This window comes from Papaver somniferum, unplaced genomic scaffold (assembly GCF_003573695.1).
Source record: "Papaver somniferum cultivar HN1 unplaced genomic scaffold, ASM357369v1 unplaced-scaffold_128, whole genome shotgun sequence".
In the NCBI taxonomy this organism is placed as follows: domain Eukaryota; kingdom Viridiplantae; phylum Streptophyta; class Magnoliopsida; order Ranunculales; family Papaveraceae; genus Papaver; species Papaver somniferum.
The window spans coordinates 2,117,639-2,189,727 of NW_020621936.1; the positions used below are offsets into that span (position 1 = coordinate 2,117,639).

Consider the following 72,089-nt stretch of genomic DNA (forward strand, 5'->3'; position numbering starts at 1 on the left):
CCTTTCATCAAGTACCTTCAAGACAATGAATTGCCGTTGGAAAAGAAAGAAACAATCAAACTCATTCACAAAGCTAAAAGATTTGTCTTTCTTGATGGAATCTTATACCGCAAGAGTTTTGGTGGGAATTTACTGAGATGCCTAGCTGAGCATGAAATCCCAACAATTTTAAAAGAAACGCACGATGGAGAACATCAGGGAAAAAGGAAATTATTTCTTCAGATTCATGAGAAATATTATTGGACGACCATAGAAGACGATGCCGCTACACACATTCAGAGGTGTCATCAATTCCAAATTCATGGTAATCTCATCCATACTCCTTGTCTCCCATTGAATTATGTGAATAGTCCATGGCCTTTCTATAGCTGGGGACTGGATATCATCGGAAAGATCAACCCAACATCTTCGAAGCAGCATAAATACATCATCATTGCAACTGAGTATTTTACCAAATGGGTTGAAGCCATTCCTCTTCGAAGCACCACTGGGGTCACGATTGCAGCCTTCATCAAAGAATACATAATATGTAGATTCGGTGTTCCTAAACACATCGTTACCGATAATGAAACTCCTTTTTCCAACAAGCACGTGAAGGAACTGCTCGAGGAATACGACATCAAACAAGTTTTCTTCGCGCCATACTATCCCAGGGAAACGGACAAGCAGAAAGCACCAACAAAAGTTTGATCTGAATTCTCAGTCGAACAATTCATGATAATCCGCGGACGTGGCATGAACAATTGCCTATGGCTTTATGGGCCTATCGGACTGCACCAAGGAGCTCGATCGGAACTTCACCATACTCTCTCTTATATGGAGCCGACGCCATACTCAAAGCAGAAATCAAAATTCCTTCAGCAAGGATTGCAACAGCCAGTGGAGTACAATGGGACGAAGCCGAAGTGTCCAACTCGAGAATTGCTGAATTGGACATGCTTGAGTCGAGAAGGGATAAGGTAGAAAAATACGTAGAAGCATACAAACAAAGGATCTCCAGAGCTTATAACAAAATGGTAAGACCTCGAACGTTTCAAGTAGGAGATTTGGTATTAAAGACAACAAAGCACATTCAACAAGACATGTCTTCCCACAAGTTCTCTCCGAAATAGGAAGGGCCATATGTAGTAATCAAGGCAGTATCTAGCGGATATTACAAAATCTTAGCTATTGATGGAGGAGTGTGTTGCTACAAAAGTGATCACTCCAACAATCTTCGAGATGCGGGAAAGTTGATCCAATCGCTACCGTTGATGAAGAATCTCCAAAAAATTGATCAAAAGAGGTGGGGGTACCTGCAAAAACACTCTGATGCTAAAATCAGCGGATGTTCTATGCAAGTGTATTGTGGTGAAAAGAATAGAATTTTGTACCTTTTGAGTTGAGATTTAGCCTCTATGTATAGGCAGAAGGTGGATGTAGCTTTAGGGTTTCAATAGTTATCCAAATAACTTTCCCCATCTGTATACATCCCAAATAACAACCAGATTCATGATAAAATTAGTTATTCTATATAATACTTATCATAATCCATATTTATCTCAAATAATTATTATCTTGAATAATAATTATAACTACTTAAGATAATTATCCTCTTTCTGTTAGGATCCTGCAATTATCTTAAATAATATTATCTATAATAATTATTTCCATGAAAATCTTAACCTCCTTTTATTAAGATCTTATTACCCATGGACATTTGGGCTTCAATAATAAGCCAAAATGAATTTCCATAACAAAATCAACAGGCTTTAATAATCAGCCAAGTGGGTTTCTATAATAAATTGATTTGGGCTTCCATATTAAGCCAAGTGGGTTTCCATAATAAACCATATTGAGCTTCTAAAATGAGCCTTGTGGGTTTCCGTAATAAAACCACCGGTTTCCATAATAAACCAAATCCAGGCTTCCATAATAAGCCTTGTGGGTTTCCATAACAAACCCACCGGTTTCCATAATAAACCGTATTGGGCTTCCATAATAAGCCATGTGGGTTTCCTCAATAAACCAACCGGTTTCCACAATAAACCGTATTTTACCGATATCAAATAGTTTGTGCGGTACACTATTTTAATAGGGTACAAACATCGCCCCCTCTTAATTCTCTACTTGTTGATGGATTAAGAAAATCAAAAGAAGCACTAACCTTCGCGGCTCGTTCAAATTCGCCATATGTTACTTATCCCATAACCTTTCATGGCATTGGCCAGCTTGTTGTGTGGATTAAGAAAATCAAAAGAAGAACTAACCTTCACAGCTCGTTCAAATTCGCCCTATGATGCTTATCCGATAAAGTTTTGTGGCCTTGGCCAGCTTGTAGTATGGACTCGCCCCGAACTCCGCTTGATAATTCAAAGTACCAAAAATGTATTTAACTATCTCAAATCACCAAACATGTTCAAAGTACCAATAATGTACTTAACACTCCATATAGTAATTACCCAAATGCCAAACAGATCGGCATGTTATGTTCTCTTGCTCTTCCATTAGCTAACATATGACCTAAGTGTTGGTCTTGTAAATCTTCTTTAATCTCATCTCCCACCCTTATGGTGAATGAAGCGTTTTTTTGTTTTTTCTCTTTGATAGAAAAACACTCCAATTTATCGCTCAGGATTAAATTAATAACTCAACTTCGACTTTGAGAACATACCTCACTTCGAATATAGGTTGCTCCCGTAACTTTCTAGGCACATTGGTTGCCCATTTTTTCCCGTACTGGCCTATAATTTTCCGACTCAATGCTCGTGTGTCTGCGAATAATGAATATACGACGATCTCTGGTGTACAGGTTGACTGTCTCTAGCTTCTCGTCATACATTTCCTTTATTTCATTCCACCACTTTCTTCTTCTTTTCCTTCCGTTTTATTAGAAAGAGATTGTATCTATTTCTTTAGCAATCGAAATACTTCTCGTTGTCTTCCTCTTTTATAGAAAGACATTGCACGAATTTTTTTAATAAGTACATGTAATATTTAATATTTTCCTTTCGCTCCCTTCGCTCTATTTTTAGCTTCAGCTTTTATTGAAACACTTTCTTCTTCTCTTTCCCTTTATTAGAAAGAGATGGTAGCTATTTCCTTTAATAACCAAAATACTCCGTCTTTGTCTTTCTCTTTTATAAAAAGACATTACAAGTATTTCCTTCATAATAAAATACTTCTTTTGTCTTTCTCTTTACTAGAAAGACATCGCAATTATTCCCTTGATAACCAAAATACTCCGTCTTTGTCTTTCTCTTTTATAAAAAGACATTACAAGTATTTCCTTCATAATAAAATACTTCTTTTGTCTTTCTCTTTACTAGAAAGACATCGCAATTACTCCCTTCATAACCAAAATACTTCGTCTTTGTGTTCCTCTTTTATAGAAAGACATTGCGCGTATTTATTTAATAAATACATGCAAAAAGTGTTCTCAATTGAGACTATAAACTTGATTTATAATGTAATCGGGGAAGACTTACCTCCCAGGTGTTCGTTCCTTCCACCTTAGTCGCCCCCATTACTTCCAGTAATATTGAAAATGATGTGTCTTATTGTTTGACTTCCTTCACCATGTTGGTTTTGATTGCATGCTAGGCGTCATTTTAGTCGCCCCTAATATCTGTAGAGATATTTCCAAATAGCAAAGACGCCCCCATGTGAAGCAGGAACTAGATCTATAATATATGATCCCCACTTTCTAGATGGATCTGGGATTATGATGTCTTTTCCGTTGCCATCTTATTTCTGGGTTCATCGTGATTTTTCCTTTTGGAATCGCCCTCAAAATGTTGTCTTGGTGCGGCGTGTCCCTCGGTTCCGAACCTTTTCGCCGTACATGAAAACTTTGCTTTCTTTTCTTATCTTCAATTGATTATGTTGCTGACGAACCTCGAGCAATAAATCAAAAGAACTTTGAATTCGATCATGTTGATATCCACGAACCTCGAACTCGGTCATATTGCTGCACCAAGTGCATGCAAAAGTTTCTCAAATATAGAAATTTTTGCTACCATGCTATAGGGAATCGAAAGATGATTCAAACGATCCAAAAATCACTCAATTCGTGCTTGAAACGAAGAAGTTACTGATGAAACAAATTTTGAACGAAGCGTGCATGTTGTTGCAGACGTGGCACACTATACTGACGTGGATTGCTGACTGGATCCGAATGCTGACATGGCAGTCAATCATCTGACCGATGCTGATGACGTGGCGGGCAGGTGTTGATGTGGCAGGCAATGCTGACATGTCGGCCAATACTGACGTATCGGGCACCGCTGACTGGGATATTTTGCTGACATGGAACTCTAGTGGTGCTGATATGGCACTCAAACGGTGCTGACATGGCAGCAGACCCGATGACGTCGCCCCCAGACGGTTTAGCAACCTTTGAAGGCCTTGTCCAGCCTGAGGTATGAATTTGCCTCGAGCTTGGCTTAATAATACAGTGTCAAGCATGCATTTAACAACCTCACACGCCTTGAACGACTGAATGCCAAATGATTGGGTGATTAGTGCACTCTATGTCTTTAGGTATTCAAAAACTGGGTGAAGTCCAGTGCGTATGAGCCTGAGTTGTCGACTCAGTCTTGGATTCGTACGTGCGCTTGGTGATGGACTAAAGCACGACTCTGTTGTCTCCTGCTGAACCAGTTTCAGATCAAGCTTCCGTTGACATCTAGCCATGGCTCCGATGATGGTGTATAAGAGGTCAAGAAGTATAATCTGTTTGATAAAAAGTCTAAATGACCACTTATATTTCTTGCATATCTTTCCAATCTCTTCCTTCCTGACGGGTGTCTCTAGCAATATCCTTCTTACCAAGATTAGACGCAATTCCAACAACATCCTTGGTAGTTCGAAGCTGTGATTCCTTAATTATCAAATGCGTCCTACGTTTTTGTCGCTATATCACTACCATTGTGGAATCTCATTGCTGCCATCACATGAGTCATAAGCCCACGTGTTAATGTCTTCCCATATTACCCCAAAAAGAACACGTCCCCTCATGATTCCACTTCGTGTTACTTCTCCCATAAGTGATTGGCTTGGTAAAATATCAGCGTTTTCCAATTTTAACGCGCTTCAAGTATAGTATGTTTCGTACTGTGTCTTTCCACCGCTATAGCCAGTCTTGTGTAAAACTATGGATTTGGATCCCGCGTAAGAAATGGTGGGACCTTTCCAGCTTGAGATGATGCCAGCACCTTCATTTTGCCGCGTACATTTCACGTCTTAACTTTGTCACCGATACAAAGTCTTATCGTACTCGGTCATCGACCGACATCACTGCCAGGAGGAAAACCAATCCCATACGGAATTACGAATCTGATCGTCTTTTGGGATTTCAAGAGAACTTGTTTCTCTTCAAACTCCTAGCCTGCTCTTCTATTCCCGCGCACTATGTTTGCGCGCTTAGGTAAGTTTCGCACTATATTTTTCCAGCCAAAACCCATGGCCAATAAGAGTTTGATTCCGCATAAAGCTGTGGAACTAAGAAACGTAGCTGTTTGAACCCATGAATTTGATTTCTATCGAAATTTTATTCCTATCAAACTCTTCGAACTTGTTTCTTGCGTGACACTGTTTCTGTTCAATATAAATATGGAAGAGAAATCACGATAACAACCCATCTGCAGTCGTCGTTTTCTCTTCGCTAGCTCCTTCCGGTAAGAGATTCTTTGTTCCTTTTTCTTTTTTCAAGTGCGATTCTGAGTCGCTTGTTCTCTCTTTCGAGCTCTTGCAATCGCTCCCTTATTGTTAAGTCAATAGGCGTCACCCGCTGGTTGTTAATCTGTGTAACTCGTGGGTTATTAACTTGTGTCGTAGGTTGGACATTGGCTTGTACCGCTGGTGGGATAGGGACTTGAGCGGCAGATTGGACATTGGCTTGTGCAGCAGGTGGGTCGTTGATTCGTTCAGCTGGTGGACTGTTAACTCGAGGACGTACTCCTCTGTTAACTATATCATCCTATCGTCGCTCATGGAAGCTTCTACTAACGGTTGGAGGTGGTGATCTATGCAGCGGAACGTTGGTCTCCCTGAACCTTGGAAAAGATCTCTCAGATCGAGATCGAGAAGCAGATACCGATGATGATATCGACGTCTCTCTCCCGTCCCTTTCATCATAGTTGTTTTGCACTACAACGCTTCTCAAAGTTGGAGCGTTTGCTTGGTGATTGGATTGATTTTCAGTGGGTACATCTACATCCATCTCAAGTTGATTTGCTCCTGATGCATCCATTCGTGTTTTTTTTTTCTTTTTTTTTTCTTTTAACAACTTTGGCAGAACTTTCAGCGACTTTTTTGGATCTTCCCACAACCTTCTAGAGACGTTCAAAAAGCTTCCGCAACCCTATGAAAGTGTTCATCACTTCCTGCAACTTTCGGGTACGTTGTTGGAACTTACTGCAACTTTCGGGTACGTTGTTGGAACTTACTGCAACTTTCACAAAAGTTGCGATCTGATTTGCTTCCTTTTCAAACGTCTTTGAAACCCTAGTTTACAAAAACACTTGAAAAAAAACTTTTCTCAATTTGGGGGAGCACAATCTTTTCTTCGGTTCCCCTTAGTCGGCGCCAAAAGATGTTGGTGCAAAAGTGATCACTCCAACAATCTTCGAGATGCGGGAAAGTTGATCCAATCGCTATCGTTGATGAAGAATCTCCAAAGAATTGATCAAAAGAGGTGGGGGTACCTTCAAAAACACTCCGATGCTAAAATCAGCGGATGTTCTATGCAAGTGTATTGTGGTGAAAAGAATAGAATTTTGTACCTTTTGAGTTGAAATTTAGCCTCTATGTATAGGCAGAAGGTGGATGTAGCTTTAGGGTTTCAATAGTTATCCAAATAACTTTCCCCATCTGTATACATCCCAAATAACAACCAGATTCATGATAAAATTAGTTATTCTATCTAATACTTATCATAATCCATATTTATCTCAAATAATTATTATCTTGAATAATAATTATAACTACTTGAGATAATTATCCTCTTTCTGTTAGGATCCTGCAATTATCTTAAATAATATTATCTATAATAATTATTTCCATGAAAATCTTAACCTCCTTTTATTAAGATCTTATTAACCATGGACATTTGGGCTTCAATAATAAGCCAAAATGAATTTCCATAACAAAATCAACAGGCTTCAATAATAAGCCAAATGGGTTTCTATAATAAATTGATTTGGGATTCCATATTAAGCCAAGTGGGTTTCCATAATAAACCATATTGAGCTTCTAAAATAATCCTTGTGGATTTCCATAATAAACCCACCAGTTTTCATAATAAACCAAATCCAGGCTTCCATAATAAGCCTTGTGGGTTTCCATAACAAACCCACCGGTTTCCATAATAAACCGTATTGGGCTTCCATAATAAGCCATGTGGGTTTCCTCAATAAACCCACCGGTTTCCACAATAAAACGTATTTTACCGATATCAAATAGTTTGTGTGGTACGCACGTACACTATTTTAATAGGGTACAAACACAGTGGAAGGAAATATAATCAACGGTAAATAGCTCAAAGCATATTACGCCTGATCCGTAGAAAACGGTTACCTTTTCATCATTTCATCGTTTCAAGCATTCTCAGAATGTAATTTAAATTCCTCCAAAGGGTGTGCAAAATGCTCCTTTATTCATTAAACATTTCATAAATGAACAAAATTCCTTCATGACATAATCAATTATTCTACCCAAGAAAAAGCCTAAGCCTATTCAAAAAACAACAATCATAAATACTCACTCAGAGTAAACTATCCAACAGAGAGTAATTCTTAAAAACAGCCATGTCAAGCTTCTTTTGAAAGTTTTTGGTCCTCACTTTCAAGTCCTGGACAGCTTTCTCGACTCTGGTCGATTCCAAGGCAAGGGCCTTCTCCTCTTCCAAGAAAGCAGTTGTGGTAGAAATCGCATCAGCAGCCGCCGCCACCCTGTGAATTTTGATCATCTCGAGCCGACGACAAATCCATCCTATGTTGAACCGTAAGGTTTCACAGTTTGAAATCATTTCATCCACCTATGCAGTTCATGATTCTTGACATCTCGCAGATTCATCTCCTTTATCTCTTCAATGATCGGTAACAATTCGACAACTGTAGTCGGAAGTGTTGGGAGAAAGCCCCTCCATATTTCCGTCGTAGCAATGTGCCCATACCGTATCCAAATTTCGGTATACGGAGGAACATGACATTTGGGAATGACGAATCCACCGACCACCTCATTATTTGGGCAGGTATTAGTCATGGGAGCTTCAAAAGGGAGTCCAGTTGTTGGATACTCGTGAACGTGAGTTCTAACCCCAGTCTTCACGTCAGTGGAATCTTCGTTAATGCGGTTGCTGCTATCATCAACCACGGCCACGGACTTCCCGTCTCTCCTCTTTCTGGCATCAACAACAACACGAACATCAACCTGCGATGAAATGAAGGAGTGATAAATTTTATCGAACATTGAACATGGAAAACCTCAGCTGAGAAGTTATGGAATTGCTTACGGATGCTCCGGCTTCAGCATGAGCTGACCTGTATCGGGCAGGGGATTTAACAGTCCGCTTAGGCCTCAAATTATGCGAAGAAGATGGATTCTTCTGATTATTCTGCAACAAATTATTTTTCTATGATCAATAATTTCTGATCAAATGGAGATGGAGAAGAATATACGACTTACTGAGACGAATGCTTCTAGTTCATGCTTGGATTGAGGTTCGTTTCGAGAAGAAATACTACTTCTGGACATGGTGACGAGAGTTATGTTTGTGATCAAAATTACTTCTGATAATGCACAAGGCAGAAGACGAGATGTTGTTTAAATAGAGAAAACCTAGACATTGAAGGTCATGATACTTATCCAATAACGAATATAGTCAAATATGTTGCGGTTTTCATTGAAACCCTAAATCTCAAGTCAGAGCGTATCCGATAACATAGATGAAGTGCGACAATACTGGGGACTGACAGCTCAGGCGTATTCAGCATGACAATACTGGGGACTGATACTTCAGATGTAACCAGCGTTGCAACTGTGGAATATTAATGATCTGGCAGGCCGCGTGTCTCCTAGCCAGTTCATATAATCGTATTTCATGGATAACTATTGTTTACACGGACATTGGTCCATCTTATTCAGTTGGAAATATGAAGAAGATTTGGAAAAAATACGACAGGGGATTATGGCTCAGAAAATAATCTCTAAAGAAACGTCTCTACAGCAAAATACTGATTAAGTAACCAGAAAATATCTACTTCGACAAAAAAAAAACAAATAATCTCAGAGAAATTCATGAGCAAGGCTACTCGTCAGATTCATCGGAGTCATCAGATTTGTCAGAATTATCAGATTCATCATCATCATCTCTCGCGGAGCCCTCTTCAAATTATTCATCGGAATCACTGTCAGGGCCATTGACGAAGTCCGGATGAATCTCAGGATCGCTATATAAGGAATCCCAATACTCTTCTTTTTCACGCTCAACTTCAAGGTCATCCTTGACCAGTTTCTCGATCTCCCTGGTACGCCGGTCTGGCTTAATCTTGAGATCTCGTGGAACCCACACGGGTCCATCATCTTCCGAAGCATCAGAATCAGAGGATACACCGTCAGCTCGAGATCGAAGTTTCTCCTCAGCTGCTAGCACTCTGCGCTGAACCCGGTCCTTTCTTCGCCGATAATCATCCATCTTGTCATCCTCGGCTTTTCTCTTCATGAGTTCAGCATAAGTAACCTTATGGTCATTAAGGGGCGCATTGGGCTTTGTTCCCTCAATATGATTCATCTTAGCTCGTGGTTTGGCTGCGGGAGCTTTGGAATCCTCTTCAGAAGAGCTAGAAGAATAGCTATAATCATAATCGCTGCTGCTGGAAGTCACCATTTTCTGGAACCAGGAGCACAAAATTACGGATATGCTGATAATAAATCCGCTACAAAAATGGTAATCCTAACTCTTACCTCTTTACAATTCCTCTGTCACAGTAATCGTGATATAAGAGTTAGCACTTCAAAATTAGTTCGTTCCTTGAAACCCGCAATAACGAACAAAGCTTTATCATTTAAGAAATTGAAACCTGATTTTTCATAAAATCATGAACATAATTTTCATAACATGAACATCCACAACTGAGCTATGAAACTTACACCCGGGCAGTATTTCATCATAAATAAATTATCTAATGTCAAGGGTTACTCAAAACCCATATTTTGGTTTTGCGAAATAATGATTAACGTGAATAACTCACGTAAAATCTTCAAAACTATTATTTACTCACGTAAATAAATATGTGGCATTATATTATGGTATATGTCACAGTTTCATATATATATATATAAAAAATAAAAAACTCTTTTTCTTCGTACGATCCTCTCTCTTTGAAACGAGGGTTTATTTTGGTTTTGTGAAAAGTTCATATTTTTTAAGATAAAGTTTTGGTTTCCATGAAAGCTCATAAACAAAATTTTATCACTGGACACAGGTCTATGTATAAAAAAAAATCTCTCTTAAGTCAGGGATTATTATTAGTTTCTTAAACTAACGATCGAACCAACATACGTTCTTTTTTAGAAACAAGGGTTTTCTACAAAACCCACACTCATATATACACATGTATATGACTTCTACATGATCAAAGCATGAACAACTCATGAGCAAACAACAAGTTTTAAAAAATATCGCTTACCTGTCGGCGCCGGTCGGAAATTGGCCGGACGGTGGCTGTTCCGACTGGAAGCTCCGGCGAAATTTTTTCACTCTCCCTGATGGCGTGAAGGGGATGAAGAGGTGATGAAGTAGGGGGTCGGTCAATAAGAAATAAAAAAAAAAGATAGGATTGAATCCCTTTATATCAAATTTTATTTCCAAAACCTAATCTCACGAGGATTTCCTTATTGTGCCCGGCCCGTGAATCCTAGAACGACCAAGGTCCTGTCATCAAAATCAGCGGTTCAACACCAACTCATGATCATTAGGCGATGCTCTATCATGCCACCGGAATCTTCGTTCAAGCCGTGGTTTGCTCGTACTATCAAAAATCCGGTAAGGTCTCATCTTACGGCTAAGTTCAATTGTTTATATTATTTGTAACCAGAAAATCACCATTCAGTGCTGACTGAGGAACATGACTGTCCCTCACTAAGCAGGGGACTTAATGTAGATGCTGGATTTTCGACAAGGGCTAAAATCGTAAACCCATAATTATACATACTCCTGATCCAGCAATCAGATGAATATCGAGGCTCATGTCTCTTATCGAAAGCGTGAAAGCTCATGCCACAAAGATCTCTGACTGAGAATACTGTCTCTCAGAGTATATGTAGATATGTAGTCTCTCAGCTGAGGCAACGACATATCTCATGAATACTGAGCAACGGTATATAGAATCGAAAGATTGGACGGCTCCTAGACAGCTTGCCTTCTAGTATAGAGCAATAACGTCTTCAGGATGTAACAATGTTTTCCCTGACTATATAAAAGAAATATGACGCTTAAACAAGCTCATACTCAATTCCTGAATAATTAATGCTCCTAGACGATCGTACTAGTATAGAGCCATCAATTAATTATTCCTAAATCATTAGATTCATTAACTGGATCCCTCGAAAATATTCTATGTTTTTCATAATATTTTGTTACTTCAATTCATGGTTCTTCCAAGCAGAATTCCATGGGTTAGTAATAAATATTTGATACACGGGCATCTGAGCAACTATCGAGTAAGCCCCGATTAAAATGGTGCAAGTGTACTCAGCAATAACACACTAACCAGCACCTGAATGCACGAACGAGCATTCCAAAATACGAAGGAACGATGAACCTATGCAAAATAGGAACAAAATAATAAATAATAAAATATTAATCAATGCGATAGGGACTAGGCCCACCGGACGGCCGGTCGTGCCATGGCCAGTCCCACGCCCAATTTTATATTTTATCATATTTTCATTGATCTCATGAAAATCCCTTCATTTGAAAAAATATCCTTCGTTTAAAGGAAACTCCTCAGTTTCATGGTGTTTCCTTTGCATCAAGGAAATAATATAAAATTGGGAAAGGTGTCATGGGACCGTGTCTACTAGCCGGCCGGCTATGCCGTAGTCATGGCCGGTCCCACACCTCATGATTCCTCATTATTTCCCTAATCTCACGAAAACTCCTTAATTTCATGATTTTTCCTTAAAGCCATGAAAAATAATATAAAATTAGGGAAACTCGTGGGACCGGACCCTAGCCGGCCGGTCATGCCCTAGTCGGTGCCACACACCCCTTTATTTTATCATTATTATTTTATGTTTCCTTCATCCCATGAAATTCCTTGGTTTCATGATGTTTCCTTCAAATTATGAAAAGTCCTTCAAATCATGAAATAATACATAAAATTAGGGAAAAACTCACGGGACCGGGACCCAGCCGGCCGACCATGCTCAAGCCGGCCCCCACACCCTTATTTTATTATTATTAATATTATTTGTTTCCTTCATCTCATGGAAACTCCTTGATTTCAACAAAACTCTTTAGTTTCAACAAACTCCTTGATTTTATGATATTTCCATAAAATCATGAAAAAATATAATAAAATTAGTAAAATGCTATGGGACAGGCTCATTGGACGGCCGGCCATGCCTTGGAAATGGACGCTCCCACACTTCATGATTCCTTCATTTTTATTATTATTTTTCCTTCATCTCATGAAGTTTCCTCAGTTTCAGCAAAAATCCCTGATTTCTTTATATTTTCCCAAATGATTGCTCAAACGCACATCAGAAAATATCAAAACTCTCAGGACTGAGACACGAACACTTTGGTGACGCGAGCATACTACCTTGACCGACCAAGGTTGGCTCTTTGGCTTGCAGGAGGCCGACTCCCATATATTTTCATCATTTGACCTAATTCGTTCACATTAGGTTCAGACTCTTCCAAACAGTTTTGTAATTTCATAAAACGATCGTCACACGAATCCGTGACAAACCAAGGGCGGTTTTCATGATCCCGTGGTTGGTCCTTCATCTCTTCAGAATTTATTAGGTTTTATCACCTAAGGTTCATACGAACATTATCAATAAATGATTAAACCAGCATTTAATCATCCTTTCACCAACTGGTCTCAAGAGACTTTGGTATTTTGTTCACTCGAGCATCTGGGCACTACATGGTCAACCCATCATCCCATGTAGACAGTCCCTCCTTCACTCTGTGGATAATTTTCAATAAACCATCAATTGGTCATCAATTGATCGAATTAGGGTTTCGAGTCCAAGGTTCATAATTCCATATTCGAACGCTAATAATTTTACGATGATCTCATGGTCAACATTTTATTAATTATACTTGGTTCAGTTGTCAGTATTTAAATTAATATTCTATTTGGTCATGCTATCAATAATTCATCAAACGAGCAACATTCGCTCAGATGAGCAATATTTGCTCAAACCAAGGAATATTGGTTCAACTATCAATATTCAAAAATTCATCGAATGAGAAATATTTGCTCACGTTAACTATCAACGTTTATTCATACATTATACCTTTGTCTCAGCCGACATGTTCAATTCATGAGTCTCGGAACATTTTCAAATCATGTTCAACTCAACAATACAAGGACTCATCGTCCTATGAAGTCATGAAGTCAACAACTGACTAACTAAATACACGTCTGCCTTGCAGACTCCACAATCACGAGAAATCAATCGTGTCACATGGAGGATACTAAATATGGATTTGGTCTGGCGGTCTACGACACGTGTGTTCATACACACGATGAGAATGTGAGCAAGTCGTGCAATCAGTTGAAGGAGTTAACAAAGTAGTGGATGGAAAATCGACCAAGTCTCCACACGTTGAGCAACTGGTTTTAACACGATTCCCACTTCTCCACTCTTTGATTCCATCAACTGTCACACTTCATGGGATCAAGGTGTTTACAACTCTAGCAACATAAATAGGTCTCTGAATCATGATTGAAAACAAGAATAATCTCACGTCGAACAGACAACAAGAGATTAATAACTCAACATTTGAGCAATTACTCTCAACAGAGAAAATTCAATCATTCAGAACTTATCTTATTTTAGAACACACAACACACCTACAATCTTTGATCACCATTGATCTCACACATTTCTCATCTTCCCTCCTACAGATCGACCCATCCTCTCTTGTGACCGAATTTACTCTGGAACGGCCATTGTTTTGGTTTAGGTTGGAGTTATATAGATTGATCTCTAGAATTCAAAGCACTCCCTTCTTGATGTGAATCTGTGTGAGGTTTGAAAGTTTTCTCGGTTCAAGGAGTTTCCTCCGCACGGTCGTCTCCTTAATTCCATAAAAACCAGCAACTCGTTTTTCCCTATCTACAGATATGAAGTCTCAGTAAGCGTCACCAATCCTTTACAGTTCTTACAACGACCAAAATGGCATGAGAACAACACATTTGCACCACCTTTTTCCCTATCAAACTGTATGAATGACCTAACACCTTGTATGTACTTCTCTGATTTATTATCACATTTCATCCACTTCTTATCATGTATCAATGACATTTTGTGATTCCTAAAGACAACATCTATGTTAAAATTTAGACAATATCTATATCCAACATATTTATAAAACTCAGCAATCATATCTATCAGTACATTTAGATCACATCAAATGAAAAATTACTGAATCTACTTCAAGTCTACCCATACAAATATTTTGTCAAGTTACAAACTAAATCTGCAGTTTAATCTGATTTTTAGTTAAGTTATAACTTAATAAGTTTTCACAAAACTAAAACTCACATTAAACTGCTAACAATTTGTAATTTTGACAAAACTAACCAAGCAAATCAAACTTTATGCAGAGAATTTGAGTTTTTAGGTTTAAATTCTAGGTTACACCCAAATCAAAATCAAATCTGACCCAAATACCATTCAAAATCAAAAATAAGAAACACCCAACTCATAAAAAATCAAAATAAATTAACAACCAAATCTCAGATACAAGCTATTGACCTAAAATTAAACTCAAAACATAAAACTAGAGTAAAAAGATAAACCATACCTAGGTTAATCATGCTTATCAAGTTCCTTCACAACGGTGCTTCCTCCTGCAACAATATAAGTGAAAGTCATTAAAAAAAACCCAAACCTAATTGTCGATCTAACATAATAAACCCTAACTATTGAAAGATAAACCCTAACTATTGAAACCATGCAGTAATTAAATTACCTAACTTGCAGCTATACTTGGTCGAGTTTAATAGCAGAAGAAATTAATGGCAGCAGAGTTTTCTTCAGATCCAGAAGAAGATGATAATGGAGAGAGACGGTGAAATAGAGAAGATAAAGGAGAGGGTAGAGAAAAATATGTGGATAGAAAGAAGGAAGTTGTCTTGTACATGATTTTTGGAGGGATAAATCGTGCCTTTCTCTAGTCAAGAAGTCAACTGGTCAATGGGTTAAAAGTGTTCCCTTCTAAGCATGTGACTTGCATGCGTACACTCCAAGTAGTTGTTAATCGCAACTGCTCCATAGTTGTTGCGAATTTCGAAACAGAACTAAGTTGTTGCTAAACTTTGGCAACTATTTTTTTGTGTTGCGAATTCACAACTGTGATAGAGTTGTTGCTAATCTAGGTTGCTACTCCCTGAATTTGGTGTAGTGCAACTACTAGGATCGTTCACACCAATTACAAATATCAATCATGCCATCTCATGGTGATTACTTAGAATCGGTTACACCAATTAATAAAAACTAGTCATACCAAATCATAAGTCAGGCTTTGTGATTAGTTATACCAAGATACATAACAAAGTTACGACCGGTTCTACCATCTCACACATATTGGTAATCCAAAGATTTGCAATGAATATCCATACTAATAAGCCTAGTGATTTCCCTTTCGATTCATAAAAAAAGTTCATGAATGTACTTCCTTTGAACAAATGTAAAACATTGTTTCCTAGGATGAAATCTTCACCATAACCCATTCACATAATCATAACAATATATACAAAATTATGTCGATATCATATCTACGAAGTTCAAAAGATAAGCGTTATACTTCATAGTCTAATTCCCTAATACTATGACCATATAAATATGACCATGTCACATCACTAGAGTATCATACAATATGTACAATATGTATAGCTTCGCGGTTATGTTTTCAATATAGCACGACATGAAAGATACGTTAGGAACGAAAGTAGTTCAAGTCAATATTACTAACCTCAAGAGGAAGGATGATGTTGTCATTTTAGTTTGCTTCTTCTTCACTTTCTTCAGGTCTTCGGAGTAATACTTGTATATCTCAACATTCCTAGACTTTCTAGTCTAACCTAAATGAAGTTGACTCTATGCAATCAAGCGACTTTAGATGAGTTTTGAGTCACTAAAATATGACAACCAAACTTGATATACCAAATCTTGGTGAGTTCAACAGAGCTATGCTCTAACAGTTGAGACCAAGCAGACTACCCCTAGATACTGAGTTCCCTCAGTATCCCTGCGCCTTCGACTTCTAGAGTTACACACGTGAATAGCAATTCCTTTGGATCGTATTCCAAACAACAAAGGAAGAATCTGTTTGGTAACCACTCTACTCAATCTTGCTACAATATTTAGATGAGTCGTTGACAAAGGCTCTTATGTTTAATCTAATAAACTCCTTTGTATGGTTAGATCAATCTAACTTTAACTACCGAAATAGTCAAGTATGGATTCGCACTCAATCAATATAAATCTCAAAGAGAAATATAGAGAATGCCAATCTCTCGCAACTAATCAATCAGATCTATCAAAGATAAACTGATTCTAGTTGGATCCCAGCCGATCAAGGTTTATGCACACAATTCACAAGATACGAAAACTAATAAGAAATCTTATTCGTCTTCAAATATTCTTTTATCTTCAATAACCTGCACAACACCACTTGAATCTCTTGTGATCAATCACGCATAGAACGGAGTCTGTTAACAGTGGATTATCATAAGATGTCTTTAGATCTAACAAAAGTTCTAAAGATCCCGTCGATACTCTGATCTAGTTTGACTGAATCTTATATCAGAAGAGAAGATTCTCAAGCATAAAAAACTAGGTGCAATCATAGTTTCAATAAACGTTAGTCAATCAAATCAATCGAAAACTAATAACACTGCAGTTATCTAGTTTCCCACCAGCGGTACTCGTAGAGTTTCTTGATCCAACAGAAATGTACTTCCTTTAAAGAAATGTAAAACATTGTTTCCTAGGATGAAATCTTCACCATAATCCATTCAAATAATCATAACAATATATACAAGATTATATCGATGTCATATCTACGAAGTTCAAAAGATAAGCGTTATACTTCGTGGTTTAATTCCTTAATACTATGATCATACTATTATGATCATGTCACATCACTAGAGTATTATACAATATGTACAGTATATACAGCTTCGCAGTTATGTTTTCAATAAAGCACGACTTGAAAGATACGTTAGGAATGAAACAGTTCAAGTCAATATTACTAACCTCAAGTGGAAGGATGATGTCGTCGTTATAGTTTGTTACTTCTTCACATTCTTCAGGTCTTCGGAGTTTGAAGTTCAAAGAACAAAGGGATATATATATATACATAGGAAGAATTTCGTCAACAACGAAGCCCAATCAAAGATTTAAAATCGAATATCATTGACCTTTGTGGATGCTTAGTGTCTGGTAAAGAATTCTTTTCCTATGACTAAGAGGTTCCACATAGCTGTTTAAGCTCATGAAAAAACCACACATATATCTGTAGTATTTTATTGGATGCATGAGTCCCCCTGGACAGACCCACCCACATCTCCTGAGCAGGTTCGACCCAAACCCCCAACTAAATAAGCAAACATTCCTTAAATTCCCCCACCTTAGTAGACCTTATGTAAAGTGGGATAGATTTTTTTTTAATACGAAAAGAATAATATTATTAATTTAAGCGGTTGAGACATATGATTGTCTGTCAGCATCTAAATCTGATTCCAGCCAGAATGGTTTTGTATCTATCCATTCTTCTGCACCTAATATATATAGAGCATGCTTAGCTAATAAATCATCTACATTGTTTGCATATTTATGCGTAAAACTACACTTCCAATGTTCAAATTTATTTAATAAAAATCGACAGTCTTGAATAATATTGTAATGAATCCAAGCAACTGCTCCTTCATTCCCATTAATAGTATTGACAACATTTTGGCTATCTCCTTCCAAATGAATCCTCCTAATCCCTTTAGCTGCTTCCCATTTGATCCCGTCCAAAGCTGCCATTGCTTCAGCCTCCTATGCCTCTACTGCTTTAGCTGGTGCGAATCTAGCTCCATCGGATGTTCCTGCATTAGTTCTAGCAATTAGTCCCAAGCCTTCCTTATTATTAAATCTACAAAAAGCAGCATCAAAATTTATTTTAATCCAATCAATTCCTAGTCTTTTCCACACATGTATTACAGAAATATTTAAAGGTGTATTTCTTAAAGGCATGGTTGGTTGGACTCTCTTCCAATCAGTCATGTGGGTATTCACATTTCTGATAACCGTTTCACAGTGAACCTGCACATTTTCAAAGACGACATTACATCTATGCTTCCAAACTTCCCATACAACAAAACAATATTTATGAAATTGAAATATATTATGAGGCCTAGCCTGGACATCATGATCAAAACATGAAGCAACCCAATCATAAATATCCTGTCCCTGCAATCTCAAAAAAAAATTATATCAATTATTCTCAAAACACTATCAGTAACAGGGCATTCAAGAAACAAATGGTGTATAGATTCAACAGTATTATAGCATAGAGGACAAGCAGAATCTAAATTAACATTGTGCCTCGATAATCTTTCCCTAACAGGTAAACATTTACGTATGAATTTCCACAAAAAATGTTGAATTTTTATAGGCAAGTTGGTTTTCCATAAGGATTTCCAATTAATAGGAGTTAACATAGTAGATACCTCCTGGGTGTCATTTAAAATAGCTTTATAAGCCGTTTTAACTGGAAAAAAACCATCTCTAGCTGGTTTTCATCTTAATCCGCCAGCACCATTGAGAGGGATCCTAATCTGAAGAATAACATCTACTGTTTGAGCATCAAACAGAGACCGGAGAATCTGAAGATTCCAACTCTTACTATTATGGTCAATAAGCTGCGAAACCCATTTCATATTAGCTAACATAAATCTAGAATTAGGAGGCCTATTAAGTGATGTAATCCATTTGTCTTTCTAAATGGAAATATTGGTTCCACCACCTACTTCCCAACAATAGTAATTTCTAATTATCTTCATTCCATCACAAATTTCTTTCCAAATCCATCTACCATATTCATTCAAAGCATCAGTTAGGGGATTAAAATTATCAAAGTATTTGGATCTCAGAATAGAAGAGCATTGGGAAGATGGGTTTTCAAACATTCTCCAAGTAAGTTTAGCCAGAAGGGCTTGGTTCATAATTTCATATTGTTTTATATTTAGACCCCCTAAGTCTTTAGGTAGAGCAATGCTTTTCCATTTCTTAAGAAAGGAACCATTACTATTCTCTTTTTTATTCCACCAGAAGTCTCTCTGCACAGCATCCATTTTGTCAGTGATTTTTTTCGGTATTTTGAAGACAACCATATGATGATTAGATATAGAACCTAAAATAGATTGAGTCAGGGTAGTCTTACCTGGTTGATTAAGGAAAGTAGATTGCCAGGGAGAAAGTCTAACTGAAAATTTATCAATTAGATGAGAGAAAGATTCAACTTTACTTTTGTGAAGTAAAAGAGGCACACCCAAATACTTATCTTGGAGAGCCATTCTTTGAATGTTCAGCATACCAGCAATTTGAAGTTTGATGTTTTCTTGCACCTTACAACTAAATGCTATACCTGACTTATCAAAGTTCACTGATTAGCCGGAGAACTTACTGAATTGCTCAATAATTCTAGCTAAAGCTACAACTTCATTAAGTCTAGATTTAGTAAAAACTAAGCAATCATCTGCACAAAAAAAAGGTGAGAGATAGAAGAGCTGTTTTTGTTACGGTAATACCATGATTTCACCATTTCTTTCAGCAAAATAAAGAGCTCTACATAAGATTAGATACAAAGAATGAATAAATACGGTGATAAGGGGTCACCTTGTCTCAGTCCTCTTTGAGGTTTATAAACATCACATGGGGAACCATTAAGAAGAATTGAAGTGGTCATTGTGGAAATACATTGATTAATAAGAGCACACCAGTCATCAGAAAAACCTAAACTCTTCATAGAACCAATCAAAAACTCCACTCAACCCTATCAAATGCCTTTGACATATCTAGTTTTACAGCCATCCAACCATCTTTTTTCTTAGTTTTTTCATAGTGTCAATCAACTCACGAGCTATGACAATATCATCAGTAATCGGTCTACCGGAGAGGAAAGTAGTTTGAGATGGAGATATTATCTTATCAAGAAAGGGTTTCAGTCTATTAGCTAAGAGTTTAGAGATCACTTTATAGGTGACATTACATAGACTAATAGGACGAAAATCAACCGGGCTAATGAGGCAGTTCTTTTAGGAATCAAAGCAGTAAAATTATGATTGATCTGTTTAAGAATATGCTTAGAGTGAAAAAAGGACTGAACCATTCTAACTATGTCATCACCTACAACATCCCACATCTGTTGATAAAAACCAGGAGGATACCCATCAGGACCAGGGGTATTCCATGATTGCATACTAAATATAGCATGTTTAACTTCATCACTATCAGGAATTCTAGTAAGCATGCTATTTTCAGAATCAGCAATGCAAGGAGAAAAAGATTCAAAATACTCAGTAGGATCATCAGGAATAGTAGTTCTACTCATATAAAAAAAATAATCTTTTAGAGTTGAAGCAATGTCATTCCTATCGGAAACCCAAACACCCATAGTATTTTTAAGAGTATCAATATTAGTTATTTTTTTCCTAAAATTCACCTTATTATGAAAGTATGCAGTGTTTCTATCTCCATTTCTAAGATCCTCATCTCTATTTCTCTGTTTCCAGAAATTAGCTTGAGCATCAAGCCAGTGAATTAAATTTTTCTCAAGGTCTACAAGAGATTCGTTCTGATTAGCAATACTATTACCATTAGAAAGAGCTTCTATTTGGGCTTTTGTCTTAGCAATTTAAGTGTTAATGCTTCCAAAGCCATGATGATTCCAGTACCTCAAAGCTACTTTAATATTATGTTGACTTCTAGTGACTCTATAAGCATTAGAACCAGGATCAGAAACAATCCAATTATTTTTAATGACCTCCTTACAAGAAGGATTTCTAAGCCATGTCCTATTCATTCTAAAAGGCTTGTATGTATTATTCTGAATTCTATCAGTTACCAGCAAAATTGGGCAATGATCACTAGCTAAAGGAATGAGGTGAAAAGAGGTAGAATTGGGAGATAAATTCATCCACTCAAAATTATAAAGAACCCTATCAAGTATTTCTAAAATAATCTCATGACCAGCTCTCCTATTAGACCAAGTAAAAGGATTCCCAACAAAAGACATACTATGAAGACCGTTTACATTTAACCTTCTATTAGAGTCATCCAAAACAGTCTGGGATATGAGGTTACCCCCTTCCTTTTCATCTTGAGTCAACACAAAGTTTAAATCGCCTATAAAAATCCAAGGCAAATTTAACTGAGTAGCCAAATTATTCATATAGGCCCACTGAGCATCTCTCAAAGAATCATCCAAAGCACCATAAATAAATGTGAAAAGAGAAAATTTTGTTCTAGCATCAATTCTAGTTTTGCAATTGATAAGATTTAATTTAGAATCTAAGATTTGAGTTCTACTCCCTCCTTCCACATCAGGCAAAGACCACCAAATAAACCATTTGGTTCAACTAGAGAAATATTAGGATATTTAAGGTTTGAAGTGTAATTCCTCATTTTCCTTGAAATATTTTTAGTTTAAATCAAAAATATTACATCTGGGTCATTTGATCTAACAAGGTATCTAAGATGATTCCTAGTGTTTTTGTTACCAAAACCACAAACATTCCAAGACAAGAATTTCATGTTATCAAAGTAAATACCAGGAATTTTAAATATAAAATTTTTAAAAATATTTTTTTGTACTAAGAAAAGGATTTAACTCATTCTCCCCACCATTGATTCCAGATTGGTTGTCCCTATGCATGGTCTTAGTTGTTGTTTGATTTCCTGAGTTACCTTCAGTGTTATTTTCATTACCTTCTCCTTGATCAGCATCTTCTGAAACTTGTTTGTTCTCAATAAACCTTTTTCTTTTTCCTAGCCTAGCTTGAACTTCATTAGAATCAGTTACAGAAGAAATCTTGACAGAAACCCCATCTTGAGGAGTAAAGGTAATGTTCCTTCCATTCATTCTAGAATTCTGATTAGGAGTCGAAGATGCACTAGTTCTAGCAGTAAGCGACTTTTTCAATCTTCCAACACCTCCAAATGGCAGTGGATGCTTATGAAGAGCTTCAACATATTCAATAGCTGCCTTACAAGCCCCCTCACAGTGATTAATGATATTGCATTTTGGGCATAATTTTCTAGGTTGTTTTTCATAGTAAAATTTTACCCATTTTGTTACTCCAGCAGCAGTGATAGCTAAAGCACCCCTTCTTAATGGTTTTAACAGATCAATTTTCACCCAAACTTTCACTGGCACACCTCCAACTGGAATAGCATTTTTTGGTTCAATTGCTAAGACTTCGCCCAAAAGTTTACCCATTTCCTCCACAACTTTCACAGTCATATACTCTGGTTGAATATACTTCAGCTGAATCCAGTAAGCTTGTTGAGTCCAATCAAGTTCTTGATGACTTAGTCCATATAAGTAATCAAAGAGAATCACCAAGTAACCATCAATGTTCCGTGACCCTTCATCTATCACTTTGTCCACCACGGTTTTATTTTTCAACTTAAAAATCATCACATTAGTATCCACTTCAATGATTTTAACATCTTCCGGGGGAATAAAATTCCAAGTGAATTGAATAGTATTTTCAACAACATCATACGACATTTTCCCTTTAATAATGATTTTTCCTATCAAGCAGAAATCCCATTCCCCGTCAAAGTGGGATAGACTGTTTGTGCTTGTTTATTAACATTTTTACTAGTTGGAACTTGTTGATGGTGGATTTTAGTTCAGGGCTAAAATTGTAAAACCAAAAATAATATGCTGACATCCTGCAAAGGATAAAGCCATTTGATAAGTGATGAGCGCAGAAAACCTCTTGCTTTATTTACTTGAAGCAATTCAATAAATACGTAAAATTCACCCAGAATGGTGCATGTAGCAACAATCCCACATATTCTGTGAATTTTTTAGCATTATTAATTAATGCATGATTAGCCTAGTATTTTGTATATTATTCCTCGCCGAACTCTCATGTTTGGCATGACAAGACGACTGAGTGTTCACTCTCAGCAGAGTAGCATGAATCCCCAAGTGCCAAATTCGAGACATGCATGAAATACCCATACATGCTACATCACTCTCTAACAAAGAGAATCTCACATCGGTGTGCTTATATTATCCCGATCGAGTATGCTTAATTTCCTTAAAGGAAATTTAGATTGTCCAAATCAGTCTCAGAAACAATCGCGGCCACACAAGTTGGTCACGCAATTTAACAAGCCTAGCCAAACCCTGGCAAGAGTAGGCGAGCATCGTGATGACCACCGACGGGCCCACTTATGCCCTATCCGGTCGAACATCACACGAACTCCTCCCAGCACGTCAAACGTCAGCCCTAAAATAGGGTGGTTGCGCTGCTTTGGAAGAAGCTCGACGAGCTTAGACTGTTCAAAGCAGTCTTAAAGTCATCACGACCGTCCAAATTCACCAGCCTGGTTGGACGGCTTAGATCATACCGCGAATGATCATTGAAACGCCAACGCGCACATTGGCGGGCCCATTCTGTACCCACTTGATCGGTTTTCTCACGACCTAGCCCTAGAGCAATGAACGCTTGCTCGAAGTGAGGCTGGCGTGATTCTTAAAGGGTCGTGGAAACTCCACTAGCGTCTTAAACCGATCACAACCATCCAGCTTCGCCTGCATGTTTGGATGACTTAGATCGTGCTTAGGACCATCGGGCAGGTACACACATGTTCACCGTCAGTCCAATATGGGCCCTACACGGTCGGTCTCCCCAAAGAAGGAGCATAGCCTGCCAAACCGTTTGGCCGAAGTCATGCGTGCTTGAATGCTTCAAAACCCTAATTAGGGTTTGCGGCATTGCATAACTGCCGCAGTTTGATCATGACCATCCATCTTCGCCATCTTGAATGGAGGGTGTATATATAGATTAAAGAGGTCCAGAGAGTATCAACGTGATCACCATGGGCCCACCTATACGTGTGACTGATCGGCCTAGGCCAACCATGGCCGAGCGCCTCGAAACGCACGCCCAAAAGTGGCATGACGTGCAGCTTTCAAATCCTTTGTGGCAATGGATTTCTGCCGCAAACCGATCTTAACCACTCGCATCTGCCGGTCAAATTGAGTGGCCTAGATCGCACCTTCGTGAGACGAGACAACATGGACATGTACACCGGCAGACCGTCTACATGCATGCCTGGTCGGTCCCACCAAAAATGGCGTCCATGCTTAAAGTCGATCGAGCAAAAGAGTGATGCTTGCACACCTCTTAAAAACCCTAAAATTCCATCAACGGTCGCAAATGAGAGTCGCAAACCATCTCGTACGTCCAACTTCGCCAGCTTGGTCGGACAGCCTAGGTTAAAAGCTAGACGATGAGTGAGGCACCTCGATGATCACCATCCGCCACTCTTTCACAGGAAGTGATCGGCCAGAGCATGGATCGCCCATGAAGCCTCCAAACGATCACTTTAAGATGGTTGGATGTGATGCTATTTTAAGACGCTTTCTCTGCGACTTATTCGGACAAGCATTAAAACATCGATGCCTCATACATGGTGATTGTTTACAATGCATTACATGCATCGAACATACACGATATTTCATGAATATCGATTTATTAAATAACTTAGTTATTTAACTTAGCATTGTATGCTACTCTCTGTGGGTCCCACGATCCATTCATTCGAGACATTAAGCATGTCACAAACTGGGGGATACTTACTGGAGTATTGGTTTGGCGGTTTACAGCGTGCAGCATGCAACGCCCCATCACAAAAACGTGTCAGGAGGCATGGACGGTTAACGATGATGGGAAAAGTGGCAAAGACGTGATCGTGCAATCACCTACACGACCCCACTACTCCATTACTCAACTTCCTTCACTTCCTATGAGATGAGGGTTTTTAGCTTAATGACTTGTATAAATAGGTCCTTCGCCTATTTCCAAAACACAAGAGACAAGCGCAGAAAAACCAAGTGTTGTCACAGTATCCAGAAAACACCAGAGCTGACAGCTTACATTGTGCAAGCCATTTCAACATTCTGATACAATTCATAAATAGCCAACAACTTCACAATCTCAACACCTTCTTCGCTTCCCTCCCTAAGATCAACCACGTCTCCTTCACTTTGTGACCGAAGCAAGTCTGGAACGACCATTTCTTGGTTTATGCCAAAATTGTATAGATTGATCTCTCGAGTCAAAAGCACTCCCTTACAGTGCATTTGTTTAGGGTTTAGATTCATTTCTCATCCACACACACCCAAAATTACCAAAACCAGCAGAAATAGTTTTCACCCATAAACAATTGGCGACCATAGTGGGAGATTAATCTATCGGTTGTGAAGTCAATTTCTTCAATACCCAATCCCATTTGGTTGATATTCAAAATGGTTGGTCTAAGGACTGCCCCAACAATTTCAGATCCCGGTCGAAGTTCTTCCAATGAAGATACCACTGTTCCCAACGGTATATCTGGTGGTGTAACCAGAAGAATCCCAACATTGATCGAGTTAGCACGGGTGCAGGAGATTCACACGAAGAACTTGGACCTGATCAAAGAAAAAATAAACAACATACTCGATCCCCTCATCAAGATGACATCAGATATGATCGGTTCTCTTGTCACAAAGATTTCTACACTGGGGACTGATACTCGCAACGATCCTCCTCAAGTCAATAGTTTCACTATGAACCAGAGGCCGGTGGACTAGGAAGCAGCTTCTCCAGTAGAAAGTTTATGCGAATTTTTACACCTCTCGAAGAATCAGCGGGCGGAGACGTTTGCTACGATCAACAAGATAGCCCTATACGTGCATTTAACTCCTTTGCGTCCAGAAGCCTCGAAAACACCAGAGATGTTTGTGAATAATATCACATTTACAGAAGAAGACATGAGGGCGTAAGAAGGTCACAACCGGGCCCTACACGTTACTGCACGCATCAAGGATTCATATTTCAAAAGGGATCTCATCGACACGGGAGCATCTTCGAATGTGATTATTCTCAAGACACTCAAGGCGACCAAGGTTCGCCCAAGCAAGATCGTGCGACAGCCTACCACGATGACAGAAGGAAACCAAACCAACACGTACGGGTATGTCAATCTGAATTTATCTGTAGGGCTTGTCCAATCAAAGGTGAAATCCGAAGTCATAAAAAAGGAGCCGGACTACCATATGATACTGGGAGACCATGGCTTCATCACAATAGGATCGTCCCCTCGACGTATCACCAATGCCTAGAGACTATGATGAATAAAGAAGTCGTTCGCATTCCTGCATTATTGTCTCCTTACGCACCAATATGTGGAGCGGAATTGTTTTAACTAAGAGAAGCTCTGCGGGAAGAATCAGACAAAGTTCATTGCACCCCACTCCCCACGTGGGTGTCAATCCAGGAAGAAGACCGACTTGCATCATTGAAGGCTAAGTCCCACGATGCATATTTGCTGACAAGACGTACCAATTCTTCTTCATCATGTGAAGCCACGACCCACGCTCACACTAAGAGGGGGCGAACTTTTGTGGAGAGCCATGATCAGAAAGGGAAAACCGTGTATCGATGCCGTTGTTGGCAATTAGCGGAGGAGACTGTTACCCAGTCTCCTTGCCCAACGGAATGCTACAACAACGACAAGCCACAAGAAGAAGTGATAGATGCTCCATGACATCTGCAAGATGGCACCAACTCCACAACTGATGAGCTCGAAATCATTAACATCGAGAATGAGGAATCTCCTAGGCCTATATCCATCGGCTCAACCTTTTGTACGGATGAACGCACGAAGCTCGTGAAACTTATCAAAGAGTACCAGGACATATTCGCTTGGACGTATGAAAAAATGACCGGTTTAGATGAAAAATTGGTCACCCATCATATACATGTCATACCTGGATCCAAGCCGGTTAAACAGTCTCCGAGGCAGTTCAGACACGAGGTAGAAGAGCAAATCGAGACTGAGATTCAGAAGTTTCTAGCTGCTGGCTTCATCAAACCCATTCATCATCCAACCTAGTTGGATAATGTGGTTATGGTAAAAAAGAAAAATGGACAGATCAGGTGTTGCGTGGATTTCAGAGACTTGAACAGATGCTGCCCCAACGATGATTTTCCTCTACCTAACATCTACATGTTAGTGGATGCCACCAGTGGACACAGGGTGTTCTCCTTCATGGATGGATATAACGGTTACAATCACATAAAGATGTATGAGCATGACGCGAGTAAGACAGCTTTTCGAACTCCTCTCGGAAATTTGTATTATACTGTAATGTCATTTGGTTAATGCCGGTGCAACGTATCAACGCGCTATGATGGCAATATTCCACGACATGATGCATAAGCAAGTTGAAGATTACGTGGATGATATAGTAGTCAAATCAAAAGCTCGGGCGGCCCACACAGAAGTCTTATGACAAGTGTTCGAAAGGTGACCGCTGAGGGAATCAAAGTGGACCCATCCAAGACCCAAGCTATCCTCACGATGTTGCCTCCACGAACTGTGAAGGAACTCCAAAGCTTCATGGGAAGGGTGAACTACAGTTTTATACCTGGTTTATCCCAGCTTGTTGCTTCATTCACCCCCTTGCTGAAGAAATGAGCAAGTTTCGTCTGGACCGCACTACAACAGGAAGCGTTTCGGAAGATTCAACGAATATTGTCATCTCTAAATCATCATAAAGGGTTAGCCTATTATGTCAGCCCGGACGAGAGCGAGCCCGGGACATATTCAGATCTACTGGAGCCGACACCTCAAGGGAGCATCCTCAAGAAGATAGCGATGTCCGCATCATCATGTCGAGAAAGAATCCGCAGCTTGGGCGAATCACTCTGTCAGACTTAAGAAGAATGCTTCAGCGAAACAACGAACATCCAAATGATTATGTCAAGAGGTCCCGAATTCAGAAACTGGAGGGTCACGATCCAAATATGACTGAGCAACAAGTGGTGTAATTGTGTATCAATAGGATGATACCCGTCTATCGTGCTTTGTCGAAGAACCTTCGCTTTCAGACATCCTCTGAACTCCGTGAAGATGCTAAACGCTTAGTTGCGACAGCACCTGCCCTGCTAGAAGAACAAGCCTGCCAGTAACGAAGAGCCTCATGATGTTCTCGGAAGCATACATCTCACCAACAGGAAATACAACCTTCAGCCTATTGTAAGCAGTTCCGCTGAAGCAGCAAGAGGAAAACCACCGAGATACAACATTCTGCACGTCCAAGATCCCCAACTCCAACTTCAGCACCACATGCACGACTGCCACATTGATGAAACAACGTCCAAGATATTCCATGTCTGGCTTGACGGCAGCAACATCAATAAGAGACGCTTTCATAATTTCGTCTACCATAGAAGAAGTAGTTGCGTTACCAAAGGAGATTGCACCTGGGACTTAAGAGGTACATACAAATTCTCCATGTCAAGAGCTTCATCATATTTGCAGAACTTATTAGTTAAGTCATTCGCATGAAAGAACTTCCCTACTCCTCAAAGACACGATCCAAAGATGATAATGGCAAAGGAGTATGACTGGGGACTGCTTAACACTTCCCATCTCAAAGATGGTGAATTTAGAGAGATGCAAGCACGTTATCATTCTAAGATGTCCAAAGACGAGGATATACTCAAGAGAGCAGACGTATTGTCAAAGGCCAGTGATATTTATGGAAGTCTATGAAACGCAACGCAGACGTAAAGACGGCTTAATGAACCTAACGTGACAACATCTATAAGTCGAAGGCTCAGTGGATACTCGTGGGCAGGGGACTGTATCCCTCTTTTCCATTCCATGAGGCAGCATCGAGGAAGCTATCGGTTCCATCATTAGCTTCTCCCTCTAATGATGAGACAAGCTTTACCACTATACGAAGACTGCCAATCCCGAGCTTCACCATAACCACTACGGACAGAGTCAAGGACTTCTTCAACACAAGAGAGGTGGTCAATCAAGAAGCATGTAATTCGCAAGGGGAAGTCAAACTGAAGCAGAAGCCGCTTCAACGCTCTCTCCAGCAGAAGTTGCTTCAACGCTGCAGAAGAAGCCTCTTCAACATTCGCTCTAGGAGAAGCCGCTTCAACGCTCTCTCCTGAAGAAGCTTGCTCCAACACTCGCTCTAGAAGAAGCCTCTTCAACACTCGCTCTAGGAGAAGCCGCTTCAACGCTCTCTCCAGGACCCGCTTCGACGTTCGCTCCAGAAGCTGCTTCAACGCTCTCTCCAGGAGCCGCCTCGACGTTCGATCCAGAAGATGATTCAACACTCTCTCCGAGACCCACTTCGACGTTCTCTCCAGAAGCTGCTTCAATTCTCTCTCCAGGAGCCGTCTCGACGTTCGCTCCGGAAGCTACATCAACGTTCTCTTTGAGTCTAGGATTACGACCTCGTCATGAATAGTTTGAGAATCCAACCAACCATATGCCTAATCTACCTGGGGACAACCGACATCATGCTAGGGGAATGCTCACCTGGACACCTCTTGAACGTGACATGCTCCAAGGACAGGACGACCCATTTCTCCTGGTAACATCTAACTTTGTCTCATAATTTTTATCTTTATTTGTCACCATCTAATGCCTACCCCGCAATAGTGCAACTATTAAGTGCTAGGCAGGTGGTAGGCTTTGGGATATGTATAAAATAAGAGAAAAAGACAGCCTACAGTGATACCTGCAAGTGCACAGGGTCAGTTGTAGCTTGTGTGCAAGAACAGGGTCATTCCACAGGGACTTGGGTGTATTGAAGTTTCCTAGACTAAAGTTATCTAAACAAGTAACTAAGTGGCAGTGAGATAGTGACAGTGGAGGTTAAACTGTGTAAGAGTGAACAATGGTTGTAACTGAACTAGTGAAGGCAGTGAAGTAAATGTGATAGTGAAGCAAAGGTAACTGGAAACAAAACCAAATAAACCAAGGCTGTTAGCCAAGGGCAGGGAGGAGAAGAAGTAACAAAACAGTTAAAAAAAAAAGAAAAGAAAAGAAAAGCAAAGCCAAGGCAATGGCTTTAGGCATTCATCTAGAGTGGGAAGAGAACCAGCTTGCTCACAGTCACTAGTGAGCACTAGTTTCTCCCCACTGCTCAATCAACTCAATGCTCTAAGGCTCTAACCTAGCATTGACACACAACAGTAAACTAACCCTAACATGAAATTAAACCATAAAAACAGGAAATTAAACATCACACATGGAATTAAAACATAACAATTGAAATTGAAATTGAAAATTAAAACAAACCTAAATTGAAACTGGAACTAAATTGAATTAAAATTAAAATATCAAAACTGAAATTTAACCCTAATTGGTTACTTGGTTAATCCAAGAACACCTTCTACACATAATACATATCCCCTATTTATACCCAGGACACCCAATTAGGGTTTACAAACCAAATCCATAAATTTCCCCCAAAAACAGTAAAACTAGGGTTTTAAATTCGTCTCACCAATCATGATGAAAGTTGTTTCTGACTTCGACCCACGTTGCTACATCTCCTTCTAGCCTTCCTGCACGCTTCGAATTCGTCTATAGACTCACTTATTTTACTGATTTCTCACCTAGGGTTTCAGAGAAAGGAATGGTGAGAAATCAGTGAAATAAGGGGCTAGAGAGAGGGGGAAAAAGGGAGGGTAGGTGATGGTGGTAGATATGGCGACGTTTGGTGGCTGTGGCAGGTATGGAAGGTGGCTGGGCAGAGGGTGGCAGGGAGAGGTGGTTCTGTTGCATAGAGGGGGGGAAGAGAAGATCGAAGAGAAATTGGGTAAGGTCTGTTTGGTTTGATGGGTATAGGGTTAGGTTGTTCGAGTGTGAGGCGGGCTCATCAGATTTCGATGTTAGGCGAGTAATAGGCGTTTGATCGATACATCTGAAATGCATCCAACGATAAGATGGAACATAGCCTTCAGAGACCGTCGGATGAAGAGATACAACGAAACTAACGGCGTGAGATGGAGTTAGGTGCTGTAGTGTTGGTCAGGAATTTCAGACTTTGATGCACGAAGAGGAGGCGACCGTTGGATGATGATATGGATCCAATCTGACGGCTACATGAGAAGTGGGTTATGGATTTGGGTTTTGGTTTGGGAGATAAGTTGGGCTTGGGATAATTCTGAGCCCATTTCTTCTTTAAGAACAATTCTTCCTTCTTAAGCCCATTCCTAGCTTTTTGGTCTTGCGCACAACATTCTTCGCGGCTTCCTTGTGTAATTCCTCCCGGCTTTTCACTACTTTTCTGCTCTTTTCGCTCCGCGACTCATCCGAACTTCATTTATTACCTAAAAATGCAAAATTAAGTAAGAAAAATATTTATTCTTGAAAACAATGAAAATACAGAATATGGGTTAAAATGGAGAATTAATGCACAAAAGATGAGTTAATTGCCAACAAAAAGATATAGATATATACATTATTTGGCACTCATCAAATACCCCCAAACCTGAATTTTACTTGTCCTCAAGTAAAACAAAACTAAGGAAATCCTAACTATACCACTGTCGCTGGTCTCTCGAATGCATTTAGCGTATGCACTAAGCCTTTTAAACCACTAAGTGTCCCTAGTGGACGAGTTGAAGTCTCGTGAAGGTTTGCTTAGAACGTACCTACAAAGTTCTAGGTCAAAATATAAGCTCAGATTCCATAAAATGTGACATGTGCAAGTCAGTTTAAGCTCACAGCAAAATGGAGATGTCAATCTAGCTATCAAAGGCACAATCCTAGCACTGATAACAAAAAAGACATGTGATAAGAGTGTAAAGTGTATCTACACATGTGTAAAGAAAGATCGGATGTTATGACTACTAATCACCAAGAGATAGTTTCTCAGGCTAAGAACCAAGGTCGAAATCTAGCTAGCTGTCCGGACTTTACGAGAATTGTGAATGAGTTGGAGGTATTTCACAATTACTCGCGTTGTACATCAATGGCATACACCCTTCCTTGCTTATTACAATGAAACAACAAAATGACTCTTTACATGACTCTTATTTACATTGACTACTCTCTTTTATTTTTGGAACAAGAGAGGATGGAATTGAAAAATACTTGAATTTTTTTTTTTTTGATTTTTTTTTTTTTTTTTTTTTTGCATAAGGAAATACTTTTGATACATATACAAAAGGAAACAAAAATTACATGACACTTTGCAAGAGGTAGCCCTTTTTGATGCACCCAGTTAAATTCGAATGGTTGTCTTTCTTAATGTAACCTCCACCTTCTATCCCAACCAACCAAAGAACAAGCTAGTCAAGTTTCGTTCAGTATTCTAAAGTGATTGGCAATCGTAACTTCCTATCAAACACCTTGAAGATCGAGGCCATACATGTATTGGTAGATCGTGCGCGTGCAAATTTCTTATCACTATGTGAATTGTGCTAGAATCAGGGTGCCTAAATATCTAGACTAAGACTCCTAATAAAAATACATATTTGCACAAGAGTCAACATTTCAAGGTAAATGAGCTCCATTTTTATGATTTTTTAATTTTTAATTTTTTTGAATTTTTTCGATTTTTTCAAAAAGAAGAAGGAGTTCGTTTTCAATTATGGCATATTATCATGGTATCTACTCTATACCCCCAAACCTAAACTAAACATTGTCCTCAATGTTTAAAAATATGGAAAGAATTAAAATGCAACATATGGAAAGGGACATGCTGAAAAGAGTAAAAGGAGAGAGAATACCCGATTTCGGCGAAAGCAGAATTAAAACTCCGTTATCCAAGGCAAAACTCCAACATATTCGGAGTCACAATGGATGAGCACAAAATATATACAAAAGGAAATTTAACTAACACATTATCTACAAGAAAATTTGGTTTTTAATGGGATTGGACTTTTTGGGAAAAATTTGGTTTTGTCGGGAGACATTTGGTTTTGATGGGAAAAAGAAAAATTTTGGTTTTTTTTTTTTTTTCAAAAGAAAATAAAATTTGGTTTTTGAATGGGAGCAAGCCCACTGTTGGTTTTGTGTTTGCTTTGGCTCAGCTGGTTTGAAAACGTTTGGTGAAACTGAGTCCAAAATCTCGGCCTAGAATTTGGGTACTCGGCTCACTAACGAGTTAACCTAGCGTGATCGGTTACAAGCTCAGCTGGGTTTAAAAACCCAGAATACAAAATACAAGTCCAAATTAAACAAGCTCACAAAAATTAAATACAAGCCCACAAATAAATTATTACAACCCAACAGAAAATAAGAGAAGCCCAAAAATTGGCTTTAATATTACAAGCCCACAATTAAAAAATTGGAAGCCCACAATTCGGGTTCTCTTAAATGGGTTACCTTTTAAGCACAGCCCAGCTGCTCTGATATTGTTGCAAAAACCCAGTTGGGTTTTGGTTCTTTTCCTTGGTGGCGTCCCAGCAGAGGAAAAACAGGTTCAGAACAGCAGGTCCAACAGCAAATGAAGTGAAGCAGATGCAGATGCAAATGCTATGCAGTGAAATGCAAAAACAGCTAATAAAACTACAAGAGAAAACACAGCACCAATCCCCGGCAGCGGCGCCAAAAACTTGGTAGGCTTTGGGATATGTATAAAATAAGAGCAAAAGACAGCCTACAGTGATACCTGCAAATGCACAGGGTCAGTTGTAGCTTGTGTGCAAGAACAGGGTCATTCCACAGGGACTTGGGTGTATTGAAGTTTCCTAGACTAAAGTTATCTAAACAAGTAACTAAGTGGCAGTGAGATAGTGACAGTGGAGGTTAAACTGTGTAAGAGTGAACAATGGTTGTAACTGAACTAGTGAAGGCAGTGAAGTAAATGTGATAGTGAAGCAAAGGTAACTGGAAACAAAACCAAATAAACCAAGGCTGTTAGCCAAGGGCAGGGAGGAGAAGAAGTAACAAAACAGTTAAAAAAAAAAAAAGAAAAGAAAAGCAAAGCCAAGGCAATGGCTTTAGGCATTCATCTAGAGTGGGAAGAGAACCAGCTTGCTCACAGTCACTAGTGAGCACTAGTTTCTCCCCACTGCTCAATCAACTCAATGCTCTAAGGCTCTAACCTAGCATTGACACACAACAGTAAACTAACCCTAACATGAAATTAAACCATAAAAACAGGAAATTAAACATCACACATGGAATTAAAACATAACAATTGAAATTGAAATTGAAAATTAAAACAAACCTAAATTGAAACTGGAACTAAATCGAATTAAAATTAAAATATCAAAACTGAAATTTAACCCTAATTGGTTACTTGGTTAATCCAAGAACACCTTCTACACATAATACATATCCCCTATTTATACCCAGGACACCCAATTAGGGTTTACAAACCAAATCCCTAAATTTCCCCCAAAAACAGTAAAACTAGGGTTTTAAATTCATCTCACCAATCATGATGAAAGTTGTTTCTGACTTCGACCCACGTTGCTACATCTCCTTCTAGCCTTCCTGCACGCTTCGAATTCGTCTATAGACTCACTTATTTTACTGATTTCTCACCTAGGGTTTCAGAGAAAGGAATGGTGAGAAATCAGTGAAATAAGGGGCTAGAGAGAGGGGGAAAAAGGGAGGGTAGGTGATGGTGGTAGATATGGCGACGTTTGGTGGCTGTGGCAGGTATGGAAGGTGGCTGGGCAGAGGGTGGCAGGGAGAGGTGGTTCTGTTGCATAGAGGGGGGGAAGAGAAGATCGAAGAGAAATTGGGTAAGGTCTATTTGGTTTGATGGGTATAGGGTTAGGTTGTTCGAGTGTGAGGCGGGCTCATCAGATTTCGATGTTAGGCGAGTAATAGGCGTTTGATCGATACATCTGAAATGCATCCAACGATAAGATGGAACATAGCCTTCAGAGACCGTCGGATGAAGAGATACAACGAAACTAACAGCGTGAGATGGAGTTAGGTGCTGTAGTGTTGGTCAGGAATTTCAGACTTTGATGCACGAAGAGGAGGCGACCGTTGGATGATGATATGGATCCAATCTGACGGCTACATGAGAAGTGGGTTATGGATTTGGGTTTTGGTTTGGGAGATAAGTTGGGCTTGGGATAATTCTGAGCCCATTTCTTCTTTAAGAACAATTCTTCCTTCTTAAGCCCATTCCTAGCTTTTTGGTCTTGCGCACAACATTCTTCGCGGCTTCCTTGTGTAATTCCTCCCGGCTTTTCACTACTTTTCTGCTCTTTTCGCTCCGCGACTCATCCGAACTTCATTTATTACCTAAAAATGCAAAATTAAGTAAGAAAAATATTTATTCTTGAAAACAATGAAAATACAGAATATGGGTTAAAATGGAGAATTAATGCACAAAAGATGAGTTAATTGCCAACAAAAAGATATAGATATATACATTATTTGGCACTCATCAGCAGGGGACTTAATGTTGATGGTGGATTTTAGTTCAGGGCTAAAATTGTAAAAACAAAATTAATATGCTGACATCCTGCAAAGGATAAAGTCATTTGATAAGCGATGAGCGCAGAAAACCTCTCGCTTTATTTACTTGAAGCAATTCAATAAATACATAAAATTCACCCAGAATGGTGCATGTAGCAACAATCCCAAATATTCTGTGAATTTTTTAGCATTATTAATTAATGCATGATTAACCTAGTATTTCGTATGTTGTTCCTCGTCTAACTCTCATGTTTGGCATGACATGACGACTGAGTGTTCACTCTCAGCAGAGTAGCATGAATCTCCAAGTGTCAAATTCGAGAATGCATAAAATACGCGTACATGATACATCGCTCTCTAACAAAGAGAATCTCACATCGGCGTGCTTATATTGGCCCGATCGAGCATGCTTAATTTCCTTAAAGGAAATCTAGATTGTCCAAATCAGTCTCAGAAACAATCGCGACCACACAAGTTGGTCATGCAATTTAACAAGCCTAACCAAACCCTGGCAAGAGTACGCGAGCATCGTGATGACCACCGGCGGGACCACTTATGCCCTAACCGGTCGAACATCACACGAACTCCTCCCAGCACATCAAACTTCAGCCCTAAAATAGGGTGGTTGCGCTGCTTTGGAAGAAGCTCAACAAGCTTAGACTGTTCAAAGCAGTCTTAAAGTCATCACGACCGTCCAACTTCACCAGCCTGGTTGGACGGCTTAGATCATCCCGTGAATGATCATTGAAACGCCAACTCCCACATTGGCGGTCCCTCTTTGTACCCACTTGATCGGTTTTCTCACGACCTATCCCTAGAGCAATGAACGTTTGCTCGAAGTGAGGCTGGCGTGATGCTTAGAGGGTCGTGGAAACTCCACTAGCGTCTTAAACCGATCACTACCATCCAACTTCGCCTACATGTTTGGATGGCTTAGATCGCGCTTAGGACCATCGGGCAGGTACACACATGTTCACCGTCGGCCCAATATGGGCCCCACACGGTCGGTCTCCCCAAAGAATGAGCATAGCCTGCCAAACCGTTTGGCCGAAGTCATGCGTGCGTGACTGCTTCAAAACCCTAATTAGGGTTTGTGGCATTGCATAACTGCCCCAGTTTGATCACGACCATCCATCTTTGCTAGCTTGGATGGAGGGTGTAGATATAGATTAAGGAGGTCCAGAGAGTATCAACGTGATCACCATGGGCCCACCTATACGTGTGACCGATCGACCTATGCCAACCATGGCTGAGCGCCTCGAAAAGCACGCCCAAAAGTGGCATGACATGCAACTTTCAAATCATTTGCAGTAATGGATTTCTGCCGCAAACCGATCTCAACCACTCGCCTTTGTCGGTCAAATTGAGTGGCCTAGATCGCATCTTCTTGAGACGAGACAGCATGGACATGTACATCGGCAGGCCGTCTACATGCATGCTTGGTCGGTCCACCAAAAATGGTGTCCATGCTTGAATTCGATCGAGCAAAAGAGTGATGCTTGGGCACCTCTTAAAAACCCTAATATTCCATCAACGGTCGCAAATGAGAGTCGTTAACCATCTCGTCCGTCCAACTTCGCTAGCTTGGTCGAAAGATTAGGTTAAAAGCTAGACGACCAGTGAGGCACCTCGATGATCACCGTCCGCCAGTCATTCATAGGAAGTGATCGTCCAGAGCATGGCTCGCCCATGCAGCCTCCAAACGATCACTTGAAGATGGTTGGACGTGATGTTATTTCAAGACGCTTGCTCCGCGACTTATTCAGAAAAGCTTTAAAACATCGATGCCTCATACATGCTGATCGTTTACAATGCATTACATGCATCGAACATACACGATATTTCATGAATATCGATTTCTTAAATAACTTAGTTATTTAACTTAGCACCGTATACTACTCTCTGTGGGTCCCACGATCTACTCATTCGAGACATCAAGCATGTCACAAACTGGGGGATATTTACTGGGGTATTGGTCTGGCGGTTTACAGCGTGCAGCATGCAACGCGCCATCATAAAAACGTGTCAGGAGGCATGGACGGTTAACGATGATGGGAAAAGTGGGCAAAGACGTGATCGTGCAATCACCTACACGACCCCACTACTCCATTACTCAACTTCCTCCACTTCCTATGAGATGAGGGTTTTGCGCTCAATGACCTGTATAAATAGGTCCTTCGTCTATTTCCAAAACACAAGAGACAAGCACAGAAAAACCAAGTGTTGTCACAGTATCCAGAAAACACCAGAGCTGACAGCTTACATTGTGCAAGCCAGTTCAACATTCTGATACAAGTCATAAATAGCCAACACATTCACAATCTCAACACCTTCTTCGCTTCCCTCCCTAAGATCAACTCCATCTCCTTCACTTTGTGACCGAAGCAAGTCTGGAACGGCCATTTCTTGGTTTAGGCCAAAATTGTATAGATAGATCTCTCGAATCAAAAGCACTCCCGTGCAGTGCATTTGTTTAGGGTTTAGATTCATTTCTCATCCACACACACCCAAAATTACCAAAACCAGCAGAAATAGTTTTCACCCATAAACAGAACTGAATTCTCGCCTCTTTACTTCCAAAGAAACAGAGAATGGGCAATTATTCTTTTCAGCCCACCTAAAATCCCACAGTCAATCCGCTAATGACGTGGCTATGACTTTTCCCAATCTTTGGTTCTCTGTTTTATTATTATTTTGGTTTTTTTCTTTTTGTTTTAAATCTGGAAACCAAGAAAAAATACGAAAAGAAAAAGAAAGAAAAACCAACTCTCTCAGTTACCGCACCATCACCAACCCATATATCAGAACTTGAAACCAACAAATAAGAAGAAGAAGTAGCCAACAGGTAACTTGTATCCAACTTCTCATAAGATTAACGAAAGTTTAAACATGATTTTGTTTATCACGAATCTTAAAAAAAAATAATTAGGGTTTAAAAAAATAATTATGGTAATCTTAAATCATATAGGGTTTAAAAAAGTATTATCCATAGTAATCTTTTCTATGTTTGATTATTTTGGGATGGCACCTCAATGAAATGTTCACGGTTTTGATTACTATTGATAATGCAGTCGGAGTTGTAGAATTCAATTTTGAATAATTCATCGTGCATGCATTAGCTGATCTTTATTCTCACTGTCCCTTCAATAGTTTTAGATTCATTTATAATAATATCTAGAGGTTTGTCGTACTTAATGCATTTGTAAGCCTAGAAATTTCTGTTGAAGTAGAAATCATTTGCATCTCTAATTGGGTCTTCAAGTTAATGCATTTGTAAGCCTAGAAATTTCTGTTGAAGTTGAAGCCTAGAAGTTTACCGACCAGTTGATAGCTTACTCAAGTTACTTAGTATATATATATATATATATATAGCTTAAATTTTTTAATCTAACTTAATTATATATGTTTATTGTACATGCAGTCATGAATGGAAACGAATTGGAGATTGAGGAACCTGAAATGTCTGGCAGTGATTGGATGATGATAGTAACCATGGTGATCAAACAGTCGAGCCGAAACTTGGAATGAGGTTTGAAAATGCTGATGAGTTATTTGAATTTTATAATAACTATGCGTACAAGACTGGATTTTCTGTTAAGAAACGAACATGTAAAAAGGAAAATGGAGTACTAGTACATGCATGGTTTCTTTCAAAGTCAATTCATACCGTATTACAGTATTTTGATTTAGTGTTTGGTTCCTTATAATCATGCATGTGTTGCTAAAGTTCTTTGAGGTAGTACATGTAGCACCACTCGCAAAATACAGTAGCAAAGATGAACATATATAGGGTCTGAGTCTTTTTGTTTATATTGTTTATGATTACAGCACTTCGCTGAACTCCAAAGAATCGAAAACATAAGAAATACTACGGAACAGTTTCGGGCACCACAAAGATCTTTATATGGAAGCGTTGGCAACGATGCAACTGCATCAGAATACCATATATTCATTCTGAGAATGGGGCACATACACAGAGAGTATTTTCTGGGAATGTTGATAGTGTTGCGCCTGCTTTTGGACATGGAGTATTTTCTGCGCATGTTGATAGTATTGCGCCTGCTTTTGGAGGAGCTCAGCCATGGAGAAGTGCACATTTAGCCAATGCCGCACATACAAATGAGGATGCTACCATTTCTTTGCAAGCAAATTTGAGCGGCTGGTTTACTCAAAAAAAAAGTAGTTGTCTGACAATGGGTTTAATCACAGACCTTTTTACTTTTCCTTACGTATTTATAATGTGGTACCATCGTATTTTGAATTGTTAAAACTTACTGTTGTTTCAGTTATTTAAAAATTATTAAATCTTATAGACTTAATAATAGAATATCAGTAACTATCCCAAACTCCTAAAAATGTATTTGCATTGATGACAACAAGAACACGCAGGTGTACCTTTAACTAACATTCCAATACTGAGTCATGCCAATAATACCAGATTTGCTGGCTGTTTGAGTTTTACCTGAATACAGAAACTTTTCATTACCTGTAGCACGAACGCAAAGAAGTATAGGCTATTTCTAAGTTCTGTGATCAAAATATACCCCCAGATTCATCTAAAGTTCACTAATTATAAAGTTCACTAGCATAACATGCATCTTTGATTTTTAAGTGAAACACTGCAGCTAGAGATGCTCAAACCCAGTTTCATTGCCCATAGTTCCACTGTGACTCTAGCTCAATATCCAAAAAAAAATTAAGGTGATCGAACCTTATTGCAGAAAATAGAAAAATACCATTCCTACTTGTAAACCGGGGCAGAGATTTATAATGAAGTTCTGGTTTGGACTGTAACAGTTACTGTGACTTAGATGACCTGTCTCCTGGTGGTTAATCTTGTTTATCAGGCACTTATGATCATAACTAAAGATCAAGTCTTCCGGGTGTGTAGTTTCACACTCACTTGACAGCAACTAATACAAGACAACTTGTACGTAGTTCAGGTAGTTCAGTTTACTCTACCTGAATAAGATAAGAGTGTGAAAGTAGTAATATGTATACTCTACTCTAAAACAGAAGTCATATAAAATGAAAAAGCCAGTAATGTATCTCTTAGCATATCAATATTTTTAAATGAACATGATACCATGAAATGTACAGCTTAAAAGAAACGAACAAATGTGTAGTCTAACCTATTCTAATGCCCATTACACTTACAAACTAGGCTATAATTACAAAGAACATTTTTATTTTTCGCTTTCAAAAGGCTCCATACTAGACTTCTAGTTCTTAGGCCTTAGCCTTATTTCCACTCAAAATGTTTTGGTTCCCCAGCTTCCCAAATAATGTAATTAGCTGAGACATGACATTCAGTTCTGAAGATAAGAAAAAAAAAATACATAATTTATTTTCAATCTAAATATAAATTCTCCAACAGTTCCTTTAAGATTGAACCCAAAAAACAAATCAAATCACAAGCCCAATGTCCAGTGTTCAAGAACAAGTTCTAATTTTGAAACTCAAATTCAAACTGGCTATACATGAAAAATGCAATAATAATAATAATAATTGAGAGTGAGTGAGTGAGTGAATTACCAGGATCTTGACGAGCTAATTGAATTTAGACAAAATCAAGGCCATCTCCATCACCAGATTCCAAAGATTGAAACTTGAGGGGTAAATGACTAGGAAGAGAAATTAAGTCAAGACCATCTCCGTCTTCCACCTCTTCTCGGCTTCTAGTGTTTGAAAATCTATTCACTTGTCTCTGGTCCTATTGCTTTACAAATTCAATCATACAGAAACAATGATAAACCATTTTGATTGTTTAAAATTCTTCTATAAACTTCTTCAAAAAAATCAAATCTTATAAAAGCATGACCTAAATCCTACCAACGAAAACAAAACTTACCTTCGCCGTTTTTATTAGGAAGAACTACGCACTCGTTAAGTGAAAACCCTTGATCGATGAAAACAATATCAGAGAACCCTTATGTTTATTTTGGAAGATAGAAAAATAGAAAATGACATAACACGTCAGAAAAAAACAGAAAACCAAAAATTAGGAAAAGTCATTGCAACGTCACCGATGGATTGACCACGGGGATTTTGGATGGGCTGAAAAAAATTTATCGAGAGTATGGTAATTTTTTCTGGTTTTACCTATTTCCCATCCCATTTTCCCTGCATCACATCCCAGGTACACAAAACAGATTTTACAGAACCTTTTTAAAGTTGGGTAAACAAGACTCACTATATTATTCTTCATATCGTTAACACTCTCACAACTTATCTTCATGGTCAACACTCTCACAACGGCAGCCGCCTAATTGATCAGAAATTAATTCCAAAATCACCATCTCATCGGTTCTGAGATCGGATCGCTAAACCTATTCTCCCTTTATTTTATTTTTCCGTACATGATATGAAACCAAACAATCCATTAATGTGAAACTGTTAGGTTTGGGGATAATATGAAAACCCAATTGAAACAGTGAAGCAATTATAAAAAGAAAAACACTTTGTTCAACGCATCGATACAAAATCTAATGTTCATTCAAGAAAGAAAAAAATAAGTTCCAGTTATGCGATTAACCATACTTCTTGCCGTTCTCATTTTGATTACAAAACCATTACTTGATTGTGTTTATAAACAGTACAAGCTTTAGAAATAGTGGTGGTAATACGAAGGTGGCGCGGTGGTGCTAGCATGAGTTGCACAGATTTATAGAGGTAATTTACGAGATTTAGGATTAGACAAGAAGAAGAAGATGGTTAGGGATGAAGATAAAAGTTACCAATACATTTTCATAGAGTGAGTCTTGTTCACCTATTTTAGATAAGTTATAAAAAAATTAATTTTTTGGATGGGATTTGGAAAAAGTGGGGATTCGAAATAGTCAAAACGTTATTACGACCGTTTTCAACTTTTCATAAACGGCTACAACATTGTTAATCGTTCCGAAGGAAGGATTATCCAAGGCCCATGCGCACAAGCGTAAAGTAGCAGTCTCAGCGCAAATTCCTCTAGTAGTGTTCATTCACAACAGAGGTTGGAAACGCGAACACTTTCCTTTTCTGCTTTTTCAGTATACTTTCATTATTAATTCTCCAACCAAAAAAAGCTTTCTAGCATAAAACCCTAGATCTCCATTTCTCCATAAATTACACTCAGCTGCTTAGATCTTCACCATCTAGTTTACCGCTACAAAATCTATAAGTTCATCTTATCTAATCGACGTGAAAAAACACTAGAATGTGAAGAGAGTGAAGTCTATTTTGAATTATTTAGAGTGAACTAGTTATGGAGACTCGGTTACTGATTTGTCTAGTAATGACTGCTCTTGTTCTTACTGATTTGAGTGAAGTAGTTGTCGCTGCTACTTTTACATCGAAGCTTATTCATAGATTCTCTGATGAAATGAAAGAATTTAGGGTTTCTAAAAATGGGGGAGATAAAATGTTAAGTTCATGGCCGAAACGTAAGAGTTTAGATTATTATCGGTTATTAGTGGGTAATGATTATCAGAGACAGAATATGAAACTTGGAGCTGAATATCAGTTCTTGTTTCCATCTCAAGGGAGTAAAACTATTTCCTTTGGAGATGACTTTGGCTGGTGAGTTTTTTTTTCCTTCTTTAGCTACTTTTGTAAGATTTGCTTAAATGTTGTGTATCTGGATGTTGAATTTAGTTAGAACAGCTAGGGTTCAATGGGCATAGTAGGAGACTTGTAAATTTCAAATTCTTATACATGTGTATGGTTGTTGTTGGATAGGTTACATTATACATGGATTGATATTGGAACACCAAATGTTTCATTTCTTGTTGCTTTGGATGCTGGTAGTGATTTGCTATGGGTTCCATGTGATTGCATAGAATGCGCTCCACTTTCTGCTAGTCACTACAGTAGTCTGGTATGCAAATCAACTGTACTTTCTTTCTTGATTTTGTTCAAATAAGAAAATGATTGTCCATATACATTTTTTGTTAATTATTTTTTTGCGACCCAAGTTGCTGTAATCAAAGTGAGGGCTATTAGTTATTTCATAAATGTTATTTGATAAGCTGTAATTTACTTGTTAATGCACTTCATCAACAAAACCGGTAAGCTTGAGTAACACCATCTTCATATAGAGATTTGTCATGGTTTATTCATCAACTTTATAGATTCGTACTAGAATAAATATGTGTTGCACAAGTATGTTTCATTCAGGAAGGAATGGTGCTTGTAAATGATGTTTATAATTTGTGTATAAACAATTTTATCAGGTTGGGAAGTAACAAATTTGGATTTCTTTACCTTTTTGCATCTCAAAGTAACTATAACCCTCAGCATCTACTCAATTGTAACTTTGCTATTATCTATGAATCTGCTACAAAAAGAAAATCCCCGTGCTTCTGGATTGTTACTTTGCCATCATGTAATCCATAGACCTTTAACAGATCATTGTTAGTAAATTTGTTATCACTCTGCTCATAAACATAATTCAGGATTCCTGATGCATCAAGTTTTAGGGTTTCATGCTAAGACTTGGTAACAGGTTTAGCACTTATTTCCAATGATTGATTGGCAGGTGCTCCCTGGTAGGAGCATCTATTATGCAGGATAGAGATTTGAGTGAGTATAGCCCATCTGAGTCAAGCACCAGCAAGCACGTATCTTGCAGCAATGAGTTGTGTCAGCTGGGTTCCAATTGCAAAACCCCAAAGCAACCCTGTCCTTATATTGCTAACTATTATTCAGATAATACCTCGAGTTCTGGGTTGCTAGTCGAAGATACACTACACTTGGCCTCAAGCAGTGGTCATGCATCAAAGAGTTTGGTGCAAGCTCCAGTCATCATAGGGTGTGTTCTATTTTGTCTTCTATCTACAGTTGTATATGTTGAAGTTCTCAATTCTAATGTTAGTATTTTCTTAGACTATGATTATTGATTTGATAAGTATTTTAATTTTGTCAGTACTAAGTCAGGGGTCTTTTCATCACACAGGTGTGGTAGAAAACAGAGTGGTGTATATTTGGACGGAGTTGCTCCTGATGGTGTAATGGGATTGGGACTAGGGGACATTTCAATTCTAAGTTCTCTAGCAAAAGCTGGATTGGCACCAAACTCTTTCTCAATGTGCTTTGATGATGATGATTCTGGTCGAATTTTCTTTGGGGACAAAGGAGCTGCATCTAAAAAATCCACATCTTTCTTGCCATTGGATGGGAAAATGTATGGCAGTCTTGACAACTTTATATGAAACATGTGCATTAGATTACCGTTGGTTGTCCACGTCAACAGTTATGCTTTGACTAATTTGGCTTTTGTTATATTCAGTGATGCCTACATGGTTGGAGTAGAGGGTTGTTGCATAGGGAGTTCTTGTCTGGAGCAAACTAAGTTCGAAGCACAGGTTGATAGTGGCACGTCATTCACGTTCCTTCCAAAGAAAGTATATGGGGAAGTCGTCTCGGAGGTAGTTCTTTTATCACAATTCCTTGGCTGAAATCTGTTTCTCTTTAGTTTGGTTCAATTACCATCTTATTCGTTATCCTTACTGATAGTTTGACAAGAAAATCAGTACTGAAAGGTCTAGTTATGAAGGATCCCCTTGGGAGTATTGCTACGAGACCGGGTATGATGTTTGTTAGATGTTGGTAAGAAGTTTCAGAACGTTCCTGCATGCTCCTTTTTGAGGTAACTTGTGTTTGCCTCGTGTTGAACAGTTCAGAGGGGTTGCACAAGATTCCTACCTTGTCTTTGATGTTTCCTCATAACAACAGCTTTGAGGTCCACAATCCTGTTTTTCTTATCTACGAAAATGAGGTGAATACCCTTCTCATATTTGTATTGCTTTCCCATAATCACATGCACATATGGTGGGGCATATGAAATGGATTTTGGATCATTCTGGATGAATTTTTGAGAAGCATATTAGACTGCCATAATCATAACAATTTATTTTTTTTGAGAAGCATATTAGACTGCCATTATCAATTGTTTAATTCGAAATTAAAACACAGATCACTAAAATATCGAGTACTAGACCATGATGTATCTGTACAGTATTTATATTTATACATGCACTGCTTCTAACTTACTAGTTGAATTCTCAAGTACTCTTAATTTTTCGCTACAGGAGGTTACTGGCTTTTGTTTGGCCATACAACCATCAGCAATAAATTACGGCATCATTGGCCGTAAGTTGAAAATTTTGCCTTTTGGAATCCCTTTTTGTTCTCTGCATCCAAGTTTTTTTTCTGATCATTAATTACATTTTTTTTGCAGAGAACTTTATGACGGGTTACCGTGTAGTGTTTGACAGGGAAAAGTTGAACCTGCACTGGTCACGTTCCAATTGTGAGTATCTGTGCTTCTATCTATTCTTGATAATATTAGCTAGGACTTGATAACCATTTCACAGTTAACAACGGTATTATCAATTTTGTTAGTGTTGGACTTTAGATATGAATTTGGGTCATAAAGCTCCATGAAGTTGCTACTTTTAACATGTAAATGATGACAGATTTTAATGAGATTTGGCAGTGTCAAGACACACCTTCAGTCTGCACATCTTTAGTCTAATTAATAATTATAGTTCAACCATATCAAACATTTAGTAAGTCTGCAGTAGCGTACATTTGCCATTCTCATTTTATAAGGTGCTTTGACCTCCCGTGTAAGTGCTACAATTTTGCGGAGACACTGCATTTATGAGCAAGAATGGCTAAGTAATTGGTGTGGACAATCTGATGTGATCATGATTTTATTCTTTTAATCACATAGGAATATTTCGTTAACCCACGTTAAATCCGAATTCGCTCCTTGAAAGCAGTGATCTGAGCCTAGTCTGTCATTGTTCACGTACAGGTCAAGATCTCAGTAATACAGAAGGTACCTCCTATCAAGATAAACCAGAGAACCCATTACCAACAAATGAGCAGCAGAGTACAGGTGGCGGTAAACATGCAGTTGCTCCTGCGGTTGCTGGCAGAACTACTACTCCCTCAACTGCCTCAAGATGGTTTATGAACAAATTGCAGTTACCTGCCCAATTGAGCTTATTACTTCTCGTCACTTCCCTCTTGCGTTCAGTAATCTAAGTTAGGCAATATTTTCTCTTAGATTCTATCTATGTATAGAGAGATAGTATGCCTGTAAATGTTTTTAATCTTGTCAAAGCTTTTCATGTTATCCAATATAGGGTTTTTTTGTTTCCCTTTCAATAGTCATTGGATGCATTGGAGTTCGTGGAGAATACTTGGGGATGTTTACACTCACATTTTGGTTTCGCTATAGTTTTGAGTTTGCTATCCTTGTAAAACCGTAGGTTGTGTTACTGAGCTGTTTCACAGTATGTTGGGCGTAGTGATGCCGTTGTATCTGTAACTTGACACATGAATATTCTCTGGTTGGAATTATGATTTTTCTTCTTTTTTTTCCTTCTTCCGGATTTGATGAAAAGGGTACACGTCTTGCAGCGGCCACATGTTCCTTTATATGTTTGCGCCTTTTGTACATGGAGTCTAGGCATGGTTAAACTTTCTCACAAGGTTCTATCTGGTGCAGGTAGGGCCTTATCGTTCAGAATCCTACGTGTTTGCTTCCCTATACCGCAGTTAGAATGCTGTGTCGATGCTGTCACTTTCTGACTCCGACTCCGGCATCTAGTCATGCTTAGACCGGGTCTTATGGAGCTTCCCAAGCTCTTCCCAGCTAAAAAAACCGTAGTCTAAAGCACCTCTTTCCTCTCCCCTTCCGTGCTCTGTGAGAATCCCAGCGGGAAGACTCCCGTGACAGATAATGGTTATCCGTTCTCAAAAAGGTGAAAATGGCCAGCCATCATCTGTTCTTCAAAAAAAACCCGGTTAACTAACCGTTCAAGAGGAACGGCTACTCATTAACCGTTTTTGTATTTTAGAAAACGGCTACCCATTGTCTGTTTCTTGACTTTTTTTTCCGTTTACACCCCGTCGACATTTTTTCAGTTTCATTAACCAACAAATTCTTGACACTCTTTTTACACCAGGCCGTGGTAGACGTTTCCGAGATTTCTTGTTATACGAATTTTTCCGTTGTGTTGGATCGGCGTGTTTAGGGGACATTGTGCTGACCATTTTTTAGAATGGCAATCTACCTAACGGGGTGTAGCATACACAGTGAGTCGATAAGTCGTATTAAGATCGATGATTGAGAAATACGCGTAAAGAAATTCATTTTATTCAGATACAACACAACGTAGTACACTTAATAATTATTGAAAATTAAACCTCGCTCACCGTCGCAAGCAATGCGTCTGCACTTTGCCCGTGCATTAAACCTTTAAACCTTTAGGTGTTCCTAACGACCGAGTGTAGTCTCGGGAGGGTTTTTCAGAGGTTTACCCGCAAAACCTTTACGACCGGCGTAGCGGTACTAGTCTTCATCACCATCTTCACCAGAATCACGACATACCATATCGGGCAACCTCAGCTTCAGGAATAAATAACATTCGTACAATTTGAATGGCTTGCCAGTTGCGGCTTCGTATCTACCTTGCGACTCCATTTCCTATATGAAACTACAACCAAAAATTAACTAGTGTTTTATTAAAATATTGTTTTAACATAGTTTTAGTTAAAATGGAAAACATATAAACATATGCTTAAAGTCATTAATTATACCTATCAAGTTTTAGTTCCTAAAATACAAAACCCAAAAACCCCTGCTGATTACAGACCAACCAATATGTCTAATGTTAGCTACAAAATTATTTCAAAATTTTTAGTTAACCTTCTTAAACCTCTTTTTGACAGACATTATTTTTCCTACTCAAACTGTTATTATCACATGTAGACATTTCCATGACAATATCTTTATTGCTCATGAGATCCTGCATAGTATGAAACTTAAAAGGATTAAGCAGGCTCTGATAGGTTTGATATGTCGAAAACATTCGACAGGGAGGTATTTTTTGTTGTCTATTTTTTGGCAATTGGGTTTCGTAATGACCAGATTACTTTGATTGAACAATGTATATCTACTTCAAATATCTCTATTCTTATTAATGGTAGTCGTACTTCAACTTTTTCTACGATTCGGGTGTTTGTGGGTGAAAATTGTTTCTACTGTTTTTGGTAAATTTGGGTGTGTGTGGATGACAAACGAATCTAAACCCTAAACAAATGCACTGCACGGGAGTGCTTTTGATTCGAGAGATCAATCTATACAATTCTGGCCTAAACCAAGAAATGGTCGCTCCAGACTTGCTTTGGTCACAAAGTGAAGGAGATGGCGTTGATCTTAGGGAGGGAAGCGAAGAAGGTGTTGAGATTGTGAAGGTATTGGCTGTTTATGATTGTATCAGAATGTTGAACTAGTTTGCACAATGTAAGCTATTAGTTCTGGGTATTTTCTGGATACTGTGACAACACTTGGTTTTTCTGCGTCCCTTTAAGCATCACGTCAGCCACACTTCGAGCAAGCGTTCATTTCTCTAGGGCTAGGTCGTGAGAAAACCGATCAGGTGGATGAGGAGTGGGCCCGCTAATGTGTGCATTAGTGCTTCACTGATCAATTGTGGGATGATCTAATCCGTCCAACCAGGCTGGTGAAGTTGGACGGTCATGATGATTTTAAGACTGCTTTGAGCGGTCTTGCTCGCTTGAGTCTTCCCCAAAGAAACACGGCCATCCCTCTTTGGGGACGGCATTTGACAGGCGTTAGGGGTATAGCGTGGTGTTCGACCGGCTAGGGCATAGGAGGGCCCGCCGGTGAACATCACGGTGATTGACTGCTCCTGTTAGGGTTCGTCTAGGCTAGTTAAATTATGCGGCCAACTTGCGTGGTCGTGATCGTTTCTGATACTGACATGGACAGTCCAGATTTCCCTTAGGGAATTAAACATGCTCGATCGGGCTAATATAAGTGCACCGACACAGGGTTCTCTTGGTTAGAGAATGGTATGGCCTGCAGGTATTTCGTGCATACCTCACTATTGACACTTGGAGATTCGTGTTACTCTGCTGAGAGTAAATACTCAGTCGTCATGCCGCACCAATAATGAGAGTCCTGCTGAGAACAACATAGGAAATACAAGGCAACTCATGCATTAATTAATAATGTTATAAATACATTGAATATTTGGGATTGTTGCTACATACACTATTCTGAGCGAATTCTGTATATCTATTGAATTGCTTCAAATAAAACGAGAGGATTTATGCGCTCATCGTTTGTCAAATGGATTTATCCGTTGCAGGATGTCAGCAAATTCCTTTGGTTTTACAATTTTAGCCATGAACTAAAATCCACCATCAACAGAGAGTTTTTCTGCGCTCATCGCTTATCAAATGGCTTTATCCTTTGCAGGATGTCAGCACACGACTTTATCCTTTGCAGGATGGCAGCTCATTAAATTTGGTTTTACAATTTTAATCCTGAACTAAAATCCACCATCAACATCGGGGTATCCGTCAAGAAGACCCATTTTCTTCCTATTTATTTATTTTCATCATGGAAGCTTTTGCTCGACTTTTGCAGCTTAGTATTGATTCTGGTCATCACGAATTAGAATTAATCACCATTGTCCTTCAATCAATCATCTGTTTTTTTGCAGATGATTGTTTGTTATTTTTTCAAGTTAATTCTTCTCAGATGGACATCTTCAACACTTTCTTTACATTTTTGGAAAGCTTCAGATCAGGTGATAAATATGCAGAAATCTACTTTGTTTTTTGGTAAACACACTTGTAATGCGCATAAGTCTAGTAACTGGAATTCTTGGTATGAAAGGACTTGGAGAAAAATATTTGGGTATACCTATTATGAAGCACAAATCCAGACACAAGTATTATTGATAACATGTACAATAAGTTGCAGGGTTCGCAGAGTAAAATTGTTAATCAAGCTGGAAAAACTACTCAAGTGAATGTTGTTCCGAGCACCATAGCCATGTATCAAATGCAGGTTTTTAAATTACGTGAAACAAAAATTCATCAAATGGACAGAATTTAGAGAAGTTATTGGTGGAAGAATTACAACAATCCTCATTCTCGGAAATATATTTCATGGAAAAATGTATGTTTTTTAGTGAAATTGGCACCCAGAGCACAACAGAACACATGATCACAAAGGGTAATTGGTGATTTGAATTAAACATGGGAAATATAATAGGAAAGACAAAAGATAAAGAAGCACACACAATCACAACACAAGATATACGTTGTTCACCTTTACATGTTACATCCTACAGCCAACAAACACCACCAGAAAAACTTCCATTACAAACCAAGATCATTACATGCTCTTTAACCAACCCAGATAAGACCCAAAGAGTTAACAAGACATACCCGAGAACACCATTGAAGAAACCATAGAATCCAACTCTCTAAACCAGCCTCATGTCTTCTCTTTTACACTTTCTTCATGGTTGCTAATAACAGAGGAGAAACATAGAAACACTAGAAACTTGGCCTTAAACACCAGAACACCAAAATCCTCTCTAGACAAGCTTTGCTCTCACACCAATAGTGACCTTCATGGTAGCGCTCGACCCTCCTTACAAAAGATACCAAAATTCTAGGCACAAGGATTTACCACTCTTCTAGGCTGGATTCCTATAAACCTACAATTCTAGTCCTATATATAAAGAACACAAACTTGGCCACCAAGTATAAGTCTCCTATCAGGATACTAAACTCTTTCCTAAACTCTATCAAACCTAGATACGAAAATCCACTTCAATATAGAAACAAACCTAAAATATGAAACCCATGGTATTCCTAACAATGTTTACCTAAAAGGTTTGGTGGATTAGGCCTTAAAAATTTGAGCAGTTATAACTTAGCTTTTCTTGCAAAACTGGCTTGGCAATCTTTACACAATCAAGATGCTTTATGGGAAAAAATGTTGAAAGGTGAACATTTTCCTCATAATGACTTGCAATTTTTCCCTCCACCAGTAAGCTCTAATTCAAGTTGAATTTTTGACAAAGTATTTGTATTGGGCGTGAGATTGTTTTTGAAAAATGCTAAATGGAGTGTAGGTAATGGTACTCATATTGACATCTGACCTCTAAGTGGATTCCTATTACGAATTATGCATTACAAGATTGGGGTGATTTGGATACTTCTAAGTATCAATGGGTTTCAGATTTTATAGATACTCGTGTTGAACAGTGGAATGTAGCGCTTCTTCGCCATCTTTTTACGCCTGATCAGGTGAACTCCATTTTAACTATACCCATTCAGTTAGATCAAGAAGATATATAAATGGTTTTTTACAAGTACTGGTATTTTTACAACTGCCTCAACTTACAAGATGCTTTGTCACAAGGATTTGATCACAGACAACTCTATGGGCTTATCTCAACATTTTTGGTTATCCTTCTGGAAGTTGAAAGTACCTTACAAGTTTCAAATTTTTCTAGGAAAAGAAGTTCACAGTGCTATTCCAGTTAAAGCACGAATATTCATTCATATGCATAATGTTGATTTGCATTGTGTGCTTTGCAATCTACTCCAGACAGAAGACCTGGATCATATGTTTCTTCATTGCCTTTCTCTAAGGAAATATGGAAGTATTTTTTTCCTCAACAATTTCATTCCATTTTGCAGCATTCTTCTATCTTATCTTGGATTCAGACTTGGCAGCTAAAAGATTCCATCATCAACATTCAGAAGACCCCTCAGATTATTCACTTAACCATGTGCATTATACATTTCATTTAGAAACTTAGATGTAGAGCTTTCTTTAGCAACATAACTCCCAATCATAACTCTTTCATATATCCAGTTAATGCATATGTTGCACAACATCATTTAGGAATCTCCTACTACTCATAATCATTCCAACATTCATAGTTATACCTTACATCATATTTGGGAACCTCCCTCCTATGCATTTTTGAAAATTAATATTGATGCTGCTTATAATTCTACGTATTTGTTAGATGGTATTGAGATTATAATCGTTACTCCGCAGGATCATATGTCATGGGAAGGGTAGCATTAAGGAGAGCTAGCAATGTCCAACAAGCAGAAGCCTGAGCTATGTTGGGGACTATGCAATTGGAAGCAACAAATGGTTGGTCTTATGTTATCTTTGAAACTGACAATCTTGGTATCTAATCTTACTTACAACTACAATTTTCTCTTTGTCATAGGCATATCATGTCTTTAATGAGAAAATGTGTTAACATATATAATATTAATATTGTGTGGTCTTATGCTTTTGTGTACATAACTTGTAATAAAGGTGTGGATGTAATAGCTAAGGCAGCTCGTAAACATAATCAATGTGTGCTATGTTAATTTTTTACATAAATCATGATGTAAGAAATATTCCTATTTAATATGCAGTTGTTCTTCTGTTTAAAGAAAAAAATGAAAAAAATGAAGAAATTATTCATTAATGTTTGTACAGTGCAAGTATATAACTAGAACACCGCTGCCACGGTGGTAGGGTCGACCGAAAAAAAACGAAACACACACCTGATTGCCTAGCGCGTTATATATATATATGTTTTTGTCGGAATGTTATTTTTTATTTTGAGGCACCTACATCGTTTTAGTGGTTGCGTAACCAAATTAGTGGATGCATGAACCAAAATACGACTGTATGAACTGTTATGCATCCGTTGTGGTGGTTTTATAATTCGTTATGCATCTTCTTCTTTTTTTAGAATGGTATTTTTAAGCATATACTACTTCCATTTCAGAAAAAGAGATACTTTCACAATTTTATTTTTGCCTAAAACTAGGTAAACTTGAAAAAATGAAAGTATCACTTTTCCTGAAACGAAATGAAAGTATCTCTTTTTCTGAAACAGAATGTGAAAGTATCACTTTTCCTGAAACAGAAAATTATTTGATGCATGAACCAAAATATAGTTGCATAATGTGTTATGCATCCTTTGTGGTGGTTTGCATAATTATCATTTTTCGAGAATTGTGCCTAAAGTGAAAGTATCATTTTTCTTGAAACGGAGTGAGTATATCGTTTTGCAGGTAAAATGATTAATTAGATGGAATATAGTTGCAACGGAAAATTAATTGATGCATAAACCAAAATTGGGCTACATAAAGTATTATGTATCTTTTGTGGTGGTTTGCATAATGGATATATATATTTAATTTTCTAGAATTGTGCCTAAAATGACAAACACCTCCGAATTTTCCGTAAAAACTCTAAATTTGATATTGTTATTTGTACTCGTTGTGTAAATTTTTTATAAAACTTTTCCAACGAGATAAAATTTGTAAAATTTCAAGACACGGATTTTTAGATATGATATATCAAAATTTGGTTGCTAATTATATCCTTAAAGAAATACTCCGTAGGATAAATAAAGAGTTATAGTAATTGGACTAAAAGGGAGGGATATTTTGGTATTATCAAGTGCACGCTACCAAAATCTTTTTACCAAATTGTAAATTTATTTGAGGTTTCATTTTACAAAAAAATTACCATAAAAGAGACTCTCTCTTTTTGGGCCCTCCCGTCGGTCGGCCCAATTATTGTGCACAATTAGCAGGGACTTGGACAAAATATCTAATCTCTAACTATTGACAGCAAGTTAGATATTTGAATTTATGTGATTAAAAATACCGTTAGGTTTGCCGAACACGTTGTTTAAGTGGTTGGTGCTAGATTCCCAGAACCTTTTGGGTTGGTGACTTCGTGTCACGGTCTTACGAAGTACGCACAGTTAGAGTTGGAGAGTTGAGGCAGCCAACACCTAGTCGGTATTTAAGAGAAGATATTAATATCCTCGCGTTTTTAGGGGCCACTCATTAGCGAACTGTTCATTTTCTTCCTCTAAACGTGCTTGAATCTCACTGAGCGTAACACTTATACTTTCACAAGTTTCATTGAATATCTTAGACCGTTGTGTACTCTCTTCTGTTGAACTAACTGCACGTTCATACTCCCTTCGAATTTGTTGGTAGGTTTCTTCTAGAGATTGAACAGGTTTAGAAATGTCATAATCAGGACTAGTTTTTAAGTAATTTTCCAAAAACGCATGACTAGTATTATAATATTCCTGATTTTCTTGCTCGTAAGACCAATTCGTGTGTGGATAGTAATTGGGCTCACTATGGTATGAACCATAACCTTGAAAAGGTTGGCGTTCCCAACTACTATTCCCACCATGGTCATAAAACTGATGATGTCCATATTCAAATTCAGGTCGATACTCATTGTATTGGCTTCTATCATACCAGTTCGACATTCTTAATTGCAAGGGAATTCTACACAACCACAAAGAAGGCCGACTCGACTCCACCAAAACAAACCTAAAGATTTCTAGCAAACAAAAAGCATGATGGCTCCACTTAGATTGTTTGTAGACCAGCTTCTATCTTTCGAAAGGGAATTCGTTGCAGTTTGAGCAAACCCCTTTGGAATCAATCCGAGTCAAAGTAAGTTGAATTGAGGCGAGGGAAGCTCAGTGGAGCTTTGATACCCAAGGCCTCACCGCTATCACAAGGCGGCGCAGTCACGCATTCAACTCACAGAAACCATCATGAACTTTGGAGTGTGCTTAAAGAGCAACCAATATTTTTCGAACGAGTTTCCTATTAAGCTCGTTACCCTATCGGTCTCGTTCTATTCCAAATTTTAAGCTTGGGTTCGCGTTAGGTTTCGTTTTCCTAAGGCGGGCAAGAAGGGAGCGGTGATGAAATTCAAACCCTTATCTTGTATTGGCCAGGCCTTGCCCTTTACTAGGAATATAAAAACTGTCCAAATTCGTCCTCAATCAATGAATCACCTTAAGGAATACAGTAACTCGCTTGCAGGGGATTCACGAGTGTTACGATTGGACTTACCGCCCGTACCAGACGGGCGATGAACCGTTGTCGTCGACTCGGGCCACGACTCCTATGCCGTGTACGAACCCGAGGGGCCGAGACGATATAGTAATCGTCGTCCTTCTCTGCACACAATTTATATAATAATTTTTTTTTTTTTAATAATAATACCCTTCCGTAGGGTTAAAAAAATAAAGTCCAATTGTTTAAAGTCCAAAGTCCAAAATAAATAAATAAATAAATAAAAATTACAGTTTTCCTCACACACTCTAAAAAAAATTAAAAATTAAAAATTAAATCCTAAAATTGTCCTTTTTTTTCTTCTCTTTTCGTTTTTCGCTTTAAGCTTTTTCCTCTCCAAGTCCTTAGTGCTCCACTTTGAACCTGTAAATCAAAGACAAAAAGACAAAGTAAAAAGAAACAAATAATTCTAAAAAAAAAATAATAAACCTAAAAAAAAAATTCTACCTAAGCACAAATCCGCGTCGGCGGCGCCAAAATGATAAAAGATTTTTCGTGGTTGTAGTAATGATGATAAGGGGTATCGTTCAAACTCGAACTTGTGAAGGTAATGGATTTTTAGATTTAAAAATATATATACAAATATTGACAAATTGGTAGAGAGGTACTGGGACTAATGATTCGGCCAATCTTCATAACGTAAGGGTTAATGATTTATTCTCAACAATAATAGCTCAAAACATTTATGGACTCTTATTTTGCCAAAGTCGATTCTCAAAACATTGGTTGTAAGTCCTAAGCATGATGTATCAAAACACCTAAGCCAAGCATACATCATCAAATTAAATAACAACCAATTAATTCAAATCATATTTCAATTTTAAATTAATGCAAAAGTCTTAAAAAGAATTAATGAAATTACCATATGCGTAAAGAACGGCTTCCTCCATCATCCCAATGTTGGGGTTTAGCTCATCATAGTAAAAATGCTCTCAAAATATTTCATTGATGCTCAAAAGTGTTTTACAATGAAGAGAAATACAAGAAATTGATGTAAAACAGAACTCTGCGACCCACAGAAGGCGTCCAGAATCAACGACAGATCTGAGGTGTTGTTGTCGTTGAAGAACTACGACCCACAAAGCACAGTCGATGTTGCTGTTGATAAACGACTGCTGCTGCGAGTCCGTTCTTCGTGTTCTTCAGGCGTGTTAATGGCAGCAGCAGCAGCAGGTAACTTCTCTGCAACTCCTCCTGCGCCTCTCTGCTCGCCTCCAAACCTCCCCAAAACTCTCGACAGTCTTCTCTGAGTCTCGTAACCTCTTTATATAGCCAACAGGGGATGAAAATATCTCGTCATAACTCTGAATCCTCTCGGTTGAATGCAAGAATATTTTCTCTTTACTCTCACAGGAATCACCGAGATTTCCTTGTATATATTCTAAACATATAATCCAACGTCGCAGTGAATATATTCTCAAATAACTTCCATATATCCGAACCAATCACCAGAGATATTCCCGGTCCCTGTTGTGAACAAATTCTCGAGAATATCTCCCAGAATATTCACGTATACCCTGTTTAGCTCTTGATCGTCTTATCCAGACAATTTGGATCCATTCCAAGACCCTTTCCTCGCCTGATGAGGGCTAAGAAACAAGCCCAAGAGAAATCATAGCTTTAATCTCTTCATGGATAGCCCAAAATCTCGATTCTTAACTGTCAGACGTGAAACACTTCTTTCCCGCCAAATTTTTCATTCAAATTTTGGGAGGAAAACTGATCTCCCCCTAATCCAGTTCTGGTGTCCCTTTAGCAATTTGGGGCTGAAATAGTAATTTTTCTGGGTTCCTCCGGGATATTTCTGGGACGTTTCCGGTGAATTTCTGGGTGCCTCCGGTACATTTCTCCGGGGGTGTAAAACACTGCTTTTTGAGCCCATTTCGCCGCAAGGGCTTATTTCTTTAAAAATACCTACAAAGACATAAAATCACACAATAAATATAAAATCGAGCACTAACAATGCATACAGTTGAGACATATTAGACACAAAAATGTGTCTATCATATATCATTTTTGGTGTTTATTTCGCTTTAATTTGTCGAATCGAGAAAAAAAATTTCTAGGGTTTTCGGTTATTTATCCAGATTCGGACGATATTCATGCTCATTTACTTCCGAATGTAGTCGTGTTCTTCATTTCTCAAGAACATCGACAGTATTCGGGAGAAAGATTTGATGATTATGTTCCGAATATTGGTGGACATATCTTTCTGGATACAAACTGCTAATAATCGGTAGTTTAATAAATTTTCTGGCTACCGAATATATTTAAGTAGACACAGAGTATTCGGAAGAACACTCACTACCGAATGTATATATTGAAAAAATCTCAAAATTTCTGATATAGGAAAAATCCCATTTGGCTCTATTGCAGGTTTTTTCTTTAACTCTATAACTCACTCTATAGTTATTCAGTAGACAATACATATGATGCATATCCATAACTCCAAATGACGCATATTCGGTAGGAAATTATCCATCTCTTTTCCCGAATGTTGGTTATTCGGTGGTTAGGTACTTACTTTATTTTCCGATTATATACAATCGGAAATATTCTTTTGATATTAGAACCGAATATACAGGCCAGAAAAGCTATAGGTTACTGAACTCCAAATGACGCATATTCGGTAGGAAATTATCCATCTCTATTTCCGAATGTTTGGTATTCGGTGGTTAGGTACTTACTTTGTTTTCCGATTATATACAATCGGAAATATTCTTTTGATATTAGAACCGAATATACAAGCCAGAAAAACTATAGGTTACTGAACTCCAAATGACGCATATTCGTTAGGAAATGATCCACCTCTATTTCCGAATGTTTGGTATTCGGTGGATAGGTATTCAGTTTTAGTTTCGATTATATATAATCGGAAATAAAGTTTGGAAATTACTACCGAATATACAGGCCAGAAAAACTATAGGTTACTGAACTCCAAATGACGCATATTTGGTAGGAAATGATCCATCTCTATTTCCGAATGTTTGGTATTCGGCGGATAGGTATTCAGTTTTATTTCCGATTATATATAATCGGAAATAAAGTTTGGAAATTACTACCGAATATACACAATCTATTTACTAAAACTTGGTTTCTTATGTATATAGGCATGGATCTATGACCACTTCCCTATCCTGAAGTTGGCCGGAGAGAACCCGGGGTGGTGCAAAGGTACTCCTAGAGGAACAAAGTATATATTTGAAGACAACCGTTCTAGGACAACAGAGCAGCAGTTGATTCGCATGAGGGAGATTTTGGACCAATTGAAGGCCTCGGACGTATGCTTTGATCCATACAAGGAAGATCGATCCAGTGGGCATATAAATGTTCGGTCGGACTTGTCCCTTTATTTTGGACCGTTGTGTCACCCCACATGATATGTGATGTATAACCCCTCTAGGGTGATGCGACAACACGGGTATATACAACAACAACCTGTGGAGAAAATGGGGGATTACTACAAATTGGAGTTGGAGTTGTGCTCTTATAGTGGTGATAATCTCACGATTGTTCACACAGGCCCACCTACTGTTCTTGATAACTGGGATAAGAGGAATGACTTCATTATCGACACTGGTAGACGAACCACCCGAGGTGATGAAAATTCTCCAGACTATATGAGTTGGTATAACAAGGTATCACATCATTTGGTTATCCGTGAAATCAAATCCAACACTACTGCGGCGGGTTCAAGTTATAATTGTATCATCAAAGACAAACCAGCTGGTTATGATAGACTGGTGCGTGTTCTTATATTTTTGTTCATTTTATATTATTCCTATAAATCTTAGGTAATTACCGTTTGATGTTATGTCATTACGTATAAAAACAGGTGAATAGGTTCAAGCGTGTTTCCAAAATGTTAACTGCATGCCTGAAGAGCGGAGATCCCATGCCAGCTGAGAAGATCAAAGAGGCTAGAGATCTAGTTGATAATATGGATAACGAAGATTATGCTGCCCAGTTTGGGGAGAAAGTCACGAAGAGGCATCAGCCCAAGGTGGCAGTATCAAAGACGGGTAAAAGAACTCGAGCTTCATCGAGCGCTGAAGCTGCTCCAACTGAAGCTGCTCCAACGGAAGGTGCTCAAACCCGTGGTCGTGCAGGACTGGGAGGTAGTCACGGTCGTAAAGTAAAGAAGAGCAGATAAATGACAATGATTTTTGTTGTACATTCGGAAATTTGTTTGGGTAACTAAGTTAGACAAGTTCAAATGACAATGATTTGTGTGGTATATTCGGAAGTTTTGGTAACTAATTTAACTTCCGATTATTTCAAAGACAAAATTTGAAAAGTATAAGTTTTTCCAAATTCTGATTTTTGGGCCATCGTACATTCGGAACATGACAAAAAAATTATCCTTCGAATATTACAAGTTCAAAACAAACCACGCAATGGCTCCAAGTGGTTCCAAGGGCCAATATTGAAGGTTAGACAGCCCATATTCGGAAGTTTTGGTAACTAATTTAACTTCCGATTATTTCAAAGACAAAATTTGAAAAGTATAAGTTTTTCCAAATTCTGATTTTTGGGCCATCGTACATTCGGAACTTTACAAAAAAATTATCCTCTGAATATTACAAGTTCAAAACAAACCACGCCATGGCTCCAGGTGGTTCCAAGGGCCAATATTGGAGGTTAGACAGCCCATATTCGGAAGTTTTGGTAACTAATTTAACTTCCGATTATTTCAAAGACAAAATTTGAAAAGTATAAGTTATTCCAAATTCTGATTTTTGGGCCATCGTACATTCAGAACTTTACAAAAAAATTATCCTCCGAATATTACAAGTACAAAAAAAACTGTTTCCTGGAACCAAACAACACCATAATCGGAAAGAAAGTTGACTCATAACATAACCGAATATTACAATCGGTAGGTTGTTTAACAAAATAATCTACCGATTTCATATAATCGGCTAGTTTTTATATTAATAATACTCCGATTACATCCATTACATAAAGTTCAAACGGCCTTAACCTTACAATTTCGTCAAAAGCACCTAAATCCATACTCCTAATTGACCATAAAAGTATTAAAACAGATCATAACTTCCAGTGACCATAGAAATTGTCCCTCTTGATTTTGTAGCATCCTTCATGTTCAAATCGTTTCCCGTAGAGGTCCACATACCGGCGATCCGCAAGATTTCTCTGAAATTACGAATGAATAACAAGTTAGTACTAACTTTTGTTAATGTGAGTTGGAGTTACAGAGATACTTACTCGTTTTTCATACGTCCACCAAGGAAAAGCGTTCCTAACAAACCGTTCCTCATCTTCAAGTTTGTCAATCTCCTTATCGAGCGCATTCTTTCTCATCTTAATGTCATTGGATGATCTTCGAATTCGATTACCATCTAAGGCCTCAAATACCATTAAGATACAGTTCCATATTTGCTCTTCGGATTCCGATTTGTGGAGCTTGTGAACACGATCATGAGCAGTTACCACAACCCACGCTCTATAAATAGCACAATCTTCTTCTTCGGCAAAAGCAATATCCATGTTTTTTGTTATGAAAATTAAAACTGAAGAGAGGAAAGAGTTTGGTGCAATTGGTGTGATAGATATGAGTTTCTTCATATAGGTTTAGGGTCCAACGGCTCTTTTTGTTTTTCCCAAAAACTCCAACGGCTAATTTGACGAAAGTTGAATGTGGAGAAACCAATAATCGATAGGTATTGTATTTAGCATATCTACCGATTATGGTAGCTTTCAAAATTTGAATTTGGGGAAACTTATAATCGGTAGGTTTTGTAATATATTTAACTCCCGATTAACGCTGCATCCAAAACACGAACCAAGTGGTTATGGCTGGCTGTGTACACTCCCGATTAATGAACACAAATCATTCTAATACTGCACCGACTACAATCGGAAGTCTGGGAAATATTTTGGCTTCCGATTGCAATCGGAGGATAACAATGTTATCATATCCTACGAATATATAAGGGTAATTTCGTCATTACGAATTACGCGAGATAAGGGTTGGCTACATTTTCCCTTTGGGTGACCTTTTTTGTTTTATTGTTGACCCCTAAATCCTTTCGAGTGGCCCCTAAAAACGCGAGGATTAATATCATCTAAATGGGGATAATATAGAAAGTTAGGTTCCTTCGTGCGGTGTTTATTCTGAACAACTAATACCCTGAGTATGTTAATCATTCATCCATATCAACACCTCCCAACCAATGTAGTTAATATCAGACCTCCCAACCAATGTAGTTAATATCAGATATCGGTTTATCTCGGTCGGGACCGATACACTGGTACGACTTTATATCAGCGATATTATCGTTGAAATATCGGTAGAATATCAGTTCCAAATTTTAATACTATAATTTTATAGCAAACATTTTCTATTAATAATAGATACCATTAATTTTATCAAAAACACAAAAGAGTAACTTCAATAACTTTAAAGTTCACTACCTAAAATGATTATTAAACAAGTTCAAACTAGAAACAGGAGAGTAACTTCAACAACTTTAAAGTTTACTACCTAAAATGGTAATTAAACAAGGATATTACAATTTTAATCAAAATGATACGAGTCATTATAGATATTGACCGTTATTATCGGGAAAATACCCTTAATCTTTACCTAAAACGACTAATTTACCAATACCGAGTTATCGTAAAAATTTCGTATCGGCTCATATCGGCCGATATTATCGGGAAGATATCGTATCGCCGATATACTGCTTCTCGTATCGCTTCAGAGCGATATCCGATATTTCGCCGATATATCGGCCGATATGGTCGATATTGACTACATTGCTCCCAACCAACTAGGAATAACCAAACTGGTCAGGGACACAATCTCATACACGCACACTCAGGGGAGGAGCCAAGATTTAGGAGATGGGGGTGCAAAATTTTACTTTGGGTTGCAAATCAAATTTTAGGGGTGAAAATATGCAAAATTAGGCTTGTATATAGTAAATATTTTTCTGTTTGACTTATTTTAGACTTTGGACCTAGCAGGGTAGGAGGTGCAAATGCACATCCTTGCAATGGGCTGGCTCCCCCTGGGCACACCTAAAGATTTGTAGTTCAAAAGCATAAACATAAGCATATCACTAACGGGTGTAGGTGTAGCAGAATTTGCAGTTAATTTAGAGTAGAACATTGCATTTTTTTTTCTTTCTTTTTCTTTTCCTTCTAATTTAACAATAACTATACAATACTTGTCTCATAGGAGTAAGTAATACAAAAGATTGGTTGCTAAAGCAAATGTTTCAATCTTTATAAGCTACTCCTTCCGTTCTTTTTTAATAGACTGGTTTTGTTTTCAGAGAAAATTAAGGAAATTAAGAGAACTAATCATTGAAAGTGGTCCTCATGACACTTGTCAATAAAAAAAGTGAAGGGAAATGGTCCCCATGACACTTGTCAGTAAAAGAAATAAAGTGAAATGGTTCACATGACACTTGTCATCAAAAGAAGTTAAGACAAAAGTGGTCCCACAAAACTAAAGTAACATTTGACTTCCCAATTAGGAAACCAATCTATTTTTTTAAAACTTTTATTTATAGAAATCAACCTATTATTTAAGAACGGAGGGAGTAAAGGGATTTACAGTTTAAACCTTCTAACAAAGTTGTCAACAAGAAACGACCTTTATGCGTTCCTTTGAAAAATGGAGGTAATTAAGCTTCAAATTCAAAAATTGTACTGGGAATTAATTATGCCCAAGGAAAAGAGTCGTACACATTTACAAAAATAGCTGTGTGTACACATATATCTCACTATCAGACACGTGTATATAAAAAGATACGTGGAAAGCATGCAGGCCAAAACATCAAAACATGATGCGTCACGAAACACCAAATAAACCCCGAGGAGTTACTTTATCTCATCCCCAAAAGAGAAGCTAAGATCAACGGTGGAGAGAAAGTTAGCTGACACGAACTGACAGGGGCAGAAGACACTTGTCTGACACGAGCAGACCCCTCAACTACCCGTACGTGTCGACCAACCTGTGGAACGAGCGGGGATGCCTCTGCGGGATCAAGGGACAAACGCAGACCTCCGCGTGATGGACGCAAGGACACAAGAAGATAAGGTTCCAACGGTCTTCAGAGATGGGTCCCACATTCTAACCTTATAAATACCCCATCTCCACCAAGAGGAAGGGGGATCGGAAAAAATCAGGAAGAGAAGGAGAGAGAGAGAGAGATTGCAAGGGTAAGTTAATCACTTAGAAGAGAGAAACATGTAAACCCAAAAGTCATTCGATTATTCGTGTAACCGTGAAGAACATAGAAAAACAACAAACCCCGTGGATGTAGGCCTTAGTGCTGAACCACGTAAACCTTGGTCTTATTTACATTTCAGCACTTTACATTTATTTATCTCCATGGATGTTTACTTATATGTTTTGTTTTCCTTAATACTCATATCCCATGCGCAAACGCTTCGCATGGAGTTGTTAGATGAGGCCATGATAAAACCGAAGGTTTTGAGCCAATGAATCAACACCAGGATATCATCATCACAATCTCTTTAGATGATAATGATTGATTGTGAGCGTTCGGACCCCCTCGCAGGTTTGTGTGCTCACAATTTGGCGCTAGAAACAGGGACTTCGTCCCGGTAAAAGATTTATCTTGTCCTGTGATTTCATTTTAAGTTGACATATGATTGCTCTGATTTATCGGCTCGGACCGTATAGATCATTCGTTAACTGTATTATGTTCAAAAACCCACCTTTTATCTTCGATAAGAGTTATGGTTCTAATCCGCGGATTTACAATTTTCGTAGTTTTTATACTAAGGATCTCCTTTAATAAAACTTTAACCCGTATATTATAACTTGCGTGTATTAATTCTCTCTTGGAAGATTGTATTTCACCAACTAACCCGCTTCACGCGGATATTCCCGTTTTTGTTGTTTGAAATAACTTATGCAGAAAGAACGTATTGTGAGTAAAGAAGGCAAGTTTCGGCGAGATTTCATTATCAACAAAAGGGCACGTGATGGAAAAGACGCAGGAAGCAGGAAAATCCAAAGATTTGTCAAAAGAAACACCCAGGACAACCCCGGTCATCACCCGAAGCAAGCAGAAAGGAGATAAAGCTAAAATGACCAATCGAAGGCAAGATACTGCGGAAATCACTTCACCTATGAACGCTAATTCAGTTGCAGCGGCGGCTCTCAGAGCAGCAGCGACAAAGTACGGGGAGGCTGCGGTAGTCCCGAAGGCTGCGGAGGCTAGCAATACCTTCGCCATGAGTCAACTTAATCAACCAAGAGAAAGGGTGGATGAATCCAGAACATTCCAACCCGCGCACCTTCTAACTTTTGGAATGCCACTAACAAATGATCAAAATCAAACCATACCGGCGGCTCTAGCACCGCAGAGGGGCGCTCACCCCAATTTGGAAATACCAGCAACCGAAGCTGAACCCCTGCCACCTTTAGTACAGACCATTGAGGAGGGCGGCACCATGGCTGTAGCAGCACGCGCTGGGACTCCCAATCAGGGGTCCAACCAATCACACCGACTAATGGCTGAGCTTGAGGAACTGAGGAAGAGCCAGCAGGTTTACGCAGAAGCTGTAGCCCTGTTGGCCAGAGAAAATCAAGATTTAAAGGAGCGGATTGCTCTAAGCACGAAGACCAGCCAACAACTTGATGAAGCAAGCTCCAAAGCACCAGAGCCAAACCGAGACTGTAGAGTCGTCATAGCGGCTAATGAAGACGCGACAAGGGGACGTAGCGTATCCGACCCGGATTATGACGATGGAGAGTCAGACGGTAATGAGCCGAAGAATTTAGAGCACCAACGCGCAATGGAGGAACTACGAGATGAGATGATGGCCGAGATCAGGCAATTAAAAAATAAACAAGGCGGGGGGAGGTTAGAAGAGGTCATGAAAGAAGCTAACTCCACGCCCTTAACTCATCGCTTGGCCAACACCCATATTCCACTGAAATGCCCTGTCCCAACGTTCGAATGCTATGATGGATCCAGCGACCCTGCTGCACATATTCGGTACTACAACCGTGTCTTAGCTAGATGGGGTCAAGAACGACGCCGTACTCCGCAGATACTTCCCGTCAAGCCTGAAGGGATCGGCGTTATCATGGTTTGATAATCTGCCACCAAACTCCATCCACTCATACGACCAACTCGCAGAAAAATTCTTAAGAACATACATGTACAACAAGACTGTAAACACCGGAATGGATAAGCTCTTTTCACTATCAATTGGCTACAAGGAAACCACGAGGGAGTACACTAACAGATGGCACAAGATCTGCCAAGCCATAGGGAGCGTGGACCCAGTGGTAAGCATCAATTGCTACAAATGGGGCTTAGACCGAATGAGTCCCCTATTTGTTGAAATTCATGGGAGCGTGCCCAAGACAGAGGGAGATCTTCGAATAATTATCGAAAAGCACGCTCGACTTGAAGAAATTCAACGGGAAAACCCGAGGGCATATCCGCAGAGGTCTCACCGCACCAATTCAGCGGAACAAACCAATGGGGCCAAAAGGAGTTGCTCAGGGGAGAGACCTCACGAAGATAGGAAGGAACGAAGGGATGAACGAAGAACAGGTGACCGAAAATTCGAAGATCAAGTTTACACGAAACTCAACGCTAGCTATGCTCGTATCCTACGAGAGATCAAAGGGAGGGAAAACTTAGAGTGGCCATGGTCTAAGGGAAAGCAGCCCCCGAGATCCGAGAAGTCTAAAGATTACTGTGAATATCACTGTTTCAACGGACACCAGACCGAAAAGTGCAAGAACCTTAAAATAATGATCCAAAAATTAATTGATGCGGGAGAGCTCAAACATTACATACGAAAGGATGTTACCGAGGACAGATCCAAGCGAACCAAACCAGTCCAACTTCCGGAAGGAAACCGAACAATCAACACCATCTCGTGTTCCGAAGCCACAGGACCCTCACTCACAGCGCAGATTGGAAAAAGGTTACGAAAGCAATTCGAAGACCGCTGCGAGTTATATAAGGTCGATGGGATATCGGTGGACGAACAAGAAGAATGGATGGAATCTCCTATCATCTTCGATGCCGAGGATATCGAAGAAGATATGGAAGACCATAACGATCCCTTGGTCCTAACATTACCAGTAACTGGATGTAACCTCAAAAAGATCCTCATAGACGGGGGAAGCTCTGTAAACGTCCTATTCTATGATGCATTCAAACGGATGAAGCTCCATGATGAACAGTTAATGACCTCTTATCACACCATCTACGGATTCAATGGAGCAGCCACGAAGCCCTTGGGAGACATCGTGTTGCAGGTTAACGCAGGGCCCATGAAACTGGAAACCCGATTCAGTGTGGTGGACACCCCTTCCCCCTACAACGCTATTATTGGAAGAAAATGGATACATAAGATCAAAGGAGTTGCGGCAACATACCACCAATATCTCAGATTTCCAACACCTGAGGGAATAATGGAGATCAAGGGAGATCGGATCACTACGCGAGAGTGCCAGGCCACTCAGGATCATATCAACAACGAGCAAGAAGAGCAGCGAAAAATCCGAAGAGTAAAAAATCAAGAAACCGCGAAAGAGAAGGCCGTAGACCTGTTCCTTAAGGAAACTACAGGAAAGGGCTTGACGAAAGATGGTAATGTCCAAAGCACAGAAACAAGTACCTCAACAACCAGCGAAGAACAAAAACACGCTAAATAGCAATTAAAGAGCGTCCCAGTCCTCGGAAACCCGAAGCCTGTGTTCACACCAGTATAACCCGTAAAGGAAATCAACATAGGAACGGAAGAAGACCCGAAGATGATCAAAATCGGGACCATAATGGACGAAGGAAGAGAACATTCCTTAACCAAATTACTTAAGGAATATGCGTATGTGTTCGCCTGGAAGTTAGGAGATATGCCGGGGATTGACCCAAAAGTAATCCAACATGAACATCAAACCGGGCACGCCCCCGTTCAGGCAGAAAATACGAAAAGTGGCTCCAGAGTATCATGAGGCAGTAGAAACAAAACTTCGGAAGCTACTAGACGCAGGATTTATCAAGGAAGTCAAGTATCCTACCTGGATCTCCAACATGGTCATTGTTCCTAAGAAAAATGGAGGGGTTAGAATATGCATCGACTTTACTAATCTCAACAAGGCATGTCCAAAGGACAGCTATCCCCTACCGAGCATAGACCAGCTGGTAGAAGCAGTAGAAGGATACGAAGAACTATCATTCATGGATGGACATTCTGGATACAACCAAGTAGCCTTGGCAGAAGAAGATCAGCCACACACAGCGTTCTATACCCCACATGGCCTTTATTGCTATACCAGAATGCCTTTCGGACTTCGAAACGCAGGGGCAACATACCAAAGGATGGTCGATGCTATCTTCAAGCCATGGATTGGAGGAACCCTAGAAGTCTACGTGGACGACATGCTCGTCAAAAGAAAGCTGCGTAAAAATCACCACCAGGACCTGAGGAATATCTTCGAAGCAATGAGACAGCATCACATGAAAGTGAATCCGGAGAAATGTACTTTCAGTGTCACCTCGGGGAAGTTCCTCGGGTATCTGGTAACAAAAAGGGGCATCGAGGTAGACCCAGCAAAGATTCAAGCCATAGTAGAGATGCCGTCCCCAAAGAATCTAAAGGAAGTGCAGAAGCTCAATGGGTCTATAGCAGCGTTGGGCAGATTTATTGCACGGTCTTCGGACAAATGCAAACATTTCTTCAATATTCTCAAAAAAGGGAGCAGGTTCGAATGGACCGCTGAATGCGAGGAAGCATTCCAAAAAATCAAAGAACATCTAGCCTCAATCCCGATCCTGCACAAGCCAGACCCTGATGAGGTTTTGGCACTGTACATAGCAGCAACGGAGGACGCAGTCAGCGCGGTATTAGTCAAAACCAATACAAAGGTAGAACAGCCTATCTATTACGTCAGCAAGACCCTCAATTCTGCGGAAAGAAATTATACTAAGATTGAACAACTCATCCTCGCACTGGTATGGGCTACCCAAAAACTGAGAACCTACTTCCTAACTCACCTCGTCAGGGTACCATGCAAAGCACCATTGGAAGCAGTCCTCAAAAGCACGGGAAAAGTGGGCCGAATAGCCAAATGGAACACCCATCTGGACCAATTCAACATCATTCATGAAATTCAACATTCTCAGAAGTCCCAAGTTCTGGCAGATTTCTTAGCAGACCTCCCCCTTGACAACGACAAAGAGATTAAGGGAATACTAGAAGCCGAGGAAGAAATCAAGGATCCAATGGATATCCTCGAACCTGCGAGTCAAAGACAATGGGAAGTCTTTGTCGACGGATCTAAAAATAAGGAAGGAGCAGGAATAGGCATTGTCATTATCACCCCAACTGGAGAAAGGATTATACAGGCACTTAGATTGGAATTCAAAGAGCATACCAACAACATTGTTGAATACGAAGCTGTCGTACATGCCCTACGTATAATAATAGAGATGGGGGTAACCGATGTAAGGCTGACAAGTGATTCGCAGCTTGTCATACAGCAAATAGGGCTCGAGTATAATGTGTAGATGACACCCTCTCAGCTTACATGGCCTTGGTCCAAACATTGGCATCACAAATCCCGAACATTAAGTTCCGACACTTATGCAGAAGGGACCTCAGGCACGCGGATGCCCTAGCATATATATCATCCATGCTGAGGGATAAAAATGCCGAAGCTATTAAAATAGCAAGGGTATACGAGCCTTCGATTGCATCTCAATTCTCCTTCTCTACCAATCAAGATACGGTGGAAAAAAATATCGAAGACCAGGTAGGAGAAGACATCCATAATGACTTTGACGAAGAGGATATCCTGTCAAGAGCAAATCAAGACGAAGACTTCAGCAACGAAGATGACTGGAGGGTGACAATACATGCCTTTCTCGAAAAAGGAAGCTTACCTGCGAATCAGAAACAAGCTAGGAAGATATTCTCCAAAGTGGGAAGATATGATCTTCGGGATGGGGTCCTGTATAGGAAATCCTTCCTTGGACCATTACTACGTTGCTTGCCCGGAAAGAGGGGCATCAAATTCTAAATGATATCCATTATGGTGACGCGGGGAATCATAGCGGCATGAGATCACTAGCTGACAAAGCAAAAACGCAAGGATATTACTGGCCGACAATGATACAAGATGCCGCGAGGATGTCCCGACGATGTGAAGAATGTCAGCGCTTCGCAAAAAAGATCCACGCGCCGGCAACAATGTTAAACTCCGTCGATAGCCCGTGGCCATTTGCAAAATGGGGGGTAGACATCGTCGGGACTTTCATCGAAGGATCAGGGAAGAGACGATTTTTGATAGTAGCCACGGACTACTTCAGTAAATGGGTGGAGGCTAAGGCCTTGGCCAGGATCAGAGACGCGGATGTGTTTACTTTCATATTCCAGAACATCATTTGCAGATTTGGTATACCCGCTGAAATTGTATCTGATAACGGCAAGCAATTACAGGGAAAAAATATAGACATGCTCTTCGATACTTTCAAAATAAGAAAGAACAAGTCCACCCCCATATACCCCCAAAGCAACGGACAAGCGGAAGCTACCAACAAGACCCTCGCCCTTATACTCAAAAAACAATTAGACGAGCATAAGGGAAGATGGTGCGAACAATTGCAAAATGTGTTATGGGAATACAGGACAACACGAAGATCCGCCTCCGGGGAATCCCCGTTTCTTCTAACTTATGGAGCTGAAGCAGTCATACCTACGGAAATCCTCATGCCAACCACGAAGACCGAAGCTTGGGAGAAAAACCTCACAACAGATATGATGTTAGAAAGGTTGGACGACTTGGAAGGAAGAAGGGAAGTAGCATTACAAAAGATGGAAAATTATCAACGAAGACTAGCAAGGGAGTACAACAAAAAGGTAAAGCTGCGGAATTTTGTAGAGGGGCAGTATGTGTTGAGAACAATCCCACGGTATCAGCAAGAAAAGAAATGGGGAAAGTTAGGACCCACGTAGGGAGGACCTTTTATAATACACGACGTTGCGGGTAACGGTTCCTACTACCTTCGTAATCTAAAAGGCGAAATCCTACGGCATCCTTGGAATGCTAAGTGGCTCAAACCATACTTCACATAGGAGCAACGCAGATTTGAATCTGCTTGGAGTGTACCAGAAGAAGAAGGGAGCCTGACCGCTCCACATGTTTCTATCTCTGGAAGAGGAATTGCAGGCCTCAACTTATCAATCAAACAAGCTTTCAAATTATCAAGTCAGCGGAATCTACCGACAATATTGGGGAAAGTAGTTAATCTACAATCTCTCAGGGCTCCCCCATCAGTGTCCATAAGTGTAGGACCAGGGGGAAGGCACCCAGCAGAAAGAGATACCCAACCAATCTTAAGGCAACGGGTCGACGGAATGGGTGTGTAAATATTTTAATCCCATATCCTAGAACGTTGCCCCGGCCCCCACCGTCTGGGAATCCTCTGGCCCAGGATTCGCCAGCGGGGTGACAGGTCTCAAGACGATCACGAAGGTACCTTCCTTCAGTATCGCACCCAAACACTTAAAAACTTTTGTTTTGTTTTTTCACAAATGCTTAAAATAAAAACAAACCAACATTGCAGGTATATCAAGAAGAAGATTCATTTCATAATGGATGATTACAAGAGGTGAAAGACCAATTCAAGGATACACATCAAAAAATATTCCTTTTACAGGATATCAGCAAAAAATATTCTTGTTACATGATTACAAAAAGGGAACGATAAGGATGCCGCGGACCCTACAAAATGCTGCGGTCTCTACCTAGATTTCTGCCCCATCGGCAGGATTATTCCGAAGACTTGAAGGGACACTCCCACCAGAAGAGGGTCCCGAGGAGCCGGACAAGGCATAAGGAACGGGACGACGAGGATAGTTCTTCACGAGACCATGCTCGTTCTTTAAGCCAAGTTCTATCCTCTCCAGCATCTTGTTCGTCTCCTCGGCCAATTGACAACGAGCCTTGTGCTTAATAACTGTTGTCCGCTGTTGGGCTTGGGATAATAATGAAGATAGCCGATTCACTTCTCTAGAAGCAGCACCAACGGCCTCCTCGCGGGTTGCTGCTAAATTCTTGAAGTGATTGGTCTGTTCTTCCTGCTGCGCTAAGGAAGATTGAGCCTTTTCAAGTTTTTCATTTGTGACGCGAGGCGTCCCTCGAGCTCTGAAAAAGACAACACCACGGAGTTAGCGTAGAAAAAAAACATGGTCACACTCGATGAAATGGGATTATACCTTCGACACAAGCCGAAGCCTCTTCATACTCATTAACAACCGCATCTCGTGCTTCATCAAGATGACCATATTCCGCGGATAATTTCTTATAGTCTAGTTGAAGGTTGGTGAGAGTAAATTGACAGGCATCTAATTCTACCTGCTTCATCGAGTCCATATGACGAAGGTGGTCGACCTCTTTATTTATCTCTGAGACCCCTTTGCTAAGTCTGTACATGCACACTTCAAGATTCCTCTCAGACTCGGCATGACGAGCTACGTCGGCACGGGACGCGGCAAGAGCATTGCTGAGAGCGTAGACTTCGGAACGAGCATCATCTCTTTCTCTGGCAAGACAGAGCATATTATCCTGGACCCCTGAAAGAGGAATGGATCGAGCCGTC

General features: G+C 39.2%; 2 protein-coding genes and 1 long non-coding RNA gene across 3 annotated transcripts; 1 reads left to right on the forward strand and 2 right to left on the reverse strand.

Annotated features, from left to right (window-relative positions):
• Positions 1–20,467: 20,467 nt before the first annotated feature.
• Positions 20,468–23,011, reverse strand: LOC113332106. Its single transcript, XM_026578780.1, has 3 exons — positions 22,186–23,011; positions 21,174–21,624; positions 20,468–21,086 (listed from the first exon to the last, which is right to left on the reverse strand). Exons 1-3 carry the CDS (start codon positions 23,009–23,011, stop codon positions 20,468–20,470), a joined length of 1,896 nt encoding a protein of 631 aa, XP_026434565.1.
• Positions 23,012–40,736: 17,725 nt separating this feature from the next.
• Positions 40,737–41,684, reverse strand: LOC113332080. The gene is made up of 3 exons (XR_003351331.1): positions 41,564–41,684; positions 41,248–41,431; positions 40,737–41,027 (listed from the first exon to the last, which is right to left on the reverse strand). It is a non-coding gene; the product is annotated as an uncharacterized LOC113332080 (long non-coding RNA).
• Positions 41,685–42,438: 754 nt separating this feature from the next.
• LOC113331984 (aspartic proteinase-like protein 1) lies at positions 42,439–47,083 on the forward strand. Its single transcript, XM_026578639.1, has 10 exons — positions 42,439–43,269; positions 43,429–43,567; positions 44,259–44,500; positions 44,645–44,872; positions 44,978–45,116; positions 45,205–45,275; positions 45,367–45,466; positions 45,780–45,840; positions 45,929–46,000; positions 46,511–47,083. Exons 1-10 carry the CDS (start codon positions 42,956–42,958, stop codon positions 46,741–46,743), a joined length of 1,599 nt encoding a protein of 532 aa, XP_026434424.1. The 5' UTR covers positions 42,439–42,955; the 3' UTR covers positions 46,744–47,083.
• Positions 47,084–72,089: the final 25,006 nt, after the last annotated feature.

What these genes read in the sequence shown, in the direction of transcription:
- LOC113332106 (XM_026578780.1), bottom strand. Translation starts at nt 23,011, where the DNA reads ATGTCGTATGATGTTGTTGAAAATACTATTCAATTCACTTGGAATTTT. An exon ending in TAATGAAAATAACACTGAAG is followed by an intron (nt 21,625 to 22,185) that starts GTAACTCAGGAA and finishes GGATTTTTATAG; the next exon opens with GCGATTTAAACTTTGTGTTG. An exon ending in AATATTAAAGTAGCTTTGAG is followed by an intron (nt 21,087 to 21,173) that starts GTACTGGAATCA and finishes TAATGGTAATAG; the next exon opens with TATTGCTAATCAGAACGAAT.
- LOC113331984 (XM_026578639.1), top strand. Translation starts at nt 42,956, where the DNA reads ATGGAGACTCGGTTACTGATTTGTCTAGTAATGACTGCTCTTGTTCTT. An exon ending in ATGGGGAAGTCGTCTCGGAG is followed by an intron (nt 45,117 to 45,204) that starts GTAGTTCTTTTA and finishes CCTTACTGATAG; the next exon opens with TTTGACAAGAAAATCAGTAC. An exon ending in GAGTATTGCTACGAGACCGG is followed by an intron (nt 45,276 to 45,366) that starts GTATGATGTTTG and finishes CGTGTTGAACAG; the next exon opens with TTCAGAGGGGTTGCACAAGA.